The 64,393-nt window shown below is 28.7% G+C and overlaps 6 protein-coding genes across 7 annotated transcripts; 4 read left to right on the top strand and 2 right to left on the bottom strand.

Annotated features, from left to right (window-relative positions):
• Positions 1 to 6,861: 6,861 nt before the first annotated feature.
• On the bottom strand, positions 6,862 to 12,021 carry LOC119679200 (ras-related protein Rab-8A). Its single transcript, XM_038091411.1, has 5 exons — positions 11,857 to 12,021; positions 8,887 to 9,086; positions 8,740 to 8,832; positions 7,789 to 7,902; positions 6,862 to 7,058 (listed from the first exon to the last, which is right to left on the bottom strand). The coding sequence occupies exons 1-5, from the start codon at positions 11,978 to 11,980 to the stop codon at positions 6,942 to 6,944; spliced, it is 648 nt and encodes a 215-aa protein (XP_037947339.1). The 5' UTR covers positions 11,981 to 12,021; the 3' UTR covers positions 6,862 to 6,941.
• Positions 12,022 to 14,406: 2,385 nt separating this feature from the next.
• LOC119679206 (thioredoxin-2-like) lies at positions 14,407 to 24,499 on the top strand. 2 transcript variants are annotated; one of them, XM_038091418.1, is made up of 3 exons: positions 14,407 to 14,483; positions 22,731 to 22,877; positions 24,333 to 24,499. In XM_038091418.1, exons 1-3 carry the CDS (start codon positions 14,460 to 14,462, stop codon positions 24,480 to 24,482), a joined length of 321 nt encoding a protein of 106 aa, XP_037947346.1. In that variant the 5' UTR covers positions 14,407 to 14,459; the 3' UTR covers positions 24,483 to 24,499. The 2 variants fall into 2 exon arrangements, with proteins under 2 accessions (XP_037947346.1, XP_037947345.1); XM_038091417.1 differs by lacking the exon at positions 14,407 to 14,483 and adding an exon at positions 16,018 to 16,123.
• Positions 24,500 to 27,369: 2,870 nt separating this feature from the next.
• On the top strand, positions 27,370 to 28,038 carry LOC119679204 (thioredoxin-2-like). Its single transcript, XM_038091414.1, has 3 exons — positions 27,370 to 27,427; positions 27,593 to 27,739; positions 27,798 to 28,038. Exons 1-3 carry the CDS (start codon positions 27,407 to 27,409, stop codon positions 27,957 to 27,959), a joined length of 330 nt encoding a protein of 109 aa, XP_037947342.1. The 5' UTR covers positions 27,370 to 27,406; the 3' UTR covers positions 27,960 to 28,038.
• A 1,813-nt stretch (positions 28,039 to 29,851) lies between these two features.
• LOC119679203 (complex III assembly factor LYRM7-like) lies at positions 29,852 to 30,655 on the top strand. Its single transcript, XM_038091413.1, has 4 exons — positions 29,852 to 30,015; positions 30,073 to 30,216; positions 30,278 to 30,359; positions 30,417 to 30,655. Exons 1-4 carry the CDS (start codon positions 29,998 to 30,000, stop codon positions 30,560 to 30,562), a joined length of 390 nt encoding a protein of 129 aa, XP_037947341.1. The 5' UTR covers positions 29,852 to 29,997; the 3' UTR covers positions 30,563 to 30,655.
• Positions 30,656 to 30,751: 96 nt separating this feature from the next.
• Positions 30,752 to 32,957, bottom strand: LOC119679197 (peptidyl-prolyl cis-trans isomerase sig-7-like; the record flags this gene model as incomplete). The annotated part of the gene is made up of 2 exons (XM_038091408.1): positions 32,472 to 32,957; positions 30,752 to 32,412 (listed from the first exon to the last, which is right to left on the bottom strand). Coding segments are annotated over exons 1-2 (2,055 nt in total), but the record flags the coding sequence as incomplete, so codon positions are not given.
• Positions 32,958 to 58,367: 25,410 nt separating this feature from the next.
• LOC119678592 (epidermal growth factor receptor kinase substrate 8-like protein 1) lies at positions 58,368 to 62,886 on the top strand (the record flags this gene model as incomplete). Its single annotated transcript, XM_038090512.1, is given in 4 exon segments — positions 58,368 to 58,527; positions 60,458 to 61,888; positions 62,148 to 62,303; positions 62,360 to 62,886. Coding segments are annotated over 4 exon segments (1,749 nt in total). The 5' UTR covers positions 58,368 to 58,449.
• Between the last annotated feature and the right edge of the window lie 1,507 nt (positions 62,887 to 64,393).

The raw sequence follows: 64,393 nt of genomic DNA, 5'->3' as shown, positions 1-64,393 counted from the left end.
GTTCTGGCAGATAGTCTCTTAAATGTCTGTCAGCTATTATTTGAGCTAAAGTTCCACCATCAGCATATTCCATTTCTATTAGCAAAGTATTATCTTTAATGAAACTTCCTAAATAGCTATAGACATTGATAGAAGATAATATATGTTAAGGCTTATGTCCTTACAAAATAAAAGAAAGAACTCACCTAATAATATTAGGATGATGTAATTTTGAAAATACTTCAACTTCATTCATAGCTAAGTCACGTTCTGGCGATGTTAAATCTGAGAGATTAATTTGCTTGAACACAATGTTATGTCCATCTGATTTGCGTCTATACAATATCGCCACGCCAAAGGAACCTTTTTAATATTATAATGATTTTTTAAAGAATAGTTAAGTACTCCTATTTAAAAGAATTTTAAATAAAATACCTTGACCAACAACTTTGACCTTTTCATAATTATTTAACTCGGGTCCAATAATATTTATTGACTTTGCTGTTTCTTGTGTAGCGTTTTTAGTATGCAAAGTTGATTGTTGTGATGGTTGTTGTCCAATTACAACGTCTGAACCATTTGTTGTTGTTGGAACAGTATTCTCCGACTCTACTATTTCGTTTTTTAATAGCGATGTTACTGAGGAAGTGGAAATAGAAAAAACTGAAGATTGAACTGGACCACTGAGTGTAGCACGTTTTTTAGCTTTCACTGGTATAACTATAGATGATGAATTGCTCGATGTTGATGAGTCTGAAATGCGGCCATTAAATATAGGTAAAGAAGTTGCTTTTTCTCTAATTTTTTTCATTTCCAATTATTTAACTACAATCCATATAATGCAGAAATTACTCCAAGTGAACGATGTTTGACCAATAATGTCAAAAAAATTACTCTATTAAGTTTGTTTTTGTTATGGTCAAATTTTAGGTAACCTAGCAGCTTAGTGAAGTATGTGCAATATATGTATATGACCACTAATAATTAAGTGGAGTGAACGGTTGAATTGATATGGGATGATGGATAATACATTATTATAAAAATTTTTATAAACTATCTTTTAAAAGTTGACAATTAGTTAAAAAGAGTTATCTAATACATTAATTATAGGATAAGTGTATATAAAATATAAAAAGTGGTGTCACATAGTATTTGACAGTATCTCTTTAAAAAGAGCACAACAATATTGTTATAAAAGTTTTAATAATTTACAATATTTAATCGAATTTAGTAATAACATCAGTAATTATGACATACCCGTATATTGAAAATGTCACACTGCATCTATGAATTACTCAACTAAAAAAAAGTGCATCTATGAATTACTCAACTAAATTCATGTCATCACGAAACAAACCCTTTCACTTGATTTAAGCATACAGTTAATGCTCAATACAGTAAAACAAACAAAAGTTAAAGTGCTTAGTAAGAACACCAAAAAGGTAAAAAAATTATTGTTAAAAAGGAGTGTATACGTAATACGAAAAGTGCTATAACTGCACTAAAACTGCTCTTAACATGCGAAAATCTTTGTATAAACATTTTCAGTTTTAAAACGTCTTTTTTTAAGTTGATATGTTTATAATGAAAAATATTTTAAATGCGATTTTCGTCTAATTTTATAGTTTTTTTTACTTTTTTTCAATCTGCTTTGTTTTTTTCTAAATTTCTTTGCATTTTTTTTTTTGTTTCTACTGATGTTATCGTGCAATCATTATTTATTTAATTAATCTTAATTTAATATTATTTACTTAGAACTGAAAAAAGTAAATTTGCAAAATTGTTGAGTGCATCATCTTTCTTCAGTGCCTGCCAATATTATACAAAATGTCGCCTAATATGAATATTAGATCTATTTATTTAGAGATTTATTTAATCTATTTAGAGATCTTTTACTTTACAGAAAGAATGCATTCCGTTAACCTCAAATAAAATAGGAGCACCTTTTTGATATTTCTAAAAAGCCAGTGCCAGCTGGGAGTAAGGTATTGATAGTACGGCAAGGGAGTATGTCAAAATGTAATTCTTTCAATTTAGCTATTGTTTTTATCGATCCGTGCGTTATTATTTTTGGTCCGATGTGCACAAACACGGCAGACACTTCGAAGGCAACGTAGACTAAATTCTGGTTTAAAGTTGTTAACCACTGATATCTTCAAAATATCGATAATCTCGTCCAATATCATCTGAGGGTTTCCTATTTTGTGAACTTTTTCATGTTTTTAGAACAAATGGCAATTGTGGGCAATCAGTGCGTTAAATATAATCGGTGTTTGTACAACGAAGTTCAAATTCAGTAAACCACCCAATAATAGTTAATCGCCTAAAGCATATAAAGCTTCATGACGCTTATCAAGCCACTATTAGGCATCAAAAATATTTTTCTCCATTCAAAAACAATATTTAATAAACATCTATCATCTATTTTGTCCATACTTTTATATATTATCAATATTGGTCCACAAAAGCATGATTCTACGATCATAAAATTTTAATTTTTTGCTCGCAAAAAACAGTTTCAGGTGACTTTTTCAGGCCACATCCTTAGTATTGAAGAGACCGGGATAAATAATCTTGATTATTGATTATAAAAATGATCATCAAGGTGATTATTTTAAATAAACAAATAAATAAGTAATTTTAATAATATTTTATATGCTTGATTGATTTAATGTATATCAATCAAGAAACTTATTTCGATATTCATCCATGGGGTCTTGAAATTAAGAGCACTTAATAAAAACCAAAACATTAATAAATTTTGTTGTTATTGTAGCAAATTTTTTTATTACGAAGTTGACTTTATTTTAAATTTTTCATATAATATTTTTTTTAGTAATAATTTATTTATTTTTTTTTTTAAAGATTTTCAGCAAAATTTAGCACAAAATAAAATGCACTAAGATATTAATTGACTAGAAAATAATATGTACTCGTTACTTGAGGGGTTTAAACGTCTATACTTTCCATTCTATAGTAATGTTAAAATTAGTTTTTTGTGTATAATATTTACAGTGAGATATATAAAATATTATAGAAACAATAATAATTAAATCAATTATTACATTTTTTTAAATTTAATCCTTTTTATGCATAGTAAAAAAATTTTATGAAACTTTTCGTTGGGACTGTTCTTCTCAGTGCACTAGTCAAAAAAAAAATATATATAAACGAATAAAAATGAATTAACAATAATAATAAGTTTAATTGATAAACTCAGTTTCTTTTTTTTTTTTTTGTATTATACATATTATATATTCGCAAAAGTATTTGGTGAAGAATAGTTATATTATTTTTAAGCTGAAGCTAAAAACTGTGCCAAATCTTTAATTTGCAAGCTTTTTTTATTGCAAGGGGTTTTGTTAATTAATAAAAATTTTGCTTACTGTTCTTAGCAGAAAGAAATTTATTCTGACTCCTATTTGAAAAATATACCTTTAATATACAATAAAATTCTGACCTCAATCTAAGCAACTAGATTATAATTTTACATCTCTTAAACTTAATGTGTAAATCTACTACTATATGAAATCTTTGAGTTCTTTGGTAAAACAGGTACCGTCTCAATAATTTCCTGTACTATATTCTTGTGGTAATACTACTATTAGTTAAAGAACTTATAGTATAAACTTCATACCACAGTCTTGACAAATTCAAAATAAAAAGTGGATTTGTCTTTTATTGATTCTGATTTTTCCGTTAAAATTTTCTATTTTCAAACTTTTCTTATTCAACATGGTAGACATCCTTCTTATGTAGAGATAAAAATATATTTAAAAGTTTTTTAAAAATGACCCACATTACTATTCCATTAAAAATAAGCAAAACATTAATATTAGTTAGGTCCAATTAAAATGGCAATAGATTAGATTAATAGATTAAAATGTCTTTAATGGAAGTTACCTCTTTAAATAGACAAATTCTAGAGATGGAGAAACCAAGTAGGATAAAATAACTGGGATGTTAGTAAAACTTTTGTAGTTTTGTTATGGAAAGTTGTATATTTCCTACGACAAAATTTCTTATCTCTCCCTCTCACATTACTCCTTTTTTCTCTTTTTTTTCTTTATATTGAAAGAGCTAGTTTTAAACGATTCTGCGTGGACTAATTAAAAAGATTAGTCTAAGCTATATATAACTATAAGTTAGGTTGCTATACACTTCTTCGAAAATTTTAATAATTTTAGTCATCTTAGTATTTTAAAAAACATTTTATCTTATTAAACAGGCATATTCTATTAACAATGAATATGCACATATGTATGAGTATAGTGCTTCGATGCAGGTCGGAGGCTTAAGTCCCTCATCCCTCCCTTCACCTATCTTCAACAGTTATTAGTGTAACTATTAATGCGATTCAAAAACAAAATGTTTTTTAATCAAAATGTTTTTCTAGATTTATAAGAACACAACACCATGTCTGAAATTTTTGGATAGTGTTGAAGAAACATTAATCTTAAGCTTTTAGAAGCTTTTCAAATATAAATATTTCAATAAGATATAAATAAAATTGAAATTATTAAATTAAAGTAAAAAAATTCATTCGAAAAAGAAATTGTAACCGAAATTACGAATTACTAAGAAGCCTAGGCCAACCTGTTCAATAATGCAATCCTGTTCAATAAGGAATACATACTAACTAAAATCAATACAAAATTAGTAAATTATTGGCATTATTACTGAAATTTAATTGACTTTTCTTAAGCATATATTGAATATGAAATAACTCAACTAAGAGTAATGTGAACTATTTATTTTCAAAGGTTTTAAAAATGACCGGGTTTACTTATCGCCCGTCACACCCTTCTCTGATAACTAAATGAAACTCACTACTTCCATTCAAGTGTGAAACGATAAGGAAATTTTTTTCTAATAAATCAAATAACTTTATATTTAATTAACCACTAAAATTTTATATAATTACTTTCCAAAAGCATGTCAATTGATTAGGGTTTCAATAAAAAGTAATAATAAATAATAATCTAAAAGTCTAAATTATTAATACAAATGGATGGTGTGAGATAAAAAATCTGCAAACTCATATTTTTTATATATCTCTTAAATATGTATTTAGGAGATTTTGTAGTAATTAATTCAAACATTGAAAATGTCTTTCAGTTCGAATAAAAAATAATCCAATGTGTCTAATGCTGAACTATAAACACAATACATTACAATTAATGTGGCATTTAATTGCGCTAATTGTGGTTTGTCTTAGGGCTGATTTCATAGTAAGTCTTAAAACTGACTAAAGTGTGAATTAAGTCAGCAAAGTTGATTAGGACTAGGAATAAACATGGTACTAGCTCCCAGCGGAGCGGAGCACTTTGACCAGATTGATCTTTTGTGCTCCAACAGACCCTAACCGAACGCCTTCCGAATGAAAGCCAGAATGTCGGCCGTTGAGAACCTCCTAATGTCAGAAGGAGAGGATAGTACTCGACCCATTGACCTCCTCCTGGTGCAGATTAAGGCTGGGCAGTCACAGAGAATGAGTCGACAATTGGACAGACCCATTTTGTTAAGGTGATAACGTAGTCCATGGTGACCCGTTAAATATCCCACCAGCAACTCAACTCTGCCAGCAAAGTTGTTTACTTGCGAATGACTTTAATCAGTATTGAAACTAAGTTTACGATTGTGAAATCTGCTCTTATTATTGTGCTTTTTAAATATAGCATATGTCAAAATATATATAAGCGACAGAGCCCTGAAGCTATTCGCGAAAATCGACAGGCTGCTCTACTTAGCACTATCTAATCTCAAAATATTCTCTAACCGCACGGGGCGGTACGCAGTCATCGGTATCAGTTATCGAATAATCACGGAGCTTTTGAGGAATATTTAAATTAGTCAGTGAGAAGGGTGGGACTCTGCAGAAACCCCCAGATATTAAAGGATAAAAGTGCCCAGATGCACATGAATGAATCATTAATTAATCATTAATTAATTAGTTAAATAATTTATATATTAATATCATTTAACTTAAAAGTTATAACTTATACTGCTGGCTATAACTATTAACCACTGTTAACTATTAAGCATTTAATTTTTATTCCCACCATCCACTACGCACGCATATATTTAATTTTATAGTTTAATTGTACCATATATATGCATATATGTTATTATAATTGGATTTTAATATGGTTAAAAATTTTAAATAAAATAAAAACAATTGAAAGCAGCAATTTAAACATTGTTATAAAAAATATTATGTACGTCATTAGCATATAATTAGTATATACAATGGATCACACTTTACAAATTTTGTTATTAAATATATATGTATTTTCATATATGTCTTCTACTACATATATGGTATAATAATTAAGCAATCCGTTTGTGGTTTATTATTAAAATGTCATTACTTTAATGGTCTCAGATAAAACCAATTTACAGATTATTAAAAGGGGGATACGCATTGTTTATAAAACCTGTCTCATTTTTTGGGTTTGGTATATTTGTGTATAACTATTATTTAACTATATAAGTGAAAAAGCTATTATATGCATATACAAAAATTGCTTAAACTCATATTTTAAAATTAATTAAAAATATTATAAATTTTTTTACAACGTATTATTTTAAATTAAGTTCTTAATTTTTTTTTGCAAATATATATATAAAAATTGCAATTCATTTTCTATTTTTATAAGTCATAGTTAATTTTTTTTAATGTAATATATTTAAAATGTAACTAATTTTATATAAAATGCATATTCTGTACGCTTAAAATAATTTATATAATGTATATATTTTCTATATGTATATATATATATATATGCTTTTATTTCAAATAAGTTATAGTTAAATTTTTTATATAACTTTTTTTTATTTAAATTATTTTGTTATACTAGATTTTAATTAATTCTATTGACTACATTTTCTGTTTGTTTTTGTTTAATTTTTACTGGACAACTCATTCTTGTTGGTGTTATAAAAATTTTGTTAGAAATAAATTAACAGGAACAGCGATTACCCTCCGAAAGACTACCAAGACTAAATGTTCCTCCTAAACCATTTGACCCAGGCGATTTTTTATCTTGCGGCTTATCGTCATTGTCGAAATTATCACCCTAAAAATATTTAAACAATAGATTATATTAATTATAAATGTTATTCATTTTCATGATCAAAAACTTAATATTAATTATGGAACAGGCTAATTAGTGGGTTAATTGGAAAACAATTTACTGTTTTTGTAAGTAGCGTCGTTTATTGAAATTAATTTCCGATATTTCGGCTATATTCCGTATTCACTTTTTGTGGAACTTGGACGATTTAAAAACATTATTTAAACACCAATTAAATGTGCTTTAATTAGGTTAATTTAGGTTATACCGGCGATCCGCAGGGATCCACTTAGGCTTAGTACTTTAATTAACTGACCAATAAGCCCATTCTATAATGAATATTGAATTTATTATACAATCTAATAATAGTCTTAGGTTATGGTGAAAATCAATGCAATTTTTATTACGAGTAATAATAAAAAATCTGAAGGGTAATAATACCTAAATATAAGAAACTAAGTGTGTATTGAGTATTGAAACAAAACACTAAAATTATTTTACTTTCAAATAATAAAAAATAAAATGATTATAATAATAAAAATTCATTTATATTATAAATTTAGCTGTGATCATTATGAATAAATATATATAAACTTTTAGGATTTAAGTATTTATTTTTAGGTTGAATATAATAAACAAAAATATATAGTAATATATCTCTTTAGGAGAATGTGAAACTCTATTCACTATTAAGTTCTTATTTTCATTATTAATAAGGGAACACTAAACTTACTCGCCGTTCTCGTTGTTCTCGTATCTTCCTTGCCAAAGCTAAGAAGGCCTCTTCAATGTTTATATTACATTTACAAGAAACCTCAAAAAAGGGCATGTCGAAGTTTTCAGCAATCTACGGAAAAAATTAAATTAAAGTATATATATAAATTAGAAAAATAATTGATTGAGATATAAAATAGAAATTGAAAGTATCTAATATAATTGCTGATCTTGATTCTTGATTCTTCTTCTTGAGTTAGTGCTATTATGCACTTTTACTCTATAATGGCAGGGGGGCTTATCTCTACCCCACACTAGGCTTTAACTAGGCTAAGAAATCATATCATTTATTTGTCTTTTAGTTGATGACGGACCTTAAATCAGCATATCTTCCTGAGAGTCCAGACTGAGAGTGGACTTGCTGGAATTGACAATAATTACTATGCCAACGAAAGTATAGATAGCATTATCAGATACAAAAAGTATTTAGTTTGTAGAAATACTAACTAACTGACAAAGTATAAAAGGTCAAGAACAAAACCAATATAATGTAATCTAAAAAGGAATATTTCAATATAGTATTAATATAAGAATAATAAAGACAAATACTCTTAAATATTATATTAAATATTATTTTTATTGTGTTAACTTTAAACTTTCGTTTAAAAAGATTTAATAAAAATATAATAAGAAGCAGAAAATCACATCCTGAATTTCTGATATATTCTATATCATTCAGAACATCCTGCATATATGTTATATATTAACTTGAGATGAATTGATATAATCATCAGTGGTATTGCAAAAATAACTGGAGACAGGGGTACCATAGCTTTTTGGTACCCCCAAAAAACATATATATTAAGAACATAAAATATACTTGTGTTTGGCCCCATTTGATGCTTTGCCCTTCTTGCTACGTAAAAACCATGTCTGTGTATATTTCGACTTTAATTTTATGAATATTTACCTTTTCCCCTCTCTCCTTATCTACCATACGCTGTGTTGCTGAGCATTCACATTTGTTGCCAGCTAATACTTTCACAACATCCGGCGAGGCATTCTAGAAAATGAAATGATAACGTCTTACAATCTCATATATAATTAATTAACATACCTCTTGTATATTTCGTAACCAATAAGATAAATTATTATAACTTTCCAAGTTCGTCACATCATACATCAATAAAATGCCCATAGCACCACGATAATAGGCCGTTGTCAGTGTACGAAAGCGTTCCTGTCCAGCAGTGTCCCAGATTTGTAATTTTATTGGCACACCATCTAAATTTATTAATTTCTGTTTAAAATCAATGCCTATAAAATAAAAGAAGAAATATATAAAACGTTATCTCATTAAACTATTTTGAGAATATAGAGTTAATAATACTTTAAAAATTTAACGACATTGTAATGTAAACACATAACTGTGTTAATATTAACTTTTGTTTGCTGATATAATTAACTTTGACGTTACCAGCACAAATCGTTTTACGGATGCTTAATAAGCAGTACAAGGAATAACAGTGTGCTTTGCAAAATCGTGTGAGTGTATGTGTCCATGGAAATGGAATTAGAATAGGTGCTTTATAGCAAAATTTTCGGTTTTTTTGCATACGTTGTTAAATTTTACGAGTAGATTTTAGTGCAAAGAATTTTTAATCAGCTATATTTTTGATATTTTTTGTGTTATTTCAAAGATTACAACGACTAGAAGAACTTGTTACTACTTATATTCCAGATAACAATTATTAATGTGTTAGTAACATAATGAAAAAATCACACATTTACGAAAAGAAATAAACTCAAAAAAAGAACTCAATTAAAAATAACAAATCTTTCCCTATGTCTTACTGTAGGTTTACATTAACGCCATTAACTCGGCATTTGTGAAGTAATTAGTGTCATATATCAAATAAAATTCCTAACAACCTGTGCTAACAAGGTTCAATAATTAGAAGAGTAAATATAGTATAATAACTAGAAATTATCTTAAATCAAATATTATTGATGCAACTGTAGAGATTTGGTTCTTAAAGCAGTCAATTAATAGCACGTGATGAAAATGCATGATATACAGAGTGTCACATCAGTTTGTCAATTCCGTCTTTTTACAATTACTTTTCTACGTAATTTTTAAGAAAATATATACATAAATACGGCTTTAACTGAATGACGAGGCACAGATAGTCTTCTTTCCATTTGGGCGGAAGAGATTGCAGACCAAATGGGGAAGGCGTAAGTGAGTAGGGGCCGAATAAGCTGCTTATAGCAGAGCAGCTTAACTTTGCAGCTAAGCTGGTTGTATCTACGAATGGCAAGTTAACGTGGGGATAAAATTATGTTGCGGGGAAAAAACAATGCCAAGATATTTCAGTTTGGGAACTAGCTGGATGCGAATGTTGTTGAATCTGAGCTCGATGTCAGAGATATCAAAACCTCTAGTGCGATCACACTGCTGGCTTAGAAGGGCTATAGCAGAGATCTTGATGGGGTTAATTTTCCACCTGGTGTAGTAGTCAAGGAGGGATCTAAGGTGGGCATTAAGCTCATCGGCAATGCGGCGGGGGTTAGACGACCGCATGAAAACTAGACAGTCGTCGACGAAGCAGAAGTCTTGGCAGAAGTCTCGGTTCTCATGACCGAATTTAAACCGATATTTGGTTTTTTTACTCACTCTCAGTTTTTTAATATGCATTGAAAGTAACAACAATTTTGATTATGACGTGCCCGTGACACTCTACATAACATAAGCATAAAGATATTTTTTTGGCTGGGTTTGAATTGGTATGTTTAAAAGTAGTTAGTTTAGAGAATGTGTTTAAAAGTAGTTTTAAAAACCTTACTATAAGCAAAGCAGCTGTAGAACAATACTGATCTCACATGTCACAATACTTAAATGATAAAGCTAATTAAAATGTGAACTTATTACCGCTTGGAAATTAGTATTAAATACTTCAGTCACAGTAGTTGTAACAAACTGAAGACGTAGTATATTGCTAAAATAACAGTACACTTCTTTTTAATTGAAGGCTTGAAATAGAATTGAAGTTTAAGAAATAAATTTAATTATGCAAAGTTTCAGTAGAAAATATTAACAAAATAACTAGAAGCCCTAGACTGATGACTTATTTAGTAAATATGCTGAGCTAGAAATGTATCACTTTATAAGCAGAAGTCTTTCATCCATCTTCCAGTTTTAATATACATATGTATTTAAAACATATATTGTATAATATTATATCAAAATTTGTCAACAAAAGCATTACATTTCGGGAAATATGAATGCTCTTATAGATTTCCGAGAACTAATACTACCAACGAAAGAATCTATGTTGCAAAACGTATCCAACTCTCAGTTCCTATCCGCTCTCAGTTCCTAATATGTAGAATTTATTAGATTGCACAAAATACCTATGAGAATGTTGAATATCTGGGCCTATGACATTCATACTTGTATAATATGTATGAGGTGTTAGTGAATAGTTTGTCGGCTTTTATATTCTTAAAATAGTTTTTCAGTTTCGAATATAAATGTTGGACAGAAGAAACAGGCAGTAAATATTATTCGTAAAGTTAAATGAAACAAACTTTTTTTATTAAATAAGTGAAATTCGAAAATGAAGTTAAGGAGGAAACTTGAATAGTTGAAACCACCCGAAACAAACGGAATGACTTTATGTATACATATATCTATATATAATTAATGCATTGTAATAATAATACAGAAAAGTAAACAAAAGTAGAACTGATGTAGCTTTCCATTTGAAAGCCTCCCCCTTATAGAACATTTCTGGTACTAAAATTAATTGCCACCGATACACAATATCAATAGTGTTCTACTCTATATACTAAGCAATTTTATAATTAATTAAATGAATACTAATAAAACAAGTAAAATAATTAAATAATTAAGGAATAGATCATATAAGAAAACGTTAGTCCTTCATCATCCTTTGTTTACTAGTGAATCCCTAATAAAAACTTAATTGGGCAATTAAAATTGATTTTACTGAGTTCAATTTATGCATAAAAACATATGCACAAATATATGGTTCTATATATGAAGGTACATATAAACTCTTACCAATAGTGGAAATATATGTTTCGTAATATTTTTCATCACAGTACCGATGTACAATGCAGGTTTTGCCCACATTGGAGTCACCTAACACTAAAACTTTGTAGGTTGCCACAAAATCTAAAGCCATTTTTTTATTTTTAACCTACAATATTTAACTGATTGTTTTTGTTTTTGATTGTTGTTGTATTTTTTGTTTGCTTAATTTTTGTAATTAGTATTAAATTGAGGTAATAAATAAATTAATTTACTTATTTTATTGTTATTTAAAAAGTTATATTGTTTATATCGTTTATTAAATTCAAATAATTTATTTTTTTGCAATATGAAAATAGCTTCCACTTCAATATTTAAATTTCAGTTTATTTTAATTATAAAATTATATTTTTTATGTAATTATTATTTAAATTGATTTTATGTACTCTCAATAATAATTTTTAAATTAATAAATTATTAAATATTTTCACAACGTATTTTCAACACCGTTCATTCGAAAATCAGCGAAGAAAAAAATGATTCAGCTTACATTTATGTGAAAAAATCAATATCGGTTTTGATTCCATTTAATAACAGCGGCCAGATGTGTGCGAATAGTGGATTGTGGAACGAACGGCCAAATGCATATTGGATTTGTTTACATGATTGAGGACTTGTTATTATATGCTTTCGACGTATAGCTTCTCCATAGTCAACTACCACCTGTAGCAACACACAAAACAATCAGTCATTTTATAAACTTTTTTCCTACATTTAGGGATAAATAAATTTTAGCTCAAAAAGTTTTATCTTAAACATAAACAGAAATTACTGAATAAACAATACTTAATATAATTTCTTAAGTAATTACTATATACTAGTGATAAATTTTACACTGCAAAAAATAATGCAAAGCTAAGTAAACACTAGTGGAAATTTAATTAATGAAATTTTTAGCACACTAGAAAAAAACATTAGATTACTTGAACTAATACGAAAGATATTAAAATGTTTGAATTGTTTAAAGTATTTAACCAGAATGTATAAACACTTGAATTTATCGAACATTATAAAGCGATTCATAGGAGTTTAATATATAATTATTAAAATTATATATCCAATATCCAATATCTGTAATACTGTTATCAATATTATTAATTATTTTTAATAAGGCAACTATTTATATTGTCTTAAAACGATTTGTTAAATACCAAATTGTACCTTGAAGAACCCGCAATCCACATATATTTTACTTATTATTTAAGATAGGATTTACGTAATAAATCTTTACAGCCCTTTTAGGAAATCTGAAAGCAAGAGTATCTGGTTTTTGAATGACTATTCAAAAGACGATGTAGATTCGATCGATCCGGAGAATCTATAACTATGTACTATGACAACTTATACGTATTGTAAAATTTTATGTAAAAATAAACACGTAAAAATAAACGCAATCATTTTCTTACATGGTAAAAATAAGGTTCTGACTATAATCACATACTTTGTCTACATGTATAACAAAATAATGTTAAAAAGTCGGTTTTTAACAAGAACGTTTTTTTTAACAAAAACGTCTTTTTTTACAAAAACCGAGTTCAATCAGTTTTTGCACACAGGTTCTTATTTATTTTTCATATGCACACATAAAATAACTTTACTTTCTACATTAAAAAGGCTTATTAAAAATATTAGTTTGGAGTCATATAATTTAAAATTTTTACTGAGACTGACGTTAAATTACATCTAAGCGAAAAAACTTATTTAATAATCATTGGTAAATGGTTTGAATGTTTTTTTATGAATATTTAAATATAATTACAAAGAACAAATTTATGTACAAATCGTGCTAGATTTAAAACAAACCTTATAATTTTCATAAAAACAAAAGAAAAGTACTCTATGTTCAAAACGGTAAGGTAGAATTATAATGTTATACAAATTGGAAAAATTAATTTATTGATTTACTTGAGAATTCAAATAATTTTGAATTATTTATTTTACTTTTCTTTTCAATTATTTCTTTTCTTTTGTATTAAAAAATATTTAAAAATAGTATAAATTTGGAATCTGATAAAATTTACAAATTGAATTAATTTGTTATATATATTAGAAGCTTAATATGTTAATAAATTAGTTAAAGCACAAATATTTAAAAATTTGCGAAAACATATAATACTAAATTCTTGAAATGGCAAAAAAGTTAATTATGGTTTATTTATCTTTTTATTAAGTAGAATCCATTTCTACATACGAAACATAGAACTAAAAAAGTTATTAAATAAAATTAGTTTGAAAATTTTTTTAAAAAGTTACAATTTTAATTATTTTTTCCAAAAGAATATAAAATAACTATAAGTTTTTAAATTTTAGATACAATAAAAAGTATTTCAAATACTAACCATATGTATATTTTAATATATTGTACCCATAAAAAATTTATATCTTGGACTATTACACAATTTTGATTTGTAAGTAAACTGTTCACAATTGTAGGAATTGAAAACGTTGGTCACCATGTTTCGCTTTAATTTTTATTTCGCCGTGAAATATCAATTATAATTAAAATATGTTCGGTAAACCTTTTAGTTAGTGTTTGTACGTACAAGTGGTAATTTGTTTCAGCGGTTGTCAATATGGTGTATATAGTTAAAAGCAAAGTAAGTAAAAATTACTAATAAATGTCTTTCCAATAACAAATTAAGGTATATGAATGGTTTTAATAATTATTGAATCAAATTTATGGTGAAGACAAGTTCAATGTCGAAGTGCAATTTCTATTTAGATGATGTCACATTATTAATTTCAAGTTATGAAAATAAAGTGCTGTTAGTATTCTTATTGAAATTGTGTAAATTAAAAATAATGGCTGAAATTTTAAGATATGTTTATTAATCAGAAAATACTAGTGGTGGCATGAGTGTGACCTGCGGTATTTAGCGTCAGATTTCTATACAGAGTGATCTATGCTTAAAATTTTGTAGTCACATTTGTTTTGCGCCATATTTTTTTTTTCTAAAATAAATATTTAAATATAGTCGCTTGATTTATATGTAAAAGTATTCGAATTGCCACTAAAGTGCTCATTTTAATTCATGACGTAATTTAATTTTGAAATTCTTTGGCAAAACTAAAAATATTCGTCATACTTAACACGAAGAATGGTTTGACCAACCATTACTGTATTTGTTTTTTTTGCTTATGTTAAACATCTTCGCCGCTCTGCTGTGTTGTTTGTGTTTGAGAAATGCCATTTTCGCTTTATTGCTTTTTTAACATTGAAAATATTTATGTTGACTTTTCTACAGCAATTTCTTGTGAAATTATTTTGTATACCATATTTCCACTTTATTATTGCTGTTAGTAAGCACTTTTTGCTTACCTTATTTCGCTTATTTTTTCTCTGTTAGTAGAAGCTTTAACTTCTAATTTTAATATGTATGTATGTATATGATTGAGCTAAGCTGAGAACATACATAAATTGTATGAGTAAATGAAGTAAAAAAGTCCACTCTTAATATATTATTATTATTATTTACATATTCAGGAATAACATCGCGATCGCGCGCTATTTCTCTTAGCTTACTAAATGATTTGCTCGTTTCTTTACTGATGGTTCTTCTTCATGTTGTCCTCGGCCGACCGCGATTTCTTCTTCCTTGCGGATTTCACTTTTATTATTCACCCTTACCCTGAATATACCTGATTTAACTTATTAGTACAATTTACAAACGATGTGATATTTTGAAAAGATCAGTAGTCATAGTGAAAGAATTTTTTTTATTGAAATTTCCCTTTCGATAAGTTTGTTATGACTACATTCTAAAAAATTAAAAATTATATAAATTTATATTTTATTTAATATATATATTTGTAATAATATTTATTATAAATATATTCATATATATATATTTATATGTATTTTATTTATATTTTAATTTTATATAAAATGTTACCCAAATTGCAAACAGACATATTCACAGTTAATGTGAAAAATTTTATTGTAGTTTTCTTTTTTAATAAATGGTTTATGATAAAATCCAAAAAAAAAAAATTAGTATATTATTTTAAATGAAATGTTATCCAAATTGTACTATTACACAAAACCAGAATAGAAGGAAAGGGTTCACAATTTTAAAAAAATTTTTATTGCTCACCATATTTCGCTGCAAATTCGCCGTAAAATTTCAATTATAATTAAAGTTTCTTTGGCACATTTTTTTAGTTAGCGTTTGTTCGTACAAGTGGCAAATTCTTCTAATTAACGTAAATCAATATGGTCTATATAGTTAAAAACAAAGTAAGTACAAAGTGCTGATACATATACATATATATTCCTCTTTAATATAAATGTTTTTAATAATTATTGAATGAAATACTTGTTAAAGACAAGTTCAATGTCGAAATTATAAATATATAATTTTAAATGATTTTGAAAGTGCAGTGTTATTGATGTTAATATATTTAATGTAAAATAAAAATTTAAATAAAGTTTTACAAATGAAAATAATTATCAATTAGCAAATATTATTTGCGACATAAGTTGAGTATGAAGTTTGCGGCGTTCAGCGTTAAAAATCCATAGAGCAGTGGGTGCTGTGCTTGAAGTTTTGTAGTCATGTTCATTTGTTTTCCGCCATTTTTTGTATAATGGAATGTTGAAATATTAATTATTATAATTTATAGATTTTTTGTATCAAAATTTTTTAATTGCCCACTCAAACGTTCAATTTAATTCATGACGTAATTTTATTTTCTAATTTTCTGCCAAAGTAACAACATTCGTCATACTTAACACGAACAGCAGTTTGAGCAACCGTTGTATTTGTTGTTTGCGTTTGTGGATCTGCCCTGCCGCACTTGCTGTGTGTTGTTTGTGTTTGGGAAGTGCCATTTGGTTTAATTGTATTTGTTTTTGTTGTTGTTTACTGTATTAGATTGGCATCGCAAGAAAGCTGCAGCTTTTGGGATACAAGTTACACAACATGGTTGGTCATGACTAAAATTGTTGTTGGACAGCAATAGAAATATGAGTAATGCCGACCCCGACCGACGTTAGTCAAAATCAATTTATGTTAATATTATAATTTCTATAAAAAACACAATTCGAAAACAAGTTTATTTTGTTTTTTAGTTTCATTTGTGTTTTACTAAGAATTTTAAATTCTATCAAATCAAATTGGAAAAAAAAATGAGATTTGCTTGGGCTTTGTCTGGTAACCGCAGCAACGTTGCTTCAATTACTTTTTGCCACAACAGAAGGAATAATGCGTTTCAAATAAATTGATATAATTGGTTAATCCATTAAATCATTAGTCCCTATTGCTTAGTAATAAATAGTTAAATAAATAAGTTTAAATAGAAAAAATACACAACAATCAATAGCGTAGAAACGTTTAAAAGGACTAAACTTTAACCCTTTTAGTCTGCGGTAGGATGATCAGCTTATAATTATTTTTAAGCCATATACAGTCAAACTTCCATAACTCGAACAAAAATTGTGTTTCGTGGCGTTTGGAATATGGAAAAGTGCATTCTATAAGTCGAATTTTTATTTTAAGTATAAAAGTATTTTGCTGTTAGGGGAAATCCCTTTTTCCAAACCCAATATTTAAATTTTTCTTTCTTATGTTGTTTCTTTGTGTAAATGCCAGTCGCTGGCAGCGTGGTTTAAAGTAAAAGGTGTTAAAATAATTTCCAATGCTTCTCTTAACGATTATATTGAGCTTGACAATGAATTTACAGCTTTCCTACAGATGACGATATTATTAAGCATTATAGCTTCGAATTAGTGAATCCGATTCTAAGCACAACGGAAAGTGATATGAGGGTTCGGTGGATGAAATTGTTCATCAGCCTTCCAAGAATGAAGTAGAAGACTCATTCAAAACTCTGAATTTTTATTTACAAACGAATGATACTCCAATTGATGATCACTATAAGAGTATGAATAAAGTGGAATCTCTTTTTATTAAAAATAAGAAAAAAATTAAAGTCCCAAACTCCAATTTCTGAATATTTTACTTCACTATAACTTTTTTGCTTTATTTGATTGCAAATAAATTAATATCTTAAAATGTGATTCTAGTTTCTTCCAAAAATAAAAATAAGTCGAACCTTTTCTTTGCAAAATTGAACTTCGAGTTATGGAAGTTTGACTAAAACACATTTTCTTTTTCTAAGAAATAAAATATACAAAAATGATTGAAATTTGACATAAAAATTTTTATAACCTTTATTGTAAATGAGTATAACATTTAAGGCATCATTTTTGTTTTTTAGGATTTTAAATTTTATTTCCTAATATTAGAAACCTTCTGATGAAGGCAATAACGAATTTGACGAAATACGTATAGAAATATACTAAAACAAACGTCCGAAATAAAAGTCAAAATCCAGAAAAAACAAAAAAATTATAAATAAAATACATTTAAGGCATATCTCCAACATCAAGGCGTTTCAGATAGATAGGTTTTTATATTGTTTTTATTGCATCTCTTATAACACATTTAGGGTAACCTTTTAAATCTTCAATTAATCTTGACTGAATCTTTGACAATCGCAAACAAAAACAAACCAACAACTAAAAAAGTAAACTGCGCCGCATAAATATTTTTGCATGCATATACTTGTTTTTATGACGTCACTTTATAGTTGGCTTTGCCTAATTCTCTGTTTTAAATACTAGATGGTGAGTATGCATGTAAAAACTTTAGTATGCGTAGACAAGTAGAGCTACGGCATGCAACATGTCAAGCAACGCTGATCGACAAGCACTAAGTAATTTTACAAACAATTATTGTTCGAATCTAGGCCCAAAAATGAGAGTAGGAGTAAATGTAAATTTCGTTTAGGTGATGCAAAATTTAAAATGCAAATTTGTTCTTAGGCTCTTTTGATAGATTTCCGTACATGGTATTAAGCGTTGGATATTGATATATCCTTGGAGTTTTGACATGTAACTTACATGCCTTAAATGACAGAATTTTGAAGCTCACACTCACTCACTATATAAGAGAAGAAATCAATTTTTTCGTCAGTAGTCAGTGTATTTCCTCATACCCTAATAAATTCAAATATTGTTCACATAAATGTGACGCAAATGTTTATTTCTCTCACTTTAATCTCTCACTATTTTCTTAACCTCTTAATTCAGTACCAAATACTTCGTAATGACTGAGTTTTTTTTTTTTTGAAACTCTGTATTTGAATAAAATCTGATCGGATTCTACTATTAAAAACTTTTTGCTATTGTTCAATATATGTATATTATTCATAACTAAACTATTGTTTATAAACCGATGTGTGAAACTTGTGTTGATATTTGTTATATAAATATTCATTTATTAAAAAGTAAAATTATTTGCTTGTTCAAAATACGAGTACTTCAATCAATTCAAACAAATTTTTCATTTCATTTCTGCCTGATTACCTACCGCTTGTCTGTCGTCTACCTACATTCAATTAAGAGTGTAGTTTTTCGTGATTGATTAAAAAATATATACGTGACAGTATAATTATTGTATTTATTTGCTGATACTATCACATTAGTGGAGGTTAAAATTGTGAAAAGGTGTATCAATGCATAAGTTTTGTACGTTCAACGCATCCCCCATAATGACTCCCTTTACATTTAAAGAGCAACTACAGCTCCATATATCCTTAACAAATATTTGAAATATCATTCATTTTATTGGACTGAGTTTATCATATAAAAACGACGAGTATATTTACACCCCTTGTTGATATGCCAATATGTACTTTATAAATGTACATACATATATGTAACATATATGCATGTAGCCACTATTATTTATTCTAGATAAGTGAAATGTGTTGACAACAACTGAGCTGGAGAATGAAAGTTATATTAAACACGAAGAACCGTAAATACTGATTAGACTATGAAGTGAATAATTTAATATTCATACTAGACCTATGTGAAAAGCCAAGTAAATATAAAAAATAATATAAATAATAATATTAAGTGGAAGTTCTAGTAAAAATAAATTCATATCTCAAAACAAACCAAAAATAGTGGTAAAAAACTGATAAACTGAAAATTTTTTTTATTCAAAATTTATTAATATATTTACTTATGAATTATGTAAATTCAGATTAACTTTACAACTGTAGACCTACTTATGAAACATTAGTTCTCGAACTAAGTTTAAAGTTTACTCGAGTGTTAGTATTTTATTTATTTTTTTTTTAATTTAAGGATTAATTAATCATTTCCTCCGGGGATATATGTAGATATCAAGTATTTATTATTTGGTTTATATAATGGGCTGTTGATTATGTGATTTATATTATTGATAATTTTTAATTTACATGGGTAATCCAACATCATGTCGCATTTATAAACATAATATATACCCTTACTTTATAAATGAAGTCTTCGGAATCTCTACTAAATAGTTGTAGTTCTCCGGGCAGCAATCTGATGGTATAATTTACCCCACAAAACATGAATAATAAGGTTTTTTTTTATTAATATTTTAACTACTTCTAAGTATAACTTCTACTATTGATATAACACATTTTTGGAGGTCTATATTTTGATCCTATATTGTAATATAAGGTATTTTATTTTTATTTCTATATGTCATTCTTCTGTTCTGCTTCCCAAACAAATTTGTGCCTTTTGTAGTACATTTAGTAACATTGAATTAACTTTTGTCCTACTTTCATGTGAAACTGCGTGAATACTTTTATCTTCGATATTATAAAATTGTTAAAGCAAAAACAATTCAGACCTCATGTATTATTTACAATGATCTAAATAAATATTTAGTACATTTAAATTAAACAAACGTAATATAGAATTAAAATCCATAAAACACAGACTTAAAATCAGAAAAAAATATATAGTTAAAATATACTAATAAATTAACCATTTTTTGTAGATTATAATACTGAAACTAACTGTACTATAAATATTAATAATGATGATAGAGTTCACATGATTATTCAGTAAATACCGTGGTGCATTGAGGTAGTTTTATTAGCATTAGAACATGGGACCTTTTTTATAGTGTATTTTACTTTAGACAATAATACTATGAAAGATTTCAAACCAAGAATAAATTTCGAATGAGTGAATGCTTGTGCTTATAAACGGGCATTAAGTAGAATTCTGAAACGAATGAAAGAAACCCAAATAAACAAAGGAATTTAACAATATTCCTTCTATATAAAATATACCATTGAAACATTACTTAATTTAAAATAAAAAAAAATTTCAACATAGTTTAGAAGATCATCAGATCTTCTTCAGTTTAGAAGGTCCATCTTTAAAGATATTACATTTATTATTGTAGAAATTTCTGATGAGATACAAAGCTTAATTCAATGTTTGGAATCATCCTTTTGTCCATTATTAATCATTATTAAATGTATAAATAGTTGCTGACTAACTTCAATGAAAGGTTTTAGTATGTTTGTACGTGTTTGAATGCGTGTTAGCAGAATTATGCCCCAAGTTTATTATAAAGTGAGTTAATCATAAGCAGTCTTTACCTTAGTGTATTTTATAATTTTATACGTAGATTAACATTTTATTAAGGCGTGACTTATGTCATTTATTGAAGAATATAAATGAATATTATACGCTATTGGCGTATTAACGTTTAAGTTCATTTTATAATAAGCTAATTTTTATTTTAGTATATATTATAAAATTAATAAGAATTATTGTATTCACGCTTAATAGAATTCTACTTTTTAATTATTTGCTTTCACATATTGCCAACTGATTAATAAAGAGATTCTTGATTTAGTAATTAATTTTAGCAAATTTATTCTCAATAACAAAACAAGCTCTTATTCTTCATTTACTTTAGAGAAATTCTATACTTGTTTCAATTTTTGTTTTTTTTTTTATTTGAATACTATCTTAAGATTTCAGTCACGAAATCTGATATAATTTACTGAGATATAACATAGAACATTTTAATATTATATAAACCTCTACATCCAATGTTGTAGCTAATAATAGCAAGAACTAAAAAATACTAAACATTATTTTCTAACTATTATACTAACTGTTATTATTATGCTGAAAGGTTCACTACAATAAATAGGATGTTTCCAAAGTCTTAACTTCAAAATTTCAAAAATAAATTAAAATACTTGCAAAAAATTATATTATTATATGCAATATGCGAAGCAATAAGTGTTCATAAGTAAAAAAAAATTTTAACAACTTACTCAAATTTATATCTCAGCAACCAATTATTTTTAATTTTGTCCAGACATTTTAATCAAGGGTGTTCCTCTCGCACTATAACGATCTATAAAGAGCATAGTCATTTTAAAACTATCATATATTTCACTATGACAATAAGCCAAGTGCAATTTCAAATGTTACTTTTATTTTTGATTCATGCCAAAATTATTTCTGGAAGACTGTTTTACTTAGTCTAATAATAAGACTAAGTTTAGTTTTCTTTTATACATTGGTTTGCATGCACAGTCCAGAGTAATTGGTATCAGTAGTACATGCAAAACGTATACTAAACTTAATTAATTCTTTGTTTAATAAAAGGGCACTCAATTATTTTTCCTTAATGTGTCGATATCAGTACAGCATAATTCGTTTTTCCATATTCAATTCTGTTGTTGTTGTAATAACCCGCTGGGACCTTGTGAAGTCCCTTTGGGAGGTGTTGAACGGCACTTGATCGTCGGTGGCCGCGAATGCCCCCGGAACGTAGATCCGCCCATTCTTCGAACCTCTCTATGTTGTAGATATTAAACTATATTCTATTTCAGCTTTACTTTCAATGTTTTAAAAATTTTAATAAGTCGACATATATATCATACATATATAAATTTCTCTATATAAACATTAATAAAACTTTTTTATTTTAAAGAGATAACATTAATTTTCTTTTATATTTTAGACTGATTTCGATCAACAACTTGAAGATGCTGGCGACAAATTGGTTGTTGTCGATTTCTTCGCCGTCTGGTGTGGCCCATGTAAAATGATTTCACCTAAATTGGAAGAATTGGCCAAGGAACATTCGGAAAAGGTTGTGGTTATTAAGGTACGTCACAAAACAATATATATTATGTATTATGTCATCATTATAATAAAATACTAACAAATTACTTATATTTTAATATTGTTGATACCACATAATTTAAGATTTCTAAGAATTACAATGAGAAAAACTTACATTTCATGTACATAGATTATTTCCTCATAAAGAAATCTCTTTCACTGAGTCATAGATGATGTATTTAACAAATACTTCTTTATGCTAGCCGGATTTAGATTATCGTTTAAAATTAAGTGATGAATTTGCACAAGGTTTTATGATTCAACGAATGGAAAGATTATATAAAATTAATTAATCATACATATATTAATAATAATTAAATAATTGTTATTTAATTATTTAAAAATAATCATTTGAAACAGCAGCAATTTGATAAAATATTATATTCCAAACTTTTATTTATTTTTAATACAATATTTCATCTGTCACATTGAGGTTGACCAATTTTTAGAATATGTTTGTCAATAAATCAAATTCTAACTTCTTCTACCTTTTTATTTTTTATTAGTTTGTCATTTCAGGACTATGAAAACATACTTCAAATTTGGTTAAGATTCATATATATATATATCTTCATATTTTTATTTTACTTCTAAAACTAACCTTTACCTGATATAATTAGTTCAATTTTTTTTCTAGTAAATACACAATATTTGGCTTTTATATTTTAAAGAGTTTAATCTATTACTTTATAATACCTCATTATACAAAAGGTGAGTAAAACCTATAGCAGAAGTATTTTTTTCCGAATAAAAAGATTGAAGTTTTTAAAAAAAAATTTATTTCAATTCTGAATATAATATATTTTTTTATTAGCAAATACATTTACTAAAACCTCCCTTTTGTAAGTAAATAGAGATATGGTATTGTTTACCGTTTCTTGAGAGGTATAGTTTTTGTTTTCCATGATAACATATAATTTCTTAAACATTGTTGCTTTTGTTCTTGCAATTAAGTTGCAAGGCGCAGGTGTCACTTGGTTGTCTAAGAAGACCTCTGAGTACCTCAGAGTAGATCTGTACTCACTTTGAACATAGTCGAAGCTTCGTATTTTATTTAGGTAGAATGTAGATCATATTGTCTGCAGTTTTTAGAATAATATGATCAATGGTATTGAGGGCTTTGAAGTTAGGTTAAGGCCCCTATGCACCGTGACCAGCTTGATCTATTGTGGACCCGTTTGTATTTAAACATTCAGTATCTCGAGGAATCGAACCAGCTCCTTCGGAGGGAGTTTTCGAAAGTCTTCATCCTCTAGTTGGTATGCATCTAAAATTTTATTTCTTCTGCGGCCTAGTGCATCATAGTTGGTGATCAGATGTTCCATAGACTCTGTCTCATCACAGCAGAAAAATATAATATATACATATATTTAATTTATATCTAGTGTATAAAAGTAATATTTTTACTAAAATGATATTAAATAATTTTTATTTTTAGGTTGATGTCGATGAATGCGAAGAAATTGCTATGGAGTACAATGTTTCCAGCATGCCAACCTTCCTTTTCATCAAGAACAAACAAGTTAAGGAGCAATTTGCTGGTGCAAATGCTGAAAAATTGGCATCTTACATAGAGAGATTGGCATAAAATGTTATTACACAAAAGTTAAATAGACAATTTTTTCCTTTAAGATGTGTTAAGTAAATATGTTAACGTAATTATTTAAATTCCATAAAAAACAGAAAGTTTGAATTTTTTGCATTATTAGGAGAAACACCAACGAAAATATACTTAAAAAAATTTATTTTTTATCTCTTAACTGTAATTGTTAGCACATTTTCATAAATTTTGTTATGTAGATGCTTTGAAATTGTAATAAATTCAGAATTTTCTTTAAAATACATATAAACGTTTTTTTTTTATATCAAATAAATTGGGTCATATATGTTTTGTAGCAGCATTAATATTTATTACTAGGCATAATTATTAAATTGCAGTAAAATTATAAAAAGTGGCAAATATCAGTTATTTTTTCATTGTTTAGTTAAGAATCAAGAATTATCTATTTGGTAATTTTAGGGGCCAATAGGTCTATCTATCTAAGCTTGTCTAAGTTGAGTATTCCGTTGTATTATTGGGATCACACACTACACGTAGTTATTCGAAACAGATCACTCTTATAGTTCTACTAACTTATAAGTCAGATCAGAGGAAGATATTTTATTCAGCAGACAGCTGTAATATATGAAGAAAATGTAATAATAATATATCATAATAAATTCACTTCTTAGTGCTTAAGTTGGCTCCAAATTTATTTTATTTTTGTGTAATATTTTTGTTATATATTATAAATAATGAAAGTGTGAGAAAATAAGTAATCACTTCAAGATAAATTCATTAGGAGCTATTGTGAAGTGTACATAACATTGCACCTTGATAAGCTTTTATCAATTCATCATTATCATCCGTGACTATACAGTCCATGTAAGACCTAAGCTTGTTTAACAACATTCTTCCATTCTTCACTGTTTTTTGCTTTTATTTTTCAATTTCTAATGTTCATTTCTTCTAAATCCTACTGCACACTCTTTTCATCTTTTCCTTAGGCACCTTTTACAAATCCAATTTTGTATAATCCATCAAGTTCACAAAATTGGAAACAAACGCCGACTAAGCTCTCCATACAGATGTAGTTTTCTCTAAGAAACCATGGAAAACCATATCTTCCGGAAAGAGCGACGCCTTCCCCCGTGCAGCAAGAACTGTTGTAATTCAATTGAGTTAAAGATGTAGCTATGTGCTAAATAGTTGCTTGTCACGCATAACTATCATATCACTCATCTGTTTTCAAGTCCTAATGCTAACACCAATTTGAGTCACACTCCAATAGCTACGTCCCAAGGAAGTGGCTAGGTTTCTCCGCCTTCACTCAAGTTGATTTCAATTAATCCTCTTGTTTCCAAACAATCCTCTTCTTTTTCACGCTTCCTTTACCCAAACATATCCTAACCCTTGTATTTGTAATTCCTTTATTGTTATTTGCCATATAGATCTCCACGGGTTACTACAACAACAACGACTACAACATTGCAAATATTAGCACACCGATCGGTTGGCTCTGCAGAATTTTTAGAATCCTCGCAAGTCTGAAAAGTATGTATGAGTACGTGTTTTGCTGTACATAAGTAAAGCGAAATAATCAAATCAGTTTTGTTAAAACGGGTTTTCAGTGTTAAAATCGAAAATGATAGCAGCTCTGCAGCATGGTCTCTTCTTTATCACGTATTCTTGTGGTGTTCATTAATGTTTATGCTTTGTTGTCTTTTATATAAATTAATACAGTGTATATTCATTTTTTATAAGGTCAATCTTTTAAGTTATATGCCAAAGCCTAACTTTTCAGATAACCTCTGACCATCAAAATCTAAATATATCTTGTGGGTATATATTTATAGAACTGTTTAGTTATTTGAAGTAGTGTCGGAAAAAGACAACACATAATTTATTTATTTTAATTGTGGTTTTAAGTTGAATATTCCGAATTTCAAAATAAGAATATTCTACTCGACTGCGGCCAATGATGACTCACATCTGTAATTGTTAACTAAGTGAGTAAATATGTTTAAAAGTTGAAGATATATTATTATTATTATTGACATGTTCAAAAATATAAATTCAAGAACTAATTCTAATCACAAAAGCTTTCCAAGTATTTCTATCACGCGCTATAGCTCTTAGTTCACTGAAAGATTCGCTCGATTCTCTGTTAATTGTCAATCTCCATATAGTTGGTCGAAGGCGATTTCTTCTTTCTTGCGGACTTCATTTTAAACTGGCATTTGCGATTTCGCTGAAAGGTTTGCGTAGAATGTGACCCACCCCATATTTTCTTCATAAGATTTGTTTATCATGATGTGGAGTTACATACATATAAAAAAATCTTAGTAAAATTGTACGTTACTTTTAAGTTATATAGTTAAAGAACAATATTATATTATCATAGGAAACTCTTATGTACTATATCGGCAGATATGTTGAAGAAGGGCTTTTCAGAACAAAACTGACAAAAGCATTATGAAAAAAACATTTATGATTAGATAGCTCAAAACCTGGCTTTAAGAAGACTGTTTAAGATTCCATGGTATATTAGATCAACAGACATACATAGAGATCTTAGGATTGACTCAGTGAAAAAATATATCAGAGACAGAGCTCTAAAATTATTTACTAAAGTTGATACGCTACTTAACCCCGCTCTAACAATCCTCAAGTCCACTTCTGGACTCTCAGGAAGATATGCTGATTTAAGGTCCGTCATCAATTAAAAGACAAATAAATTATATGATTTCTTAGCCTAGTTAAAGCCTAGTGTGTGGTAGAGATAAGCCCCCAGCCATTATAGAGTAAAAGTGCGTAATAGCACTAACTCAAGAAGAAGAATCAAGAAGATCAAGATTTATGATTACAATATAGAAATCTAAGTTAACTATTCAAAATCAAAATTGACTTTAAAAAATTAAATGCAATTAAAATTGTTTCTTATTGTAAAAAATATAGACTAATAAGTAAAGATGAGTGATATAAACGGTTATGTAAGTAAGCAAAGTGTCTTATTCTTATATTTATATATATAATTTTTACCTTTTTGTCTTATTTTTTTTTTATTCAATATTTAACAAATAACTGTTTTATTGTATAAGAATTTTATGGTAATGTATTATTACAAAATAAATTTATTATAAATACTTCTTTTTAAGACTGATTTTCTAAGTCAAATCAAGAATGCTGGTGAAAAGTTGGTACTAGTCAACTTCATGACTTCGTGGTGTGCTCCATGTCACAAGATTGCACCTGAAATTAAACAACTGGCTCAGGAGAATTCAAATAATCTGATTGTAATTAATGTAAAGTGCTCATAATCTTACAAGTTTAAAGGTACTAATAGAAAAAAGTTTTTCATAGGTCGACGCTGAGCAACACCAGGATATAGCCTCGGAATATAATGTGACTTGCTTTCCGACATTTACCTTCATTAAAGACAAGGAGGCAGTAAAACAATTTCATGGCGCAGATGCCAATCAATTGTCCCAGTGTATATCAGAATTACTTCCTGACAATTTATAAAAATCTTTAGACTTAAAACTTTTAACGTTATAACCGCAAAACTATATTTTACCTACTATTTGACAAAATATACTTTCTTTAAAATGTAAAAAAAACTATTTTAACATCACATCTATACCCAGCATGAATTAAGTTTTTCCAAGTGGCAAGACATGTTAATGTCTTTTGGATAGTATGCCGATTAATTTCTGGAATATTTTGATCTATTTTGAAGAAGTTTTTAAAAGTGGTAAACCATAAAAAGTTGTGGGAGATGTGCTGTTATTCCGTCGTTAAAACATATTGCGACTGTCATGTACATGAGTGTAGTTGGAAGGCAAAGCAGGAGTTGGTCAGATTCACGAGCACAAAAGACTATATAAATGGAAAGCTCATATTCAATAAAATTCTATATTATATGTATATCATTCAATAGACTTAAAAAATCAATGCTGCACAAGACTGATTGCTCATGGCCATACCACACAATCGATCTATTATAATTAGAGGGGAAGGGGGTGGTACTCAGTGTACTCTTTTTTTATTTTGAAATACTACTTCGGTTAGACCGGTAATATCGTCATGTAAGCCACATTTCCTTCTTGACCTACAGTTATGTATGCAAATATAACGTGACGAGAAAGAAGTTTATATAGATTAAAATCTTTTTAATTGCTTTAAGTAACGAAATGTTATTTTAACTTAAAATTTTAACTAGCCGTTGTGTGGTTTACGACGCATCAATCCCTGAATCTCGATCTAGTAATTTTTATAAAATTTCGTTAGTATATGATATATTGATTATCTTGTAGTATTTCAAATCTTGTATGTCTTGTCATTATTTTCTGACAATAAAAATAGCAAATCATAAAAGATTGTATAGCGTAATTACAATATAACAAAAACAAATAAATAGATAGTAATGATTGAACCATAAAATATTAATAATAATAATAAAATAATACATTTATATATATATAATATGGCCTTAGAAATATATTATTATATCGCGAAAGAACATGACAGATCGTCAATACCTATTCATCTTTCAAATTGGAACACTTCAGTACACTTTTGCTGTACTAAAGTTTAGTTTGAGGTTGTCAGATCTGTATATATAAAAAAAATTTTTTTTTACAACTTTTTTATATAGTTGCAGATTTACTTACAATTAAAAAAATAGAGTTTATTCTATTTCTGCAAATCGCACTATTCTTTCTAAATACCGCATGCAGGAATTGCGTTTTTAAATACAAATATCGCTTATAGCATTTTCCTTTTAAAAATCAAGCACGTGGAATAAGTCATCCAAATACCCCCAGCATTTATAGAGTAAAAGTGCCTAATAGCAGTAACTCAAGAAGAAGAATCAAGAAAAAATATGATTTGTAAGAAATTTGGGTAAGAATTGAATGGTGAACCACATCATTTCGTGGTGAGTAGTAGAAGTTTTTTTATTGTGACAATTTGCGCAAAATATTTTGTGTATATTTTTATTAAGACTTTTGTAAATTAAAATGCTGAGTGCTGCAGCAATATTTTGTTGTTTTTGTTTAAGAGAATTATTGAATCAATTCTACTATTGAGAATTACGAATTTAGTTTAAGCTGGATTATGTAAAAATAACAATCTAATTGCAATTTTAGTTGTCGTATTTATATGTAGAATAAGAATGTAAGTTTTATTTGATATTGTTATGATGTAAGTCGGACAATTCAACTACAATGTGCAGTATGAGTTGGCCAGAAGTTATGAATTGAATGTCATATATAAATCCTGTTTAAATAAAATATATGTAAAATATATGTAAATTGACATATGCTTCCAGGTTCAGATTGATTTAAAAACAAACACAGAACTGTAATTTTATAATTAAAAAATCAATTTGAACTAGAACTACATTTACGGAATGTAATTTTGTTTTTTATTTGAATTCGAAATAATTTTTTTAGGAATGCAACACTGTAAAATATAAGACTATTTTCGAAGTTATTGGTTAGTTTCTTTCTAACCTATATTCTCAGCTGATTTCAAAATTAAATAACAATATTTTGTTAGAATGGCAAACCCAAAACGCGTAAGATTTTCGTGAAACTAAATGCAGGCAACAATTAAATAAAACATATTTTTTTAGGTTCTACAAATTTTTAAAAAATTACATCGAACGAGACAAGTTGTATTTCGAAATGACGAGAGAACTTTGGATGCAGCGCGTAAACAAATAAACGAAGCCTTTTTTAAAAGCAAAAATGAAACTGATGATGCCGAAATAAACAAGGTAAACAACAATTGCTTAAATATTTTATATTAATATTATTAAACAAAGTTTATGTTGGTAGATGATAAAATTAGCGGAGGCTGTTGAAAAGGAGTTACGTACGAATGTCATACAAGCTGTACAAAAAGAGGACAATGTTTTCAGTAAGTAGAATTAGCAAATTTTTTAAAATATATGTCAACGCGGATTATATTCAACAGCTGTGGAAATTACCAAGGATACCACTAAGTTAGATAATTTTCCCTTCAATCCTGATGCAGTGTTAGAGCGTCCAAAACGCTCCCGTGGTAGTGGTTGTGGTTCCACTGAAGAAGTAACAACGACAGCTCAAAATAATAAAACATAGACAACGAGGCTTAAAAATAAACGTTTATAAAAAGCAACGTAGGAATGTAAAAGGCTTACAAATGTAAAAAAAATAATGTAATTTAATAGCTTTAATATAACTTTAATAAAGTTTAACTAAATTTGCTTTAATATAAGGTAATAAAGAAAAAACAACCAAATATATACAAATCAGAAACAAAGTTTATTTTTTATATTTTTTGCTTGTTTTTCTAGATTTTTTTTCTTTATTTTTTTTACGTTTACGCTCATCTTGAGAACTAGAACTGGAACTTGAGGGTGTACTATTGTCACTAGTTGAACTGGAGCTTGAAGTTGTGCTGCTGTCACTAGTTGAGCTGTTAGATTCCGTTTCACTAGAGGATGAGTCTTTAGTTTTTTTATTCTTTCTTTTTCTATCCTTTTGTTCACTCATTTTACGTTTCTTTTTCTCATCATGTGAAGGTTTTATACTCTTATCCACACTGTGGTCCTTTCGTGTGCGGCTGTCATACAAGGGTTTATGGTTGTTACTAACACTATCATATCTGCTGTGCCTTTCGCTTCGTTCATGTTGCGTTAATTCGGTTCGACGTCTATGCTCTATATTATCATTACTTTTACCATTTTTTCGTTCACACACTTTGGGATCTAATCTATCCCGGCGTGAAGGACTATTGCTGTTAGACCTTTGCCTGTCATGTTTACGTTCATCTCTATAATTGCGTGGTGGACTATGCGTATTGCGATGGTGACGATTTCTTTCATAATCATTGTGGTCAGCTCGACGTCCACGCAGGGGACTATGACGATTTTTGTATGTGCGGTCAGGACTAGAGTTATCCTCCATTCTTCTTTTACGATAATTTTCACGCTCTCTAGAATATTCGTTTTGTACACGTGCTGGGCTACGACTACATCGGCTCCTTTCATCACGATTGATATTACGATTCTTCGAGTTAGACCTATGCTTACGAGATGGACTTTGACTCTGATGTCGTGCTCGATGATATTTAGCGTCATCATTATGTGCAGGAGACTTGCGATTATATTTATTACTTTTAGTATATCTTTCACTACTATCATCTTTTCGTTTTCTAGCAGAAAAGTCCCGGCGTTCTCTACTGCGACTTCGACGTGGAGATCTATTTTTTCTATCATACTGTCTATATTCAGGTGAACGACGCCGATTTTTATAAGTATTTCTGCTTTCCCCTTTTTTATTTTTTTCCTCACTTAAATCGTTAAAATCAAACTTTCCTTGCATTCCATCCACACCACGGCCCTTACCTCGCCATTTTACTTTAGCGACAGATTGAGAGAAATCTACATGTATACGTCTATCGTCAATAAGTACATTATCCATTTTAAAGTAAGCCGCTTCACATGATTTTTGCTCTTCAAATTCAACAAAAGCATACTGTAGAGAATCTCCTGTTTTTTTGTCACGTATAACTTCACAAGTTTTTACTCTACCAAAGCGACTAAATATTATTTCCAAATCATCATCCGTTGTTACTGGATTGAGTTTACAAACAAATAGTACATTTTCTGGTGGCGCTACGTCAGCATCTGGAATATCACCCACAATTTCTAAAATAGTTGCACGTGCTTTTGCTTCACGATCGGCTATCATCTCCTGCAGTTCTTCAACACTTTTGCCTTCTGTGTCATAAATGTCCTCATCAGCAGCAATCCGCCCATTTTTTAGACGTTCCTCATTGGGTGATGGCGAACGACTTGGCACTTGAAAACCTCGCGGATCATCAAATGGATCATTAAGTATAACAGTATGTGTAATGCGTATGTCCTGAAAAGGTCGACTATTATCATCGACAATAGTTTCATTCAACGTGCGTAATATATCAAAACCTAGAAATTTCGAATTTTTAATATATATAAAACATAAAAAAATCTATTATAGAACATACCCTCGACCACCTCTCCAATAACACAATGTACACCATCCAAAAATGTTAAATTAGAGTCTAATGTAAAGAAGAATTGCGAGCCAACCAAATTTTTACCTGGACTTACTAGTGACAGCAAACCAGGGCTTGTATGATTTATCTTTGGCAAATTTTCAGCTTGGAAAAATCGTTTTTGTGGACCTTCAATTACACCCCAAATAGAACTACCTCCATTTCCAGCTCCACTAGGATCACCAGTTTGGGCAATAAAATTCTGTTCCACTGTATGGAACAAATTGTAATTGTAGTACTTCAGCTTGCACAGTTTTATGAAGTTGAGACACGCAATTGGCCGCTGCTCGGTAAATAAATCAACCGTAATATCACCGATTGTGGTTTCAATAACCACCGACATGTTGAACGTGTAATATTCAGTAATAACTTAATTATAAAAGTAGCACAAGAACATAAACTTTACAAGCACTCTCGCAAGTTAGTAGACAGCTGTGGTGAGAATAACTAGTAATGTAATAGAGTTCAAATTGTACCATAATATTGTAGATAATACACTTATTGAATTTTAGTGTTGCTTACCCAAAAATTGAAATTTATTGTATTTAACAGCGTTTTCTATTAGCGCATCCAAACTTATTCTAAAATTAATTTCTATCTGTAAAAATTTTGTACTTAAAATTATATTAAGTTAAATAAGGTAAACGTTTTATAAAAGAATTGGTACATTTTTAGCACTAGGCATACGCTGTATGTTTTTCAACAATATATACAAAATCTTTTTTGGACATATATAAGTAATAAGTTTTTTTTGCAGGATGTCATATATATCATATATCATTGTTTTAAATGATTTGAAAATTGAAAATAAAAACACTTCTATTTGTTGATTTTAAATAAAAATTATAGCTTGTTTATTTAAATAAATAATATTATATAACATTTATGACTATTGTTAAAATAAGAAAAAACTACAACAGGAGTATTGTTCTAAATAAACTTTAATATAATTTTTTGTTTGAAATCAACAAATAAAATTTTATATTTGGTAGATAGGTTTCGAAAAGTAGTAAACTACAACAATAAGTCTTTTTTATATTTTCCTAATTGAATATTTGGTTGACTATACAACTGTTTCGAATACTGCCAAGTATCCATCATCAGTTTTCTCGAAATTATTTCTTGTATATAATTATACGTAAATAATTTTTTGAGAATGCACCTAGCAAGGGTTGAACTCGTACCCTGGCAAATTTTAAGCTCAGAGTCAATGTTTATTAGTAAACTGTCTTAATGACGTATTTAACTTGTATGTTCTGATTTGAAGTTCTGTGATAGTGAATCTAGTGTTTTAATTCAAATACAACTCAATTCAATATTTTTTAAATAAATATTTTTTACTAATTAACCATACAAACAAAAAAATTTATAAGCAATTAAATATATGCAAAAAGATGAAAAAAGGCGTTATTTATGTAGACAAGATATATTAGAGCATGTGTAATTGATTTTACAAAGTTGTAAAATTGTTTAAATAAAATTTTGCAATTATAGTATTAAATTTATTTTTTTCATGTATGTAGAGTAACCCAATTGCAGATGTGCTTTCTGGTTAAAAAAGTGGCAACACTGTGCTATATATTTGACTACCACCACCATTATTTCACCTCAGTTTACATTTGGTCGCCTTCTAGTGCGAAGTGGAAGCTATGTGGCTAGGCGGAGTAATATTTTAAATATTTTTATAATTTTTGTTTATGTATAAAAAATATTAGAATAGAATAAACGCAAAATTTACATGAAGGAAATTTTGTGCAGCGAATGGTTTTAAATTGATAAATTGGCATTTAAAAATTCCTATTGTGAGTCGTCATATGTGTTTTGTTTTTGTTTGAATTGCGAATAAATGTGATGTGATGCAAATTAATAAAGTGAAAATTGTAAAAGCACTATTTGCAAAATTAAGCATAACCAAAAAAAGTTGATATTAAAGTAATATGTTAAAAATGCCCTAACGCTTAAACGCTTGTTTAATTGTTTTTACAAATAAAAAAAGTACAGAGCAATCTCGAACAGCCTAAGCTGAATACCAAAATTATAGGGCGAATATTTTTCTTTTTTCAACAAAAAAAGTGTTATTGCGTATAATTAAAAGTTTTTCGTGTGTGAAAATTATACGAATTAAATTTATTAAACTGGCTACTATAAGCGATAAACAAAATTTTGATATGAGCATGGATGATGCGGAGGACGAAGTTACGGATATTAAACTTCAAGTCTTTCACAATACAGTGCGAGAACAAATAGTAAGTAAATCAATTTAAATTATTGAATCAGTTCAAAAATATTGCAGTTAGTAAAAATGCTTAGAGAACCCAAGCTAAACTAATAACTTGTCAGAACAATAAAATTGACCACACTTTTACATCCACCACCGTTGCTTCCATTGACTATGCAAGCGAAGTGCAGCTGTTGGCCAATTTAACGGATTTTCAAATCAGAACTCATCGAACATTTTTGCGGTTGAGGTGAAAGGAAACCGCCGTTATCACTTGGCACGTGCCAGTCAGTTGCTCTTCTCGCATAATAAAAAACAAGTTTATAAATTTTTCTTTTGTGTTGTTGTTAGTAATGTTAATCTAAAACTTATTTATAAACTTATTTCACATTTAGAATTTGTTGGAATAAATTATGCTGAGATAAATTATGCTGAAATTTTTAATGCTCATGATTCTGATATTATGATAAATCATTTAACTATTTTTCATTTAAATTATTTTGAGTACGGTGGAGAGCTTGTAAGCACCAAATCCATTTTCGATTTGATATTCAAGATACCACTAAAAATTCTAGTGTTAGACTACTAAAACAAGTTCTTGGGAATGAGTGTAGAACAACTCGCCATCAGGCTGTAAAACACTTCTGTCTGAAATTGTTGTCCAGTATTTAGGTGGTGAAACATAAGGAGCTTAGTAGTTGGGTTTCCAAACGAATTCAGTTTTCTTTCGAGTCCCTTTTAAAAAGAATGCCTATAAACCAAATGAGAATTATACTTTCACCTTTTAAATATATAATACATAATCAATCACATAGTACCTACAAAGTATGATAACACTTTTCTATCGTTCTGATACCCAGAAACACATCCTCATATAATTCTAACTATTCTTATAGTTAAGTTTGATAAATCTGTGATTACTGTCAATATATTAACACTAATGTCTTGGAAGTCTTTTTGCTAATATTCTCTTAGAGACCATGAAGATGTATGTACATATTTTGATTCTATTTAAATAGAGTATTTTATTAAACTCTCGTAAAAAACGTAAAACTATTTTTATATGAAATAAATTGACTCTATAATGTAACGGAAATAATAATAACATAAATAGTCTTATATCGTAATTAGGTATGTAGAAATATATATTGCATTATTTAATATCGTTATTATTTACTCAGTAATATTTACTACTTATGTATCTATCATATCATTATTGTTTTACGTAGGAAAGTAATTTCCTAATTTATATAGAAAGAAGTTAGTTAGAAACGAGCTCGAGTTACCATATCTCAAGAAAAGCAAATAGTTCTTTAGTAGTGCTCTATTGTTGCAAACAAAGTTTCATACAAATCCTTTCCTTTGCGCCACCACTAAATTAAATAGTGTGCATAAATTGTTAATTATGGACAGGTAATTCATCAAAGTAGTGTAAAAGATTGTATCGAGTATTGTCTTGACATCAGAGCCCTCTTTGAGACAAACATGATGATGGTGAAAAGTGCTAGATATTAGCAATGATTAATGACATCACTATTTTAACTATTGATGGTTACAGTGATATTGATACGTATGTTATGTGTGATGTATGACCTCTACAGAAGGCTTTTCTTTTTTGAAAAGAATTATATATCATTCTAGGAATAGATATGATAGTTGTATGTAAGTAAATGAAGTCTTATTTGAATTCATTATAATTCAAATGGTGTGTAGGCTCAAAATGTCGGTTAGGTTAAGCTGATGATCTTTAAAATTTTTCTAGACCTATTGGGCCATTGTGCGTTCAAATATGAAATTTAAAGTGACTTACAACGTATTATGGCGATTTTGTTATACCATGATATTTATGATATTTTAAAATATATTTCTTTGTCTTATAGGAGCACGATTCTGATAGCACGAGCACTCGAGAATAAATTAACTTATATATTTGCGATGTATATATATGGTATATATGGCACTACATGGTATATGTACTTTTTATATAATTAATATAATAGCTATATCAACATATAGCTGGGTTTACTAAAATCAGTCGTTAAATTGTAGTGCCTTGGAAATTAGAATTCCTCTTTTATAGAGATTGTGAAGATTGTAGGTTTTGTTATATAGTAATGTTTTTTATACTCTTATATTATTTCCTTACATCTTTTAGAAGGGTTGTTGGTAACGAAATAAAATAGCAATTCTGTAACTCTTCTGATTAATTTATTGGCGTAAGAACTTAATACCAAGCTGTTTTATTGAACCAATAATTAATTGATGCATTCTGCAGATATAATAGATATTTCTTCATAATAGCATGTATTTCAAAGAGCTAAAATTTAAGTTTCTATTATATTTTGCTTACTCTCTATAGTATTAGCTCTTGTTTTATTTAACTTTATGGATAGAGATTTCAACAAGGTAATATTAATCCCATAAAAGATGTTTATCTTTTGACATTAGGAATACTTTTTAATTGCGATTCTCTTACCACTAACACAATTTATTAGCATATATTTGTTAACATTTAACGAAGTATTGATTTAAATAAGTTTAATGTATCTCTATGATATTAACGGTTCTAGACTAAAATTTATTGTGAATAAGTATAATATTGTTTTATTATTTATGTTGATTATTTGTCCTTTCATACTGTTAATGATAGTAAGTCATCACAAATGACATTGAAACATTGAAAACAATTTATCTGTCTTGGTCGTAATAATGATACTAAGGTAATAGGTCACCACTGCAAAGATATCGAAATATTACATTTACATCTGTGCTATCAAAAACAAATACAATACTTAACCTTGTAATAACTTATAATAGCGTATATAAACTATATGAGCAATTTAACAAACAATGCTCACATATATAATAACTAAAAAAATTCATGTGTCTTATCATGAAAAAAAATTGTTAGCCTGTTTTCTTTATCAGTTATCAACAAAAGTACAAAAGAGAACCATAAATAAATAAATAAACCCATTCAATATTTAGTTTGAATTCAGTTTCTTATTTATTGATATTGTTAGTAATACAAAGAAAAAGTGTGGAATGTACTTTCTTCTTTTCAATAATTATTGCACTTATACCCAGTGAGGTACTTTTAAATTGCTGAACAACAAACGTGCGGACTTTGCACAGTTCCCAGATATAAAAATAGAATAAATAAGAAAAATATTGAAGAGCAAAAAGTAATTGTATTACTTAAAGCCACTTGTTGATTTGAAAAGATCCACTCGGAATTTGCCAAAAAAAAGCAATAAATCGTTTATATCATTCAAGCAGCGATCTCTAAACGTTTTCCAATTTCACTCTTAGTTTAGTAGGACTTTTAACAGATTATATCTAGATGATAGGTAGAGTCTTTTAAGCATAGGGGGATATATATATAAATATGATGGGTAATAATATATTTTTGATTTTGTTTTGGCGATTATTGGTGTAAGGTATTCAGTTGTTGTAGTTCAGTGGTCGCTGTGAAGACCTTGAAACCATAGACATGAATTTGCTTTATATTATCTCCCACACTTAGAAGCGTATTCCATTCATTATCAGATTTAATTTCAAATAAATTCCTTGAATGTTTGTGGTTTTTCATTCAATGAGTCTTTATAATTTCAATAAGTCAAGAGATTTATTTTTATTAGTTGTAAATACTTTTTGATTGCTACAATACTTTGTACATAATTATTTTTTATATATTGTAGTAATAAGTTTAATGTCTGTTAGTAAAAAATTTGATTGATGATTTTATATTACATATTGAATTTTGTTTTGTTTTGACCATATTTAGAAAGTCCGTTTTAAGTATCTCTCATCTTTATTGTAAAAATTATTCTAGTTAAGATATTTGTACAGATGAATCTACCTATATCGTTTTAATAGTACACTTAATTAATTTTGTTTAAAAAAAAAACACCATACAACTACTATCCACAATAATTAACTATCAAAATAATTTTTTTGAGAGAACTTTTCTTTTATAACTTATATCTCAGCAAATATTATAACTTTCATATAGTTATTTCTATTTTTTATAAATATAAACGGTTATACCATCCGTTCTTACAATTAAAGTCAATTTTAATCTATGTTTGAAAAGTTAAATATTTAATTCTCTATAAACCGTGCCGACTATTTCTTGTAGAGTTCCTGTTGAAGATTGTTTGTTATGGAATTAGATGACGACCTAAATGATTGTGCCTACGTAAATTGTATAGATCTTCATCTGATTTCAGTGCTATAACCTATTATGTAAAAAATAATAGTTCAATAAAAAAATCATCTCTTATATATAATATATATACAAAGGATATATACAAATATATCCTATTTGTAGTTATTCTTATTTAATAACTTTGTTTTAGTACAGCAGTATGGCTAAATGAAGGAATAGTCCTTTATGACAGAAATATGTAAACCAGTTTTTCTGTTGAACTTCTTCACAATTTCGTTTAGCCTATGTCAGCTCTAAAGATTTGAATATATTGTAGAAATAGTTTTCAAATTTTATGAAAAGTAGTTTATTTTTGAATCTTAGAAAAACCTGATTCTTTCGGGAAAGGCTTTCTTAAATTTAAACCCAGTAATATATTAGTAAAATGTATAAAACTTTTATGCTAGTAGTCGTATTATATGTAATTAGTTACATTATTGATAATATTTATAATATAAAAATTGTTATATATAGGTAGATATAAGCTGGCTGTCGAAAACCATGCCTAGAGTTGATAATCCGTAGCGATATCAGATCAGTGTCCTTAAAGGTAGATAAAGAGGACGCAAAATATTTAAATTGTGTACGACATTAGCGAATTTTGAGTTCATTCACTCTAATATCAAAAGTAAAACTGGTAGCTTTAAAGTATTTTAATCGTGTTTTTAAAAAAACGAAATAGAAACAGACATGTTCTAAACGTGTAGTTCCTTGCCTTTCCCGCAATTGCTGGCAATATTAAGCTTATACGTATGCTTAATAACTAGTAGTGCCAGTGTAAAATATTAACAAGCATTCATCATTTCTTTCGATCTAACGATTATAACGATTGGGCATATGTTCCAGAAAATATATGTTTGCAATAATCTGGGCAATTTTGTAAGTATTTAACTTGTGTATCTCGGCTTTCACCTTTTGAAATTTTTGTTCGTCAAGTTGTCTGTATTTATTTTTAAAAAGGTCTCAGTATTTTGCTTGTTTTATCTTCTGGCTATTAATCTAATATACAGACAGCACACGGCTATGGGTCAATCTATCCATTTGCTTTATTGCATTATTGAACATTTTGAAAAGATATCCAGTTTGAAGAGATTACTTTTATGGCTACTTGACTGTCTACAAAAAAATTTATTGTAAATTAGTTCGTTTCTGCGACTTCTCTAAGAGCAAATACTTATATCTAAAACAGCCTAGAGTGTTTGAATGACTATTATGTTCAACCCGGCATAAGCCAGCTACTCCCTCCCTTATATTTTAGAACCATCTGTATAGAGATTAAAGGTATAACGTTTCAGTAATACCAATATATTACTGTATGTGCCATATTATGATTCCGCACTGCCTCTATACTGGACATAGGTTATCTACAAGTAATTTCCATTGCCTTCTTTGCAACGCGACGTCTCGCAGTTCATTCATGATGCTACTGTAGTTGTTTCTGTTGGGCCCTGCGTTATTATTTTCCTTTTGTGTGGACCTTTTCCAAGTCAATTTCGGACGGCCTCTTCGTGTGTTGCCTTGTGAATTATATCGGAGTGCCACATCGCAAATGTAGTGTGTGACCTGTCTAGCTAAATTTGCGTCTTCAAATGTCGACATCTATGTTCGTTATTTCCTATTCCAAGACACATAATCACGATCATTGTTATGTCGCTTAAATAAATATTGTAAATCGAGTTGATATTAAGATGAATAGATTAAAAAATAATTTCAAATTATCGTGACTGTATGAGAAAAATAGTCTGCTTCTTTATATTGCATATGTTTCTAAGGCATTCGTCTTAAGATATTTTTTAAGATTATGTGTTTATAATTAAATCACACATGGCGCTTTTCTTTCACTAATGTTTTGATTTGAACACAATATTTTTATTACGAAATAGAAAATAATTGTTTTATGCTTATATGAATCACTTAAATAATTAAAGTGACATTCCTTTTATATTTATTTAAATCTTTTGACATCTTTATTATTGATTAAAAAAATATATTCATAATTAATTATGTGAGACTCACAATTGTCACTCGCTTAAAAGCGTGTGTGACTGTGGGATAAACAATAAAATCGGAACAATAAAACCAGAAGAAATGGACTTTAAACAATTCTAGAGGCGGAAAAATGAAAGTGAAAATTTTGCAAATATTTTGTAACAAAAATTTAAAAATATTTTGAGAAACAACAACCTCAAGTGCAAAGTTTTTACTTGGCATTGCACTTTGCTAAAAATATACTTCATTCTTCATTCTTCATTCATCTTGGATCATCTCTCATATATGCGCGCAACTGATCAACAGTTTTTGAAAATATATCTGTGAGGGATTTTGATAAAATATAAATACAAATGTGCCTCAAATTAGTAAACATAAAAAATTATAAAAAAAACATAAAAAAGTTTTGCTTTCTTAAATAAAAATATGTTCAAATATTTTTCAAATTTAAAAGAAATAAATATGTTTTTAAATTCAACAAAAAGTTTTAGTTAATTAAATAAATGTATTTCTATTTAATAATTAAATATTATTGCTTTTAAGTTAACATTTGAAATAAATAAAAAACACTTTTAATAAATAAACGACGTCAATTAGTATTTGTCTATGAAGCCATTTAGTTGAATTTACTTCTCTTTGCGATAACAAAATTGTCTGCCCCAGAAAGCACTGAAACCAAATACAAAATATTTGGTACGTGCGGTCGTGCCATCGAGTCACCTTTGCTCAGTTATCGTAAATATACCTACTAGTAAACCTTAAAATATTCACGCCAATTGAACGAAACCGCAATTCCAATTCGAATGACACCAATTTAATTGCTCTATTTTAGTTGGTATCAATTACCAGCAAATTAATGCCCCAATGTACATATAATAAACATATTATTATATAAACAAATTAACTAATTACTATAGAATTACAAAACTACATATTTTAACCATCTTAAACTCTGATAAATATAATTACTATGTAAATGTATACCATCCACAAAAAGAGAGTTTTCATTGGAATGATATCAGTAGGCGTAAATAGTTTATCGACCTAAATCTTATAATTGGTTTTTATTAATGTATAATATGTTTTTTTTGTTATATAGTTGTAACAGTCCTGGGTGGACCAGTGCTTCCTCAACCAATGTTTGGTAACTGATTCGATCCGAAGCCAAGTTTTTACAATCGTTTACGCCTAGCTTCATTACATCTTCTTCAGCATCATCTAGCCACCTCTTGCTTGTCTCTTCTGCCTTTTCGGGATCTAATTAGGTTTCTTACAAATGCTCGTTCTCGTTTCATACGCTGAATTTGTTCTAGTCATCTTAGTCGTTGTAATTTTATATATCGCATTACATTATACTTGTCGATTGAGTTCCCTAAATTCGTGGTTGTAGGGAATATGATATGTGCCATCATCTAGACATATTGGACCAAAACTCTTATTCAGTATTTTTCGTTCGTATGATAGTCATTGGCATGTTTCTTTGAGTAGCTTTGAGTATCCATATTTCGCAGCTATACATCAGGACTGGTTTAATTTGGCATTTATACCTACGAAGTTTTTGTTGTCTTGATATGATTTTAGTTTTAAAAGGTTTTATATGCACGTAGTATTTCTTATGTCCTGCCTGAATTTTATTTCATATCGCAGCTAATGTGTCTTCTTTAGAATTCAGTACCACATTTGAATTCTGTTATCGTTTCAAAGATACTAGCTTTGTCAGTATTGAATGGGTTACTATAGACTGGTTAAGGTAATATGTATAATTTTGTGTGGATATGTAAGTATATTATGTTTTAAATTAAGCCACAATCAAAAAATATTAAAATATTTTTAAATATATTAAATTGAGATTTGTAACCTGACTGCATGACATACCTTCATGGACATGATCAAAGAGAGTATAATACCTTAGCCATATAATTTTTAGGAATTAAATAATACAATTAAGACTCTGATTGACGTTTAGATAATCGATAACACCGTTTACGGTATGACATGACGTTAACTTGAAACGAAGGAACTTATTGTCTATTTCTGCTTGTACTGCATAGAAGTGAATAACCGGCACAATTATAACTCCTTGGTGTTACGATGAATATTTGTAAAATCGGTTATTCTAAACAACTTCCATTACGGTATACTGCGTAACTGTGCTTCGTGACCAGAAGCGCCAAATACACTCGTACAAGGTAATCATTCGCTTGGAATTGTGTTACGGGGCCAAAACTTGGGCTTTAACGACAGCAGATGAAAACCAAATCAGTGCTTTCGAAAGGAAGGTCCTGAGAATGATTTATAGTCCCAGCTACCTGAACCACAAAGAACTTTGTCGGCGTACGAACGCAGAGCTACTACAACTTTGTAATGGTGAAAATGCTGTAAAGTTCGCAAAGGATCAAAGGATCAGACACGTCATGAGAATACTGGATGATATACCACAGAAGCTTTATTTCACGCCGTAAATCAACCGCAGCAAAGGTAGGCCACGTATAAGATGGCTTGGAGGCCTAAAACAACATGCAAAGCAGAATGGAGAAAGTTCGTTCATGCAGCTACAGCTTACCCGGAGCTGTAACGCTGATGATGATTATGATACTGCGATATAGCTTGATTCTCGAGTTATTGGCTTTTATGGTTGTTATTATATTAACGTATATGTATATGACCGTTTTTACAAATGCTTATACCAATTTTTATGGAATGTCCGAATATAACATATAATAGCGCATGTACTACTTGATAAATCCGAAAAGTCATTTCTTAATATATATCTAAAACAAATATTTTTAACTTAAAGGTTTAAAGGGCCATAAAGTCAACTTTTATTGAAAATAAAACACGTTTAATTTTTTTATAAATTTTATATAAATATATTTATTTTCATTTCCAATATTTAGACCATCTCCAATAGTCATCTTCAGAAACTAATAACAACAATATATATATGAAAAAACAATCAAGTGAACCAATATATGTTAATTAATTATATTGTCAATTAAATATAAATACAATAAACTAATAAGATACTTTTATACATTTTTTAGTATTTTGCTAAGGCAACGTCATTAAGTTATGAAATTATTATAATATCTCAAAGCATTTGTTGGGATAGTTAATATCCGAATATCTATATTTTATATATATTATATTTACTAAATTGTTAATAAATCAGAACTAAACTATTAAACTAATCAGTTTAATAAAAGCGTCTGCTACAAATTGTTGATAGTTAAATGGCATTTCTGCAAATAATTAAACTTTTTCATGGCTCATTATTGGATTTAATAGGCGTGACAAAGACTTTCCTCTGCTGTGTGTCTTCAGTGTCTATGATCAGTGCTCAGTACCATAATTGAAAATCGTGAAAATCTTGAAATGTAGCACAAATAGCACTTGGAGTTTGTATCTTAATTACTTTTCGAGTCAAGCATATCTTTTAATTAAGTATGAAATCTACAACTACGTGTGACTTAGGTTAATGACATTTCATTGCCAGTTTTTTCAAGCAATCTTTTTTTAATGTTTCCAGTTAGTTGTCTCCGAACCAGTTGCGAGATGCAGTTTTGCACAGACAAAAGCCGGTAACTCCTAAAGACTTTATGACTTTTTGATTTGTTTACATTTTTTTTATTTTCAGTTATTTTCAGTTATTTTCGCTTAACATTTTACAAGCCTCTATCTATTTTGTTTTTCAACAATTTTTGCAAATTCCAACTATTAAGTGCTGCCTACATATACCACAAGTCATATGGGTCCAAGTGGGCTTTCAATATTTTTATGTGTTTTCAGTCTGAATGCTTTTTTGGAAATTTATGAAAATATTTTAAGTGCTGCAATTTTCTTGAATGTTGAAAAAGATTTATGGCTCGAAGTCTGAAATTTGAAAAGTAAAAATAGAGCATAAACCTCAAGTAAAGCAATTTTATGTTGCACTTATGTTTCATTTTTTTTTTTTACATTTAAAATAAATGCATTATTAGCTGCCTACAAATTTGCTTAAAATAGAGCCAGTGCTAGGTTAGACAAAGTCGTTGACTTCTTATTTTCTATTTTTGTATAATTTTGGTAATTATTTTTAGTTTATTTACTTTAGTTTTGGGTGGTATACATTACGATATGTTATTAGAATATTGTGTATCAATGTACTATACAGAGAGGTTGCTTAAATAATCCTTTAAAAACGTTCTGAAGTATTTAATAAACAATTAAATTTAAAATTAGTGTAACGTTGTACATCGTAATAATTTTAATATGGACTTCCTTCCATATCAGTATTTCTTTATCAATTTCTCTATGCATGCTTATATCCAATTAAATTAATAACTGGATTGTACTGAAACCAGTCATGGGTCATGTGCATTGCAATTAAACTAATTGTTTTAAAATTGAAAAAAGAAAAAAATATATTAAAGATTAAACTTTAAATAATTTAACTAAAATAATATTAAATTTTATTTTTATGCTAAAAATATGTATGTTTGATTAAAAATTTCTATTAAGTGAATTCTTGGGTTGCCCATAGAATTGTTTCAGATACTGCTAAATATCCATCATAAGTGGTTTTCGAGAAGATTTTTAAACCCAGTCAAATTTATATAGTGGACTTGCATATGAACATACAAATCCAACGTAGTTTGCATTACTCAAGATTAGAGTTTTTTCAATTTTTGTTTATTGATAAACAACCATTGCATTAGTTATGTCAATAAAATTACTACAGTTATTTAAATGAACCAAATAAATTATTTTATAATTATTTCATAATTATAATTGTTTTATAATTTAAAAGCTGAAAAACACAGCAGGAGAGAGTATCGATACATAGTCGATACTTTAGAATCAACCATCGATGCCACTACGTTATCAAGTAAATACATTTTTGTGCATTGCATGTTTATGAAAACCATAGATTCTTTATTGATACCTAGTCATACTCATTGAGGTGGCGGGTTTTTGACATAAAAGAAGGTGTGGGTAATCAATACAATTGTTTGGTGAAATCAATATCGTCAATATTATATCAATATCAATATCAATATATCAATATCAATATATCAATATCAATATATCAATATCAATATCAATATCGAAAGAGAATCGTTATCGCTGCCACAAAACATCTAAAAGCCTCAACAAAGATTCAACAAATGCAAATAAAAGTCATTTATATTTTATTATTATAATTTTTTTAAAAATAATAAATTAATTAATATTATATATTATATAAAAAAGGAGTATAAAAAATTTATATGTTTAAAAACACACACAAACTGTTTACAAAACATTAAGGTGAAGTTCCTCAAATTCGACTAAATCATCAATAAAGCATCGATGTCATTGTGATTCTTTTGGCATCGATGTCACTATAAACTGCTAAGTACATAGTTACTGTTCATAATTTCGTATGAAATGTGTAAACTAACCTAACCTAAAGATTAAAACTCTTATAGAATATATTTACAATCTTTAGATTGTATGTAAATTTACAAGTTCAGCCTTCGTAATATTTTTAATTATAAGTACTTTAATAATATACTTTATAATAATTTTATGGTAACGTCTGCCACTCTATAAACATCAACTGACAAAATATAGCTATACAATTCATATATTATTCGGTCGGTTTATATCTTTTGGCTTTAAATGTTTAGTGGATATGTATGTATCAAACTTGAAAATAAAAAACAATTTGAAGTTTTAATCTTAACAGAACTGTAGTATTGTTTAGTTGAAAAAATTTATATAAAATATTTATTTTCAGATGAAAAACACTCAAAACATTTTTAGCATTTTAATACACAGATCTTCAAGACAGTATATATTAGAGTTCATCAATGCCACTACTGTGAGATAAAACTTCAAATTAAAGTCTAAAATAAGCTTATTCGTATTGTGGTTGAATATTTTATTCGTTGAAAGGGCAGTTTTTTATTGACATTAGACGTTACCAACTTCTAGTCAAAAGGTGAGAAGTGAGGCTTAGCCATTTTTATCATCGGACCTATTAATATATATATATAATCATTTTTTCTGTATAATTGCGTTATACTTGTATTGCCGCAATAGCACTGTTATGTGGACATTATATCCATTAAGATAGAATGTCACTTTGCAAAAATTGGTAAATAAAATTGGGTCAACCATATCTTCAGAATTATTTCATTAACCAAAAAGTCTGGTCATATCATTCTGTACATTGTCTAAAACTAAAAATGTTTTAACTATACATATATAAGTTTCATATATTAATTATTAATTCGATTCATTGATTTAATTTTACCATTAGATTTGTTATAATAAAGTTTAATTGAGTAAAAGTGCGTGGTTTCTCAAATGTAGACGTTTTAATTAATAAAAGATTAGTTTGGACTCGGCAGTTGATCAAAAGATTAAAGTTATGCGTATATGTAAATATCTAAGGTTTGACTTTGCCGAAGCTTAGATACTCCTTACCACTTAATTTCATGTCCACATTGTGGTGTAATTATTATTTACAAATATGTAATATAATATAATATACAACAATATATATATATAATATAATATAATTTATAATAACATAAGCCCTGTTATAAATTCTTTGTTCACTCTTATATTTTGTTAAAGAAATTGGAGTAAAAGCATTACGAACTAACTAAACTAAAGTTTATCTTAGAATAAGATGTATCTGAAGTATCTATAAAGCCTATACTGAAAAAAAAATTTTCTAACAAAAATCTGTGCCAGAGTCAGGAGTATACATGTCTAAGTTCTTTTACAATTAAATTTTCTCTATTACAGAGAATGGTAATCGTCTTATTGCGTCTTATTGTTCTAGTGCATGCAATAACCGAAAGCCCTTATAGATAGATGATAGAATCAGTTTGTAGAGTGTCGGATCTTGTATAACTCATAATCGTTCCTACTGATGTTTACAAGCCGAAACTCACTTTTTCGATTGTTTTTTGTTTTTCGGTTATAGTCGTAAAATTATAACTTCTACTTATACACATATATCAAGTTCTGAAGTATTTCTTTTAATCATATCAGAACATTTGCAAACAAATGTTAAAGGTGATTGAAAGAGATCGAAGTTTGATTTATGATTTCGTGCATTTCATCATACCTTAGTTACTGAATTTGGAAGTGGTACTTATCTATCGAAGTTCTACTAAAAACCTCAGCAGAAATATTTGGTTTTTTACGTATTTATTTTTTCATGTTTCCCATAAATCCAATAATTTTCCGTTCGCTAAAATAAAATATCAGCTTTTAGTATTATGGTAGAATTTCTTATATCTTAATATTGTGAAGCCATCGCATCATATCGGGAAAAATAGATCATATCTGTGTAGACATTGATCAGCCAAGAATTATAATGCTGAATAAAAAATGTTTAATAATAAATATAAGTTTGTAATAATCAATATCTATATTACTACTAAGGTTGTTTTTGTTTGTTTTTTGAGTTGAGGGTTGGATAAAAACAGGGTACACACAGTGAGTTGATCCGAAAATGAAAGAAACTAAAACTATGTTGATGAAGAAGAAATAGAAAATGATTGAAGTGGAAGAATTAGCTACTCTCTACCGAATATCTAAGTTTTCTCTTAATGAATTTAAGAAGACGGTGGGGGAAGGTAAAAGTATAAACATTGTTATTTAATTGATAGAGTCTTGTTTTGAAGCATTAACTTTTTAGTGTCTTTAATTTATCTACTCAATCCAAAAGCAAGTTTTACAAAATGCCTACCAAAGCGTTTTACTGTAAACTTTCTTCACTCGCTACAAAAACAACTTTTTGCGTTTATTTTTTATTTTTTTTAAAAATTAATATGAAGAACACTTAAATCAGGTTAAAGCACGCATTCCAACATTAATAAACATTTATTATATAAGTCAAGTGTTACTTTTTACAGTTTTAATGTAAATTACTTTTTTTTGTTATTCAGTTTAATTTACTTTTGCCACATTAAATTTATTTTTATTCAAATTATAATAATGTACAGATACATGTATCTTTCACACTTCATTTTCTATGGTACACAGAAACGATGCAGACTGTAATAATTGAGATGATTTGATTACTTTGAGAGAATGGTTTGAATTGGGTTCATATATCAAGTTTATACTGATTTATTTTTTATCAATGGATGGTTGAAGTAATCCATAAAATGTAAATTTTATATAGATTAAATTATGAATTCAAAATATGTAGATATAGTACCCATAGACAAAAACCTTATATGTGATCATATGTATATATATCAACTTGATAATATTCATAAATGTTATATTTATTTGTGCCTGAGTTAAAGCATGTTCCATTTTTAGTATTAAGAGATCTATATTTGAATCATATATCAAATTTATAGTGATTTGTTTTCCATCAATAGATGGCTGAAGTAATCCATGAAATGTATGAAATGTATTTCATATAGATTGATTTATGAATTCAAAATATTTAGATATAGTACCTATAGACAAAAACCGTATATCTGATCATATGTATATATATCAACTTGATAATATTCATAAATGTTATATTTATTTGTGCCTGAGTTAAAGCATGTTCCATTTTTAGTATTAAGAGATCTATATTTGAATCATATATCAAATTTATAGTGATTTGTTTTGCATCAATAGATGGCCGAAGTAATCCATGAAATGTAAATTTTAAATAGATTAAATTATGAATTCAAAATATTTAGATATAGTATCCGTAGACAAAAACCGTATATCTGGTTATGTGTGTAACTTGATAATATTATATTTATATTATAGTTATATTTATTTGTGCCTGAGTAAAAGCATGTTCCATTCTTAGTATTAAGAGATCTATATTTGGATCATATATCAAATTTATAGTGATTTGTTTTCCATCAATAGATGGCTGAAGTAATCCATGAAATGTAAATTTTAAATAGATTAAATTATGAATTCAAAATATTCAGATATAGTATCCGTAGACAAAAACCGTATATCTGGTCATATGTGTAACTTGATAATATTATATTTATATTATAGTTTTATTTATTTGTGCCTGAGTTAAAGCATGTTCCATTCTTAGTATTAAGAGATCTATATTTGAATCATATATCAAATTTATAGTGATTTGTTTTCCATCAATAGATGGCTGAAGTAATCCATGAAATGTAAATTTTAAATAGATTAAATTATGAATTCAAAATATTCAGATATAGTATCCGTAGACAAAAACCGTATATCTGGTCATATGTGTAACTTGATAATATTATATTTATATTATAGTTATATTTATATGTGCCTGAGTTAAAGCATGTTCCATTCTTAGTATAAAGAGATTTACCATATGTCTTTGATCTTAAATAAATTAACCCGATATTTATTTAAACTATGCCAAAGTTTTGTTTACGTTAAACCATAAAAATTATAATTTATTTTTTGTTTTGACTTTGATTTTTTTGTTTGTTAGAAGATTTAAAATTCTTTTTATAAACAATTTTCTAAAAATAACTAAAATAATTTGCGTGTAGTTTATTTTATATTTCGGTATGTCCGATCGCATTTCTCTTTTGACATTTCATGACAATGTTTACTTATGGAGAGAAAAAATTTTTTTTACAGATTTCTTATGAATTTTTATTTAATTTTATTTTCATTAATTACAATATTTGTGGTTTTTTATGTAAATATTTTTAAGCTTGTGTTTGCTCATACAACACTTGCAAGTTGCAATTACAAGATTTTTATAGTAATTATATAATTATATATTTAAATATAATTATTAATCCATTAACAATTTGATTACTTAATTGAGTTCATTAAATTAAATTTGTTATATATTTTATTAAGCGTATTTATTTTATTATACTTCTTCAAAAATCAAAGCACACCGATCCACCTCATCCGAATACTTATTTTGTGGATTAAAATTAAGATGATAGGATAGGATATCGTGTTATCTCAAAAAAATTTAAACATATTTCACATTGATTTGACTTAAATAATATTAAAAATGTCAAGTGTAACAAATATTTCGATTTACAGTAATTTTTTATTTTAACATTTCTGCATCGTATTAAAGTTGATATATGGTAGTGTATACAGTGGTGGAAGAAATAATAAGAACGAAGAAAAATGTTGTGTTTTTATTACTAATTTTTTTAATTATTCAATTTAAATCTCAAATGTATGGTTTTTTCGAAACATTACTTTCAAATTTATCAATTCAAAAAAAAAATATGCACAGGTTTGATAGAATAATAAGAAAAAAATGGGACTTTCTTCATTGCCCTTGGAAAAAAAAATAAGAACTTAGCACTAGAATACTTTTGAAATTGAATTTAGTCTTTCAGATGTATATTTTATAGCGTGAAAATATTCCTGAGACTAATATTTCGTTGTCGAGCCACCATTTTTTAGGACTTCGGAACATCGGCGACCCATTGAGTCCACCAACTTAGCGCAAACCGACTGGTCAATAGAATACCATGCCTCCAGCACTTTATTCCATAAATCTTGCATATTTCTCGCATTACAGCCAGCCAGTTTCCGTTTTAGAATCCCCCATAGGTGTTCAATTGGGTTTAGGTCCGGACTCTGCGATGGCCACTCCAAAACCGGAACACTGTTCTCCCTGAACCAATTTTTTGCAAAGCGCGAGCTATGTTTTGGATCGTTATCTTGCATGAACTGCCACTTTAATGGCATTTCTTCCTCGGCAAAGGGTAACATCACATTATTAAGTATCTCTACATAATCTGTAGCGCACATATTTATTTTTATCCAAAATATTGGACCGACACCTGAGTGAGAAAAACAGCCCCAAACTTTGATATTGCCACCACCATGTTTTATGGTTTTTATAGTATGCCGCGGATCATATTCTGTGTTCTTCTGATGTCTTACGTAACGTTTACCATCAGACCCAAATAAATTTATCTTGGCCTCATCAGACCACAACACGTTGTTCCAGTTTTTGCGCTTGAGGTGTTTCTGGGCAAAAGCAATTCGGTTTCGCATGTGTATTTTCTTCAAGTATGGAACCTTTCTAGCAGAATACGCTTTTAAACCTTTTTCTATCAATCTATTGCGTATAGTTCGGCTAGTCACTGGTGCGTTTAACTCTTGTTTCAGCTTTTCCGATGACAAAAACGGGTTGATTTTGGATTTCTGAATCAATAATTCATCGAACTTTTTAGTTGTAGCTCGCTTTCTGCCACGTGTTTCACTTTTAGGCTTAAAATGAATGGCGGAATGCACTTTAGTTTTAGAGCCCCCCATAATATTCGCAATTTGGCTTAGACTTTTCCCATCAGTTTTTAATTTTTGGATCAAATCTCTTTCAATATCTGTACAATGTGCTCCGCGACCCATTTGAATTCTATTTACCGCAAAAAACGAACAAAAATTTACGTGCGAAATTATTTTTATTATAATTAGTTAGTAATCAACAAAAAATACCTGTTATAAGGTTTTTACACGATTCCAATGAAAATAAAACATAAATTTCGCGCCCGTTCCTATTTTTTTTCCAACAAAAATCTGACCTTACTTCAACTCATTCAATTTAAAGTAAATATAGTTGCTTAAAAATATGCAAATGCATAAAAAGGGTAGAGTACCGTTACACCGCATTCTTGTACAGTGGGCTGCGTTCATATTATTTGCTTACAAAAAAAGTTATGTGGTTCGTAATGTAGTAGATATAATCGTTCTTATTATTTCTTCCACCACTGTATAAATCATATATTCTTTGGTATCTTTAGTAATATTCGTGAAAATTTATTATAAGATAATCCTAAATTTATAATTTTAGCTGCTACCAATTAAGCTTTTTTTTTTTTAAATGATATGCCTAATCATATATCAGGGGAAGAAAATGTGAAAAATTTGCAGTGGCTCTCAGCTTATTTCATCCAACACCAATTTTAATAATTTTCACCCTATTTCTGAAAAAGTATGTCATCGATTGAATATACGATTGCATATTCACCTGTTATGCGTCTTCGTTCGTTGGATTTTGTAAAATAAAAACCAACTTCTTAAGTTCAATATTTATATGTCTTTATTCAACAGTTGTATTTAAATAATTCTGTTTTACACGGAGCAATTATTCGAAACAAAACTCTTAACTCCATATTCTTACTACAAATTCTAATTAACTGACATATTTAAATTACTTTCAAACTTTCCATTGCTGATATGATAACAATATTTAAACGCCATTTTTAAGAAAGAATATTTATTATTTAATTTAAAAACTTCAAAAATACCGAAAATATTGTTTTAATATATAATGAACATCTTATATATATAATTCTTCTGTACGTGTGTTGACAGTGAACTCCTCCTAAACGGCTGAACCGATTTTGATGAAATTTTTTGTGTGCGTTTAAGTGGATTCAAGGAAGGTTTAGATTCACAATTTGGCCCACTGGATAATGCCTTTTTAATTAATTTTTTATTTTTTGGTATCCATATACATTTATATTAGAAATTTAAAATTTATTCATGCTTACTTTGATTTGTTTCAAAAGTTTAAAATCTCTAAAATGAATCGTAAAACAGAGTTTAAACTATTTAAACAAATCAAAGTAAGCATGAATAACTTTTAAATTTCTAATATAAATGTATATGGATACCAAAAAACTGTATAATAATTAAAAAAACGTTATCCAGTGGACCAAATTGTGAATCTAAACCATCCTTGAATTGACTTGAACACACACAAAAAAGAAGAATTATATATATAAAGATATAAATAACGTACAAAAAGCAATGCCACGTCTTCGTGGACGAGGAAGAAATATTGGTCGACGGATTCGGAATTCACAATTACTCCAGAACCGTCGGTTAAATAGATCGGTAGAAAACAATGAAAATGTAAGAAACCAGGATACAATCACACGTGCTAATGAAAGTCAAGAGCAACGCAACGAACGCCTTCGAGCTAATGTATTGAGACAAAGACTGGCCCGTCAACGAGTCACCGACACATTCAGAACACGTGAACAACGGCGTTTGCAAGTGTATCGGGCATTGACACGTGCATCATTTCATCGCCTTGCGTTTAAATATGAATCGGATATCGACTATTCGTCACATTCACGAATTGTAATCGGTGCTATGAACAAACAGTGCCAACACTGTCATGCACTCAAATACAAAGGTGAATCGGCCGATTTCTGCGGCGCATCTGGAAAAGTTGTATTGCAACCATTGAATTCGCCGCCAGAACCATTGAAAGCACTATTGGCTGGACCTACATCTCAATCTAAATTGTTTTTTCGTAAAATTCGCAAATTCAATTCGTGCTTTCAAGTGACATCATTTGGAACAACAAAAATCGTTCAGAATGAGAATGGTCGCAATTTTCAATCAACGTATAAGATTCGGGGCCAAGTGCATCACCAAATTGGTTCTTTAATGCCGATGCCCAATAACGATCCAAAATTTCTGCAAATCTACTTCATGGGTGATGAGAAGCAGCAAATAAACGCACGTTGCCAGTACAACCATATCGAGCAGATGGAGGAGCAAGAAATTGTAGGTATTTTAGAACCGTTTTTACAAAATCACAACCAGTTGGTCCAGTTGTTCAATACCGTTTCAAAGAGACTGCTAAACGACAACTATACAAACCAGGAATGCTACCATATAACTTAAGATTAAAAATTGGCTCACCTATAATCATGCTGCGGTGAAATTATTTGCGAAATCTGACACACTTACCAACACCGCGTTATCAAATCTCTGAATAGTTCCAGGCTCCTCGGAGAGGTATGCAGATCTGAGGTCAATAATTGCTTATGAAGTGATAAACAACAACCTTTTTTCATTTAAAATGTAGTGCTTATAAGGATTTGAAGTAACATGAAAATATTTGTAACATAAGTAATGCATGTGGACTTTTTGCAGATCAAAAGAAAAAATCAATTCAAAATAATTTTCGCATTAAAATGCTAAAGGTTAAGTTGAATAACAACAAATATTATAACTCAGCTGAGCCAGGAAAATTAATTGCAACGAGAAACAACGTTCGCCGGGTCAGCTAGTAAACTATAAAAATACTCCTATTTTAATGGCTCAGCTTATTTCATCCACAAAAAGAAATTTAATTTCGTGTCAAAGTCAATACTTGGTATGATACCCTTTCGCTTTTATCACTTCGTCAAGTCTTTTCGGCATTGAACCAACAAGTTTTTGGGTTGTTTCTGGAGCACTTTTCATCCACTCTTGTAAAATAGCCTTTTTTAAGACTTCTTTGTTAAAATTGTAAATTTTCGAATGTTTTGTTTCAATTTTGCCCATAAATTTTCAATGAAATTCATGTCTGGGGCAGTTTAGATGTGGGCACTTCCAAATCAACCAAGACTGTACAATGCCGACTTTATGTATTGGGTCATTGTCTTGGTAAAAGCTAAATGTTTTAGGAATGTCTAGTTTCACGGTACTCTGGAGTAAACTATTTTCTTATTTGGTAACGCTAGTGTTTCAAATGGTATAATTTTCCAAAGACCTCCAAAAATACTGAGAATAATCATTGACGCTTCATGCAACATTAAAAATGAAAATATGTACCGAGATCAACAAAATCCCCTATATTAATGAGTTTAACAATATTAAAAAAAAAAATAAAAGACAATACATAAACTCCTTTGCTAAAAATCTTACAATTACATCTAGTATTTTCCGTTTAAAAATTGATATGTCCAGCCATTAAGCAGAATTAAGCATCCACTAAATGCAACATAATCTTTTCTTTAGGTAATATCAAAGCATTAGTTTGATTTCTTTAAGAAATCATACACGGCAATGTAGCTATATTTTAAGTGATTTAAATTATATATGATACATATAATATATAATTATATAATGATACATATAAAAAAAAACAAAAGTTAAAAAACTGAATTAAAAAAAAAGTATAGATTAACGTTTGACAAATTAGAATTAAAATTTGAATTATTTTTTTCTTTTACGTCGGACACGACCCCAGAAAGAGCTGCAAGTTTTCCATTTCATTTAAGTTAAACATAGAGTATATTTTTGAAAACCATTTTTTAAAACTAATTTTTATTTATTATTATTTATTCAATTGCGCCGAGTTACAAATAAAAAACTAATTAGCGATGTTTTTATATCGAGGACTTAAAATTGTCGATATTAATCCTTATCTAAATTATTATAGTATAATGATTAATACTTAATTTAATTAATAAAATCAGACGGTTTGGTTCTCTTAAGCCATTGTACGAGGTCTTCTGTTTGAAGGAGTGACGAAGCTTCTGTGTTGCAGTGAACTTAAAGTCCTTTTTTATGTGCTTCGGTCTGAAGCGTGATTATTTCAGCTACTATCGGAACAAGCAAGTCACGATGAGCGTCACTGTTACGGACATACCATAGAGCATTGGTAATTGTTTTCACGATGTTTTGATATCGTTGTATTATCTGCCTATTTGACTCAGATGTGCAACTCCAGAGTTGAGTTGAGATTGACATAACGGTATGACGTCCAAGTAGCCACTTAATTGAGTTGAATTTAAGATTTACATCTTAACGTTTTTTTTTTTGACGTGTTCACACCACCGAAGTCTAGCATCAAGTGTCATGCCCAAGTATTTAGCAGGAAAACAAAAGAACGGGCTAAGCTGTCAGCTTTTTCACTCCCTTCGATGTTCTTATATCCAGGAACCCAAATGAAGGTGATGTCAGCCAACCGATTAAGCTCGTCGATTATTTCTCTACATGCTCTTACTATCTTCGATTTTGTTGTGAAATATTCAAGGGCTTTCATTGCTGCCTGGCTGTTAATAAAGACGGCCACACTACATCTGTCCTTGATGTCAGTGGCGTCGCTAGGCGTCAGCGATGTCGGCGACCGCCGACGGCCTCGCGCCCGCAGGGGCCTCGCAAAAAGTTACCGACTGTGGATTCTAAGCATTTAATAAATATTTTGAACAATGTGGTTTGATAGTGGCATTAACCATATTTGAAGTATTCCCGAATGTTTATATAGTAACCAGATTCACGTTCACAGTTCCAATCAGTATAGCTTCGACGGAAAGAAGCTACTCAAAGTTAAAAGACGTGATTAAGACGTACTAGAAAAGTATGAAGATCCAAGAGAGACTATCTCCATTGAAAATTCTATAAACTGACGCAAAAATAGCAGCTGGCACAAATTATATATAATTTAAAAAAAAATTGAGTGAGGCTAAAAGTAGGAAAATTCATTTATTTTAATTTGATTAGCAATAAAACTTTCAACAATGTAACTTGAAAGTTTACAACTGGGTTATAAAGGGGGCCTCGCAATTCTGTGTCGCCGACGTGCAGAGTTGGTCTAGCTCCGCCACTGCTTGATGTGACATGCAATTTGCCGACAAGCTTCTCTAATTGCTGGGATTTCAACCTGAAAAACCGTGACCTTATTAGGTAGCTTCTAATAATGTGTAACGCTTAATTTAATTAATGAATAATTAATTAAGTATTTCTAGTTCTACTAGAAATAAATTAATAATTTTAGTGATATAATTTTATAGATTTAATTCAGTTGAAATTTAGTATGTATACGAAATGTGTAAAGGACATATTAAATTAAATTTTTCTTATAAAAATCAGGAATAAAATATTAGTACTTTTGTCACATTTTTTTCAATGTTATATTTGACAGCATTACTTATAATTTTTAAAATACTTCTAAAAATAATACAATCGGGAAAATGCCAGTTTATAAATAAAAATTCATTATAAATCTAAATTAAAAATAAAGTAATTAAACTTTTGATGTGAACTTCGAGAATTTTTTTTCAAATTTACGGTTAATTTTAGTATAAATAACCTCAATTTTTTATTTTATTTACATAACACGAATTGATCGTTATCTCTACAATGCAATAAATTGCAGGTCTCTCTCACAGAACGTGAAATAAGCTATTTAAAAATTTATTTAAAATACGAATTAAAAATTTTTCTGGGTTTTACTTTAGAAAAAAAATTTTTATAGTTTTATCTTACTCCGTCCTACCCTATGAAAAAAGTTGAAATTTTTTCCCAGGATACGGGTATTTTCATTACATCAATATCATAGAAATTATAGCCAAATCGGAGTTGATGAGGTCAAAAATGTTCCGCCTGTAAAAAAATGACACATACAATTTTAATTAAACGTAATGTAATATTTAGCATATCAAATTTCACTTTTTTAAACATTAAAACATGTTTTAATGTTTCTAAATTGCTGTTTTTAACATAAGATAGCAAATTAGAAGTACAGAATAGAGGTTTTCATACCCAAGAAACCACTTACCTCAAAAGTGGGAAAAGGTAAATAAATTCATTTTTACTAAATTTATTTTGATAGAAATGTTTATTAGTAGACTATATTAAGATCACTCTTATTTGAAATGATTAAATAAATAAAATGTTTATATATCTATATGAAGATTATTAATTTTAAATAACTTGTCTTTTCTAAGAATATCATTGAGCGTTTTCCAGCAACTTTAATACAGGAACCAACTGCATTTACATCAACTGATGCAATGGAGTTATACAATAACATTTTAGTTTTTATAGTATCTGGAGGGAGTGGTTCGCGATCAGAAATGCATATATTTCAGGTACTTATGCGCAATAATGTCTGTCATGATCTGTGCTAATTATTTTAATCTCATTTTAAATTGTCCAATTCATATTCAATAATTGTCATAGTCGATTTGTTAAATTCCTTTTTTAAATGTTATTTTAAAATCATATTTCAAATTTTTATAATTTTATTACAGTGTATTGTTAAATAAATTGTTAATATATTTCTTACGATTTGAGAAAATTTTACTATTACTGTGCAGTTTTATGTTTTTGTCTCTAAATGTTTACTTTGTTAAAATATTTAATCGAGTTTAAAAATCCAAATATATTTCCACATATATTTTAACAAAACATATGAAATATATTTTAACACAGATCATGGATAGTCCTACAGGGTAATTTGGCAACTCACCACAGTCAAAAGTCTTTTGAAAAATGTTTCCTATTCTGGCAGCTGTCTTAAAAACTCTTATCTGTCTTTCAAAAGACATTTTTGATTTTCAGCTAAGATTTTGTTTTTTTTTGTGGTGCATACAATTTTTTGTATATAAAATAAAATATATAAAACTTAAAATAAAAATTATTAGTTAGTTAATTAAATATTACTAACCTAACAATTATTACTAACCTCATTTTAATATGACGTCAAAGTATAAGAATTTTAAAATACATATTTTATTTATCTATGATATATATATTTTTTATATATTTAAATGTTAATATTTATTAACCTGAACATTTATCTATTTATTTATTTATATATATATTAGCTGTAATTTTAAAACTAATTAATTTTTTGCCACTGATGTGCTTAATGCAGCAATAGCTGCTACCTTTTTTTTATTTACTCATGTAAAATCCAGTAAATAATTTATGTACAAATTATAATAATAATTAAACATACAGGGTTAGGCGATTAAAGTGTTATCTATTCATACGACCATGTCTTTTTTATGTGAAATTATTTTTTATTGATACAAATTACATCTGGTACGGTCACAGCTGCCCATACCATTAATTGAGATGGAAAATTATTTCAGGTGGCAATTTTTAGTCCAAAATTTTCGGCAGTGCGTTCAGTTAAGTAAGCACTATCATTTTAAGAGTTTATGAACTGCTTAATGGGGAAATTTTTCTCATCAGAGCACACAATATTTAGAAATTCTTTTTAACTTTTTATTGCTTTGGTGTAAGATTTACGATCTTTTTTGGAAAATGCGTCAGATAGTTCGCTGGGGTATTTTCAGTTCTTTGGCTATTTGATTACCACTACGACGTGGATTGCGTTTAGGGCGAGACTTCACTTTTCGAATCCTTTCAGGAGATGTTATCGTTTTTTTTCTTCTACCATCATTACGTTTGTCGACGCTGCCAGAGCAATTATAACGATTTGCAGTAAAATACACAAACATTTTATTCACTTTGAGGTGTTTGTGCTCACGAACAATAGCTGATTGTGATTTTACAGCCAAATACCACGCAATCATATTATTACGTTTGAATTCTATCTCGAATAACTTTTCTTCTATAAAACTTAAACGCAAATGCTTGTGGCGGCTTGTAAACAATATAAACAGCTGCCTTTCGTTTGAATTTCGCGTAGTTGGCAATATAGGTTTGATAGATATACCTGTTAGTAGTTGGTAACACTTCAATCGCCTAACCCTGCATATCTTGCGGCTTTAGCAATTAACACCCTTTAACTATTTCCTCACGAAAGCAATATCACAAAACAGCTTTTTACCTCGAATTACAAATGATAAAATTTTTTCTGAAAGACTTTTGTGCTAGAATAACAAAATTCTTTGAAACTGACTCTCGTTGTATCTTTTAAGCATCTTTCGTAAGACAACTATGTTTGCCAGAATTGCCCTGTTAATGTATCATTTTAAAAAAATGTATATATTTAAAACCATTGTTTGCATTTTTTATTGAGAAGTTGCAATTTACTCAATTTTCAAGTCACAAAGCATATCTGCTGTTCATCTTGTTGAGGACTTACAAAATCTTCGAAATGGTCAATTGATTCCACAACAACGAGTTACAACTAATCAATCTCAGCAGAAACAAATCGACTTGTTTGATATGAATAAAATAATATCGTCATCTGAACAAGCAGATTCTCGAGATATCAGTCACCATTCCATGTCTCGTCATAACGAAGATCATTATGAAAATAATATTATTACAGAAGATGTGGGAATCGTAGCAAGCGGCGACACAGATTCTGATCAAGGTGGTTTTTTTAACGAAGAAAACAGTTCTATAGCAAGCGATAAGTATGAAAGGGATGTAACAGTACTCAATCATTGTTTTGACGATATAGAAAAATTCATTGCACGATTACAACATGCTGCAGCTGCATCTCGTGAACTAGAACGTCGTCGACGAAATAGGAAAACTAAAAAAAAGGATCCAGGTGAAGGGCTTTTAACTCTTCGTACACGCCCTCCACATGAGAAGGAATTTATTGACATATTTGCAAAGTTTAAACTTTCATTTAACTTATTAGCTAAACTTAAATCGCACATACATGATCCAAATGCACCGGAATTGGTTCACTTTCTTTTTACACCATTAGCCTTAATTGTGGAAGCATCAAGTGATACTTATGATTCTCAGTTAGCTGGGCGAGTAATTAATCCGTTACTTACTCGTGAAGCTGTTAATTTGCTTATAAACTGTGTAACTAGTAAAGAAACTGAATTATGGCGTTCTTTAGGCGACTCTTGGAGTATTCCTCGTGACCAATGGAAGGAAAATATTAGTTCTTATCATCCTGTTTTCCTTGATGGATGGTCACCTGATTACCTAGTTATTGATGAGTTGGAACCTGGTACAGCACCATCTATAATAAAGCATAACATTAATGTACCAGTAATTGGTGCTGATAGTATGTCTAGTAATGGTCATAGCAATAACTTAGTTACTGGTGTAACTTATGATAATCGCGTTGGCAATAACACAAACAATTTTTATAATTTATTTAAAGTAAATAAATCAGATAACGTCGATCATATAACAACTTTAGGCAGCTTGAATTATAATACAAAAAATGATAGTCCCGCAGATATTGTTAAACGCACTGAGAATCATGGCAAAATTTCCTCAGTTCAAACAATTACTGGAGATTTACAAAATATAAATGTACGTGATCAAAAAACTAAAGAAAACAATTTTAATGCTGGAAGCTCTGTTATTAAAGGAATTTCAAAACAAAATATAATTTCGGCTCATACTGAAGCAGCTAATACTAATGATGTATATGACCAACAACTAGGAATATGGCTTGAAGATTTACAATTATCACGTGCTAAAATAGTTCTAGTAACTTATCCCCGTACAGCGAACAATGACAAAGAATTAAGTGTTGTTCGTGGTGAGTATTTAGAGGTAAGTAAACATTAATACAAAATGGTTTATTCAATCGGCGTAGTCATAAAACGGTAAAGTGAATGTCAAGAAACAATATATAATCAATCATGGATCAGTCATATTTAGGGAAATCTATTATCTCATGAGTTATTTTTTCGGTCATAATTTCTAAGGTCCAAGAACAGACTGACATTCCTGCCCACTCTTGACTACAGCCGTTGTAAGATTTTTTAACTTCAATGTGTTTATTTCAAATTGCACTAATTCTACATTATAGATACTTGATGATACTAGAAAGTGGTGGAAAGCGCGAAATATACACGGTCAAATTGCACATGTACCTCATACTATTGTGACACCCTACAACTATGGTGAAGTCGAAGTCGGTAATCAGCAAATAGTGACCAAATCCCCTTTTAGCGACACCTTAGAAGTAACAAAACCAATTTTATTTAGTTAATTTCTATAATATATGATTTTATTTTGCAGAACGAAAGTGAAGATGTTTCAAATAATACAAGCTGGAATCATAATAAACATTTGGGCAAAAAAGGAGAATTTAGATATTTTTAGTAGTTTTGATTTTTACGTTGGTTTTCTTAATATAATGTATTAAAAAAATTTTGTTATGAAAACGTATATAACTTAATAAGACATAAAAAAACTTATGAAAAGTTGTTTAAGAACTTTTAAAAAAATAATAATCACAAATACCATATTTAATCAATTTGATTGATTTACTTAGTTATACATTTAGAACTTATTATTAACTTATTATTAACTTATAAATCAAACCTGAAAGCATATTATTACCGGAATGAAAACCAGAGCTTGCTTTTTTATTTCGAGCTTATTTCAACATCATATAGTCGGTGCATTATGTTGACTTTGCTTTTTTAAAATGAAAACGAATAAATTAATTTGTCATAATAAAGAAGCTAATTTATAATGTAAATAGATGAAAATGTTCACGCTGAACTAAACCGAAAACGAAAAAAAATTATATATATTTTTATTGGACTAGAATGAAAAAATTTTTCAAAATTCAAAATTATAGTTCTATCTATCTATAGTTCTATCTATAGTTAGTCTAAAGATAAGTAAGCATATTATTATATTTAACATTTCAACCGATTACTTGAGATATCGTCATTAATATAAACAGATTCTTGGATGCATTCACCATCCATGTATCGTCATTTTTTCTTTCAGAGTAGCAACAAAAAAAAATACTCAGAACTTAAGAAAGAACACATATAGAGCAATAGCAATGCTCTTAAAATGTTCCAACTTATGTTTCAGTGTAGTTAAATTCAAAAATCAATCTATTGGAAATACTGGAATTATGGTATATCATCCTATCATCCATTAAAATCATTTGATCGTTTCATTTACTAATAAATACATATACATAAATAAGTATATTTGTGTGTTTTATGTGTTAATTAATTTTTAGTGTTTACAATTTTTTTATTTCATATACACAACACAACAAAAAAACATACATATGTCAAAAACAAGCATTTGAAATATTTTAAAAGTGATGCCAATTTGGCGCAACCCGTCTTATTGCTGTTTTTTTACAACTTTAAAGGAAGAAATGACCGCTAATATAATAGATGTTGCGGGAATCGTAGCTAATGGCAAAGTTTATGTTTTAGTTTAACTTATTAATTGGTTCTTTTTTTACAGCTTAGCTTTGTTTATGGGGGAATAGCCAGTGAGATATCAGAAAAATCGAAGGCTGGCATTAGTATTTTAATTTAAAGTAACGAGAACCTTCAAAATTCGGAAGACTGAAAATAAACTTAGACTTTTTAGATATACACATGTTTCTCTTCGAATTTCTCAAGTTAATACCAGATTTAAATTCTACGTGCAATTTCTAATTAAAAATATTTGTATTCCTGTAAATAATGTATATGTACTAATTTAAAATAATTTTTTGATCCAAAAGTTGAAAAGTTTTATAATGGTTTTTGGTAAAATTAAATTAGTTAATAACTATTTAAAATCGGATTTTGGTTAATGTAGTCATTCACCACCTACTCTAAACATTCTTATAGAACAAGTTTCTTCCAAAATCCACTTCTACCTAGAATTGCAAAATGCATTTTCACATTCTGAATTGCTTGGGACACAGCTGTTGAGGGAACAATATAAAACTAAAATTTGTTTTGTTGAACTTTGGCAGCATTTGCATTTTTTAATGGCGAAAAGGACGAAAAAAAGAACTCGTCACCAACATGTAAGGGATAATAGATCTTCCACAGAATTTTTCTCTCGAATGCTCCTAATGCCTTCTCGTCACTGTTGGTAATTGTCCAAGCTTCTGCATCACACAGCAGGACAGGCATGATAAAAGATTTGTATTTTTTATTTGTCGAGAGTGGGCTTCATTTCTCAATTGCCTACTTAATTAATAAAGAGTATACGTGAAAATTTCCCAACAGCCGGTACTGCGGCCAGAAGAGACCTATTGTACCAGTTTCACTATTGATTAAACAAAGCCCCTTAAAGCTT

The sequence above is a fragment of the Teleopsis dalmanni genome, chromosome 2, assembly GCF_002237135.1.
Source record: "Teleopsis dalmanni isolate 2A chromosome 2, ASM223713v2, whole genome shotgun sequence".
NCBI classification, from domain to species: Eukaryota; Metazoa; Arthropoda; class Insecta; order Diptera; family Diopsidae; genus Teleopsis; species Teleopsis dalmanni.
This window is presented reverse-complemented; position numbering and strand designations above follow the sequence as displayed.

Coding starts and splice junctions, on each gene's coding strand:
- LOC119679203 (XM_038091413.1), top strand. Junction 30,217..30,277: donor ATGATGCCGAAATAAACAAG/GTAAACAACAAT, acceptor TTATGTTGGTAG/ATGATAAAATTAGCGGAGGC. Junction 30,360..30,416: donor AAAAGAGGACAATGTTTTCA/GTAAGTAGAATT, acceptor TATATTCAACAG/CTGTGGAAATTACCAAGGAT.
- LOC119679200 (XM_038091411.1), bottom strand. CDS start 11,980: ATGGCTTTAGATTTTGTGGCAACCTACAAAGTTTTAGTGTTAGGTGAC. Junction 7,903..8,739: donor ATAAGGAGAGAGGGGAAAAG/GTAAATATTCAT, acceptor TTTTTTCCGTAG/ATTGCTGAAAACTTCGACAT. Junction 7,059..7,788: donor GAGAACAACGAGAACGGCGA/GTAAGTTTAGTG, acceptor AAATATTTTTAG/GGTGATAATTTCGACAATGA.
- LOC119679206 (XM_038091418.1), top strand. CDS start 14,460: ATGGTGTATATAGTTAAAAGCAAA. Junction 14,484..22,730: donor TGTATATAGTTAAAAGCAAA/GTAAGTAAAAAT, acceptor TTTATATTTTAG/ACTGATTTCGATCAACAACT. Junction 22,878..24,332: donor AAAAGGTTGTGGTTATTAAG/GTACGTCACAAA, acceptor TTTTATTTTTAG/GTTGATGTCGATGAATGCGA.
- LOC119679204 (XM_038091414.1), top strand. CDS start 27,407: ATGAGTGATATAAACGGTTAT. Junction 27,428..27,592: donor TGAGTGATATAAACGGTTAT/GTAAGTAAGCAA, acceptor CTTCTTTTTAAG/ACTGATTTTCTAAGTCAAAT. Junction 27,740..27,797: donor ATAATCTGATTGTAATTAAT/GTAAAGTGCTCA, acceptor AGTTTTTCATAG/GTCGACGCTGAGCAACACCA.